The 72,089-nt window shown below is 39.4% G+C and overlaps 1 protein-coding gene across 1 annotated transcript; it reads right to left on the bottom strand.

The window, feature by feature from the left end:
- Positions 1-21,122: 21,122 nt before the first annotated feature.
- Positions 21,123-63,067, bottom strand: GPNMB (glycoprotein nmb). Its single transcript, XM_074270883.1, has 12 exons — positions 62,855-63,067; positions 58,633-58,788; positions 56,372-56,515; positions 52,515-52,682; positions 48,316-48,474; positions 46,979-47,296; positions 37,378-37,515; positions 35,848-35,950; positions 31,666-31,874; positions 29,322-29,415; positions 28,149-28,335; positions 21,123-21,712 (listed from the first exon to the last, which is right to left on the bottom strand). The coding sequence occupies exons 1-11, from the start codon at positions 62,922-62,924 to the stop codon at positions 28,185-28,187; spliced, it is 1,710 nt and encodes a 569-aa protein (XP_074126984.1). The 5' UTR covers positions 62,925-63,067; the 3' UTR covers positions 21,123-21,712; positions 28,149-28,184.
- Positions 63,068-72,089: the final 9,022 nt, after the last annotated feature.

Below are 72,089 nucleotides of genomic sequence, written 5' to 3'. Positions count from 1 at the left end.
TTTCCTTCCTTCCTTCCTTTTTTTCCCAAAGTAATGAAAAGAAAGATCTCTTTCCAGGGTGATCCAGTGGAAAGATGACAGAATGTGAGGTTAGGTTTCATCCCAATTAGCTGCCACTTAGCTGAGTGACCTTGGGCAAACTGCTTCAATCTCTCAGCTTCCTTTTCCTTATCTGTAAAGTTAGAAGGTTAGTCTTAAGTGACATCTAAGATCCAATCTGGCTTTGAATTTATGATTTTATGACAAAAATACTTTAATCTGCCTGCTCCATCTCTGATAAACCTATTCATTTATTCATTCAGCAAGCATTTATTAACTTCAATTGATAAATAGCCAAAGGATATGAACAGGCAGTTCTCAAGGGAAGAAATTCAAATTATGAAAAAAAAAAAAACCCTCTCATGGTTGTTGTGAGGATCAAATGAGGAAATAATTATAAAATACTTAGCACTCTGTGCCTGGAAACATAGTAGGTGTTTAATAAATGTTAGTTCTCTTTCCTCCTTTAGTGCAAAGCAATCAAACCTAAGTGGGTTGTTACACAAAAGCCCACAAATCCTTTATTTTTAACGTTAACATAATTTGCCCCCCTATTTGGGATTTCTCTTTCTGCCAGGTCCTTTAAAGCTGAGCTAAAGAGGCCTAAGGCACACAGCAGCCACAGAAGTCTGACCATTAATCTGAAGTCCAAAGGTAGAGGGTCTGGGTTAGGAGTGAGTAACCCTCTAACTTCCTTTTGCTCTCATCAGTAATGAGTCCCCTCCCTGCAGCAATCACTGACCTTCCTTTGAGTTTATCTTCCATCTCTTTTCATTTAGTATTCTTTCTATATTCTCACCACCTCTTGCCCCTTTCTCCAAGCCCCCTTTTTTCTCTCTCTGTCTCTGTTTCACTGGGCCTGTGTCTGTGTCTGTCTGTGTGTCTCTTCCCCACTCCCAGCCCTGGTACAGCAGCCACAGCTCTGGATTGGGGGGGTCAGAAGATCCAGATTCACATCCTAATTTTTTCTATCTACTTCTTCTGTGTTATGGGGCAAGTCACCTTACAGAATTTTGGTCCAATTCATAGAATCTTAGAGTTAGAAGACACTTCGATAACTTCTGCAGGGCCTTTCAAGTCCAAAATGCTATATCCATCCCTGATGTGGCCCTTACCATCTGATTAGACCTTTTGTTCTCATTGTTAGAGAGTTCTTCTTCATATTCAACAGAAATCTGTAATTTCCATCCACTGGGCCCAGCACTCTGGAAACAATGGCAATGGAAGGGGAAATTCCCTTTTTGCCCCAACTAGTCCAAACTCTATTACTGACAAAACCATGATAATGGTGAAGGAAACAAAACCCTTTTTGAAGAGGAAAAAATGAGGCAGAACATTTTAAAAATACCCATGTAAAGTGTTGTCTGCCTGTTGGACAAAAACACCATGTGATACGTGGAGTGTGTTTAGTTTCTGGGTCCTTTGTTACCTTGCTTTGTGTGGGTTTGTCGAGTGTGCCTGGGTATGCTCTGTAAGGTCAGGGGGACAGGGTTCTTCTCTGATTAACCCCTGTATCCAAGGGCTTAGCAGAATGCCCATCTCAGAGTGGGCATTCAAGCCTTTGATCAGATGAATTGTCAGTTTTTCCCAGTAAACACACAGCCTTTTGTCTGGGGATAGCTAGACACCACTTCTATTTCATCTGGCCCCTGATGTAGGTAGCAGGGTCCTGCTACCTTCATTATATTCAGTTTCTCCAATAAGCATATTTGATGGGCATTGTCCAGCTTTGTGCTGGCTTCCCAAAAGCGTTTTCAGTCGCATTGTTTCTCCAATTGCTAAGCCTCTCACCATTGAATACTTGCACAAATGTAGGAGGGGAAGTTTCCCAGACAGTAAACGCTGCTTGCAAACATTTTGTACATTTAGGGTTATGCTGGTAGCCAGCTTCTGTTGCAAGTTCCTTGCCATAATGATTGGTGACCGTCTTTCCTGTGGCAGCCTTTGGATGTATCTCCAAGTTGGTTGATTTCCTTTTTCTTATAACCTATGTAATGAGACTGTTTGTCCATATTGTCTACAATATGGGAACGATGGCTTTGCTTCTTTCTTGCCCCCTCTGTGAAAATGCCTCTGCCATCCAAGGTGATGCAACAAGAATTTATTGTGCGCCTGCTGTATGTAAGACTCCACACTTGGTAGTGGGTACATGCAAGGAGAAGATACAGGAGACAAACATAAATCAAGCCCAGCCACCAAGAAGTTTATGTTTTACCAGGAAGAACCATCAGGGAGATTATATCTGGTATAAAAACATACTCTCCCCCCCCCCCCAAATCAAAGTCATTTCAAGAGAGAGATTGCTAATCATTAAAAGAATTGGAAAGGTCTGATGTGGTTCCTCAGCTGGAATTTGAAGGGAATTAAATATTCTATAAAATGGAAATGAGGAAGAAGTGTAGTTCAGATGTGGTGATAATCTGTCCTTGGATATTTAGTAGTTGTGTGAACCTGGGCAAGTCACAACTTCTGTTTGTTTCAGTGGCCTGAATTGTAAAATGGGAATATTATTAGTACCTACTTTCCAGAGTTGCAGTGAGGATCAAATGACCTAATATTTGTAAAGTGCTTAGCCCAGTGCTTATAACACAATAATACTTAATAAATGCTTATTCCCCCTCCTTCCAAAGAGATCAGAGCAAGGAGGAAAAAAAGAACTCTTTTTTAAAAATTATAGTTTTTATTTGAGAACTCTTTTTTTTAACGTACAAAAATGTTTATAGCAACTTCTCTGGTGAACAAAAACTATATCCATTCATTGGAGAATGGCTGAACAAATATGAATGTAATAATATGTAAATATGAGAAATGATGAGGAAGATGGTCTCAGAGAAACTAGAAAGACTCATGTGAATTGATGCAAAGTGAAGTAACAGAAAAAGAAGGAGAATTTATCCAAAACCTAGACTAAAAAGTCTTGAGAAGTCTGATTAATGCAATGAGTAGCCATGATAACAAAGGTCTGGTGGTGAAGCACCCTTGGACAGGAAGCATCTACCTGTTGACAAAGAGGTAACAGATACAGGGTACAGTAGGACATGGCCATGGTGGGAATTTGTTTGCTTGACTATGTTTTGGGTTTTGTTTTTTCTTTCTTTTTTGTTTTTCTCATTGGAGTGGAAGGGTAGGAGGAAGATAAAATAGACTTTTTGAATGGAAATTTTTTTTTCAAAGAATGTGTGTAGAAGAACATATTATCCACCATATTTATGGATCAGAGAAGAATTTATGCAATAAATAAGAGCCAGGGAACATTGTAAAATGTTAAATGTAAAGGTGATTTTGATTGCATTAAATTAAAAAAAAGATTTTGTATAAATAAAATCAACATAACTAAGATTAGAAGAAAAGTAGAAAATTGGGGGGGGGGCTTTATAGACAGTTTCTCAGATAAAGCCCTCATATCTTAAATAGTGAGAGAACTTTGTCAAATTTATAAAAATATGAGACATTCACCAATTGATAGGTGGTATGAACAGGCAGCTTTTGGAGGAAAAAAATCAGAGCTATATATATATTTGTAATCAGATAAAACTGCTCTAAATCATTATTGATTAGAGAACTACAACTTAAAATAATCTTGAGGTATTTTTTAGCCATCAGATTGGCTGAAATGATAGGAGGGGGAAATGACAAATGTTGGAGAGGGTTTGGAAAAATTGGAACACTAATACACTTTTGGTAGAACTTTAAATTGATCCAATCACTTTGGAGAACAATTTGCAATTACAGCCAAAGAGGGATAAAATTGTGTATGTACCCTATGACTCAGCAATACCACTATTACATCTGCTTTTCAAGATAATCAGGGGAAAAGAGAAAGAGCCTACATGTTCTAAAATATTTATAGAAGCACTCTTTGTCGTGGCAAAGAACTGGAAAGATGGAATTGTGGGGCAAGAAATGATGAGCAGGTTGATTTTAGGAAAACAGAGAAAGACTTGCATGAAATAATGCAGAGTGAAATGAGCAAAAACAAGAGAACATTGCATATAGTAAGAGTAATATTGTTCAAAGAATAACTGTGAATGACTAAACTCTTCTGAGTTATGTGAATATTCAAATTAATTACAAAGGACTTAGGGAGGAAGATGCTATCCACTTCCAGAGAAAGACCTGACATGGAACTATGTATTGTATGTGTGTGAATGCTGGTCTTCTCAAATGCTGGGTTGAGAGGGAGGGAATGAAACAGTTTGGAACTCAGAAGTAACAAAAAGAAAATTAATAATAATAAAAAATCTACCTAGCTGCCCTAGATAATGGCTGAATATTTATTCAAAATTAGCCAGATTGGGGAGCCATTTTTATAAAAACAGTTGAGGCTGATGAAATCATCAGAGGAAAAACTGGAGTGAGTGAAGAGAAAAAGACTCAAAAGCAGAGAAGAGGATACACTGAATATTTTTTAAAATTAGCCTGGGTAATAACACCAGGAGCTAACCTCCTGTGGGTAGGGGAGGGCAGTCTCCCTAGTTCCATCACAGGATCATAGGGACCACAAAGACCATCCAGTCTAACTCCCTTGTGTTTCCAGATGAGAAAACGAAAGTCCAGTGACTTGGCCACGATCACCCATACATGCTAATAAATGCAAGAGGCAAAATTTGAATCTGGACCCAGGACCCCAAAGTCAGCATCATCTGCTTCTCTGTGCCAAGCTGCTAGATAGTCCCTGACAGCCGGCGGTTTCAGCTTTGACAAAAAGTTGATTCTGGCTGAACCTACATGGACACCAAGCACTTGCATCCATTGGATAGTTGATCGTGTGGCCCATTTTATGTGGGGAGGAGGGCTGTCGCTTTAGTTGTCCTCTCGTTCTTCACACCGAAATCTTTGCTTGGGACTGACTTCCCAGTGTTTGAATTTGTGAAGAGGTCCAGCCTTGACTTGGACCTCCCTTCTAGTTCTGAGTCTCAAGGTCTTTCAGGGTTTCAATTGACTGAAAGGGTTAAGAAGGGCTCTCTGGCCTTGGAAGGTTATCCCCCCACATGGGGCCCCTCCTGCTCACGTGATCCAGCCATCGGTCCTTTCCCTCCACATACACAAATCTTTAAATACCTTACATCTGAGATAAGACGCCGACCTCATTCTAGCTTCTACTATGCCCTTTTGTTAGAACTAACCAAGGTTTCAGGCATCCGTGCCATTCACTGCCACAATCCAGACCGGCCCTCCTTCCTGGTGATTCCATAAATCCTTCCCCACGGGGAGTCAGGGATGGCTGGCCAGAGCCTTTAGGTCTATTAATCCATCCAGGCTTGTTTAAAAAAAAATCGAGGGGCCTCCCTGCCTTGCTGGGGACATGTTTCAGGTAGGCTCCAGGTGGAGTATGGGGCGGCCTCTGCGGAGCCTTATTTTTCCTCCTGCCATAATCTCCCTCCGTTCTCCCGGCTCCTGATATTGTGAGAGTGTGTGGGCCCCCGTTCCAGCTTCTGGTGAAATGTCAGCCACGGGGTGATGGGAAACCTCCGACGATATCAATCTTAGACTCAAAGGGTATATTATTCTCCGGGTTTGATAGTGTTAGTACAAATATTGCCACTTTATTATACTTTCCCACAGGGTGTGTCTGGGATCTGAAATGTACATTGCAAGCAAGGGAGAGAACAGAAATCTTCCCCTCCCCACTGCCTCCCCCCACCCCTTTTTTCCAAACAGAAGGGCACAGAGCGGCCTTGTAGATACCACCGTAATAGGCTCTATTTATAACGAAACACTTCACTGGCTGTGGGTAAACAAGGCCTTCCGATAATTATTTCAACTGGAATATGCCTAAGAGCCAGAACGTTTCTCTCTCCGGCTGTCGGTAGTCTAAGATGTGGAAGCTCCGTCCAAACAGATGGTTGCTCTAATAAAAACAAATCTGTAAAATTGGACGGCTGAAGGACAGATTTCTGGATGGAAGTTTTCACTTTCTAGCTGGCTGCGTGACGGTGTGGAGCCACAACCCCAAATGTGACATTATTTTTAATTATAGTTCGAAATTTGGCCCTCCAGATTAAAAAAGGGAGATGAAAAGCGCTGTCCCCGTGCTGACCGGGAGAGCCCTCCAGTTCCATGTCGCCATCCTGGAATTGTCTTTTGTGGAGCCATGTCAGTAATTCCTTCGTTGGGGTCCTCTGAGAAGCAGGGGGTGGGGAAAGGAGGCAGAGGGAGGCAAATAACCACAGCCACCCATTTTCCTTAATAATCGCTAGCATTTAGATAGCAGCTTTCAAAGCACTTTACATATGTTCTCTCCGCCGTCCCATGAAGTAGGCTCTGTTATTATTCAGAGGAGGGACCTTCTCTAAATGCTAAAGGTTAAATGACCAGGATCCCACCACTAGTATTCTGAGGCCTGAATTATATTCAGGTCTTCCTGACATTAGAACCTGTCCCAGCTTCCTCCTGAAGCTGCTTCCTCTGAAAACCAGGTTACAATGGTGGAAATCTCATTTCAGATTCTGTCTCCTGCTTCTGTGGGGTTAATTACAGCAAGGCTCCGGCTCCTGGGCTCCTCGGAGTAGTTTGGCATGGCTAGCCCTAAACCAGTCCTTTTAATGTAACTGATCCCATGCAAAAGTTTGAGCTTCCCCCATAGGTCTAGTGGGACAATAAACTTTTTAAAGGCTCATTTTCATTAAAGACATATTGTCTGGCTCGAAGCTTATCCTGAAGATGTCTTATTAAGGGCAGGCTGGCAGTTTGCCCCTCAAAGCTTCTCTCTTCACGTTGCTTTTGGTAACAGTGCCTTGAGCTAAACAGAGAGCTCCTGCAGCTTGGGTCCTAGCCTTTTATCCTCTCAGGCTGAATCTAGAATGCTAATAATGCCTTGATTACAGATTATTCTAGGAATCTTTTAAACATCCTTAGTGGACTGAGGTTTTTCTTCTGCAAATCTTGATTTTTCTATGCCAAATGCTTTTAAATTAAAGCTAATTTCAAATTTTTTTTAATAAAGAAGGGATATAGATGTTTTTTTTGTCTGGGAAAAACAGAATTTTAAAGTCCAGAAACTTCCAGGACTAGGATTCTCTTAGCTTTAGGAAAGCATTCTTTCCCCCATTGCTTTAAACAGAAAACCAATAAATCATATTGATGGTGCCTTTGAAGTTACAGAAATAAGACATCAATATATAGCAATTACATTTACTTCATGTAAACTACAGACAGCGAGGATAAATTTGGCATTTATCAGATTAGGTCACCTACCTTTGGAAGATAAAGACCAGAATCCAGTGAGGATAAAAAACCAACAACAAAACAACTGTTCCCCCACCACACTGGCCAGAACAAGAGTATATTTCTTAGCTGTCTCTTAGCACTTAACAAAAAAAAAATCTAAAAACATCCTTTCTAAGGCTCCATTTCTATCTAACTTCAGACCTGAAAATCTACAGCCTAATAGAGGAGCCATAGCCGGGCTTTCTACAAAATGGCGCCGCAGTATTTCCAGAGAAGGAGGCTTTTGGTACAAAAGGTTTCCTAATTTGAGTCAGAATGGAGGTCAATGCATTCTTCTCCTCCTCTCCTATTTATTCTATTCAGAATCTATCCGATAATTGGGTTGTGATCGAATTGGAACTTAAACAGTGTCTTCGTAGAGAATATTACAACTGAAAGATGTCCAGATGCTTTGCAAACCGAGGTGCCCGCCTGGGTGACAAAGGGAGCCAGAGATATTCAAACCCAGATAATACGGTACAAAAGGATCCTAAAACCAAAAAGCGCTCTCAGCCAGCTCTCTCTTTCAAGGACAAAACCCCCTCCCCAGGACTGGCTCTGTGAAGAGTCCTGTCTCTTCGAGTACTTGTGCAGAATAGGGAATGAAGGAGCAGGAAAATGTCTGGAAACTTTGCAGGCCCTTGCAAAAGAAGGAGCTGCAGCTTGTGGCGACCCTTCCCTTCTCCATCATGATCACACAGAGAAATTCATCCCTTTTCATAGGTCCTAAGCCTGAGAGCTGGAAAGGCAGCTAGCAGCCAGTAGCAGAGATAGGAATCAAAGCTGGATCTGCTATAAATCCAGCTGGAAAAAGAGTAGAAGGATTCAAATCCCACCCAAATGTTAATCTGAGATGAGTTACAGGACCTACATTCAAACTCCTTTTCTGCCACTTATTCTCTGTGGGAACTTGGACAAGATAAATAGTCTCCCTCTTTAAGGCCCCCAGTCCTCTTTTAAATCTGTGATCCTACTATGGGTCTTGTTGAACATCAGTCTCCTCATCTGGGAAATGAGAATGACAATAGCACATTCCTGTATCACAGGGGCAAAAGAAATCATGTAGGTCATAGATGTTGCAAACCTTAAAAAATTACATTATTTAGGCAATTTTGTTCAATATAGTGAAAATCTTATAATAATTTCCCAAGAATCTTCTCCCTCTGGTTTGCCTTCTTTCCACATGCACATACATACACCTGTGTATGTGCGTGTGGAGGAGGGAAGATGGGGGGGAAAGTGTGTGGGGGGGTGTTTTGCAGGGTGGGGAGAGGAGAGCTAAGCACCGCAGGGGTTATATGTATCTGAGTTTTTAAAAACCAGCTTCTAAATGGGCTGGGAAGTTTTATTCTAACTCTAAGGCAGGGGCTCTTAATCTGAATCTATGGACCCCCCAAGGAATCTGTGGGCAGATTTCAAGGTAGATGGGGAAAAATACACCTTTATTTTCATTAATCTTCAGTTCCTTTGTAATCCCATGTATGTTATTTTATGCATTTTAAAACATTATTTCTTTTAATCGAGTCTATTTTTGCCTTCTCCTTGGATGAGATTATGATTGCTATCCCTGCCTTTTTGACTTCAGCTGAAGCATAATGGCTTTTGCTCCAGCCCCTTATTTTAACTCTGTGTGAATCTTTACATTTGAGGCATGTTTCTTGTAAACAGCATATTGTTGGATTATGCTTTTTAATCCATTCTGCTATCCATTTAAAAACACTCTTCTGAGAAGGGCTCCATAGGCTTTGCCAGATGGCCCAAGGGGTCCAGGAGACAAAAAAGGGTAAGAACCCCCGCTCTCCAGGCTCATGTAAATGAATGAGAACATCACATAAAGAACCCCTAGCTAGAATTTGCACTTGAGAGTCAGGCTGGAGGTTTGTAACAGCAGTCCCAACCACAAGGCTAAAGGAAGGTAATTAAGCCTTAACACGATAATTAAATAATTGCTTAATTAGGCATTTAAGTATTAAAAGTGGAATTTTCTAAGTGGTGCCTTCCAATTTCTTTTGCTGGTTCCATTTTGTAACTGGATTTTGGTCCTTCTGTCAAGGAAATTACCACTATGATAATGAGCTTTCCAAGGGTTTGGTTGGTTTTTTGTATGTGAGTTTTTTTTTTTCTTTTTTCTTTTGGGTCAATTAAAAAACACTGGGAATGAGAATAGTTCCAATTCACTTCAACAAACATGTACTAAACACCTGCTCTGTGCCAGGCACTGGAGATAGAAAGATGAAGAAGACATCTCTGCCCTCAGGGAACAGACAATCTAATGTAGCTTAAACTTACAGCTTAAACTTCCCCTCCAAAGTTTTAATATTTAAAAATAATTCCAAACTCTTATAATTCTAACAATAAAACAAAACAACTCACAACAGCAGATTTCTATTCCCCCAGAATGGCTCTAAAAATTTTAAGCAACAATTCAATTCAATAAGATTCTAGTGTAAGCAAAGAAATCAGGCAGTCCCCTGGAATTCATTGTAATAAGATTTGCCCTGTAATGAAATAAAAGAGTTTTTTCCCCCATCTTCTCTACATTATTGGCAAAAATTGAGTCTTTTTGCCATGGCACAGATGTTGTTGGCTGGGTGAGATGAAGGAAATTTCTTATAATTAATATTCCAGATGAAGCAAGAACTTCAGTAACAATTTAACATAAAATATATGTTATATGTTATAAGCTATAAAATATAGCATATAAAAAGACAGACAGAATCATGGTAAGTATAAATACTTATATTCTGCACATTCATTAAAACATTTTTTTGTTCCAGATTTTCTCCCTCTCTTCAGCCTCTTCCCCACCCATTGAGAAGGCAAGCAATGTGATACCCATCAAGTATATATACTTCTGATATCATGATCCCATAACTCTTAAAGGTTATGCAGCTATGGAGAATGCACAGTATGTAGCTGGAGGGGGCTTTCCTGGGACAAGTGAAGCTTTTCCTGGCACACAAAATTTTTTCCAAACCATCTGATCTTCTTGAGTTCAAAGTTCTTTAAATAGTCAATCCCCAAAGAAGTGCACAGCAGGTTCAATTAAATGTCATTTATAAATAGGGAAGTTATTAATGTTGGAAAGATGTTCCCTTTCAGCTCCAACTTTTAAGATGAACCATACTTTATACTATGGGCTGCCATTTTCCTACTTCATGGTAAATACCAACAGCTCCTGACTTGTTGAGGAAAAAGCCTTAGATTTGGAATTGGAAGACCTTGCTCTAGCATGTAGTGCCAATAAGCAAGTTATTTAAAAGTCTTAAGACTCAATTTCTTCATCTGTAAAATAATAAATAATGAATGAATGAAAAAGCTTTTATTAAGTGCTTCCTAGATGTTAGATGCTGTCCCAAATGATGGGGATGACATACAAGTCAAGATAGTCTCTACCTTCAAAAAGCTTAACATTCTTTTATTATCTATCTATCTCTATATTTTTTTATTATAGCATTTTATTTACCAGATATATGCATGGATAATTTTTCAGCATTGACAATTGCAAAACCTTTTATTCCAACTTTTCCCCTCCTTCCCCCCACCCCTTCCCCCAGATGGCAGGTTGACCCATACATGTTAAATATGTTAAAGTATAAGTTAAATACAATATATGTATACATGTCCAAACAGAAAACTTAACATTTTTAATAGGGGAAACTCAACAAATATCGAGGAATGATGCCCAGTAAGGGTTATTTTGGTCTGAAAAATCACAGGGATAATTAGTGAAGCCAGCTGTCAATTAATTCAACTTTTCCAGGAACAGTACTTTTGATTTCATTACTGTTTCCAAAGGTCAAGGTAAAAGTGTGTTGGAAGGCAAGAAAAAGGAGAGAAAATGCATTGGCTTGGCATGAAGATGGTGGGAAAGCAAGATGATGGTTTTGGTCTGGGTTAGATAATTACAATAGTTAGCATTTTTATTGTAAAACACTTTTCATGTCTAATCTCATTTGATCTTCACAACAATCTTGTGAAAGAGGTACTATTATTATCCCCATTTTACAGATGATGGAATTGAGGCACAAAGTAATCAAGTGTCTGGATCTGGATTTGAAATCAGATCTTCCTGACTCTAGGTCCAATACTTCTAGCTGACAGATAGATGTGGAGAGTTTTCTCCAAATGGGAGCAGAGTAATAGGCAGAGGCTAGAGCTAGGATGGGTTCCTCAGTTACTTGTGTTTAAGTTTTTGGCATTGTATACTTATGAGTCTTTGATGTTTTAAGCATTTCTTTTCCACTACAAAAGAAAATAAATAGCTGTCTTATATCTGGTATCTCTTTACACATGAGTTACCTTCTCAGGAAGGTGTCCTTTTAATTCTTTTTTAAGAGGAAAACTTAGATATAAACCATAGCAAAGCATGAATTTAGAGTTAGAGAGAGAAGAGATTTTTTTCAGAACTCTAGGAAAAAAAAAAACAAGAAAAGCCTGATTTTACTATTTTAGAGTCAAGGTCTTCTAATATAGTTCAACCAGTTCAGAGCCCCTTGTGGTAAGGGGTGATGTTTGTCATTGATTGATTATTTTGACTGTCTACCCAAAAGGCAAGGGATTGATTAAGATATTGTCTCTTTTTAAATATAATTAATTGTATTTTTGTTGTTTGATACTTGTTAGGTAGTTCAGTGATTAGAGAGGTAGGCCTGGAGTTGGGAAAATATGAGTTCAAATTCAACTTGGGACAATTATTTGTTGTGTAACTGAGCAATTTACTCAGCCTCTCTGTGCCTCAATTTCTTCATCTACAAAATGGGGTGATAATAGCAAGATTGTTGTGAGAATCCAATGAGATTACGTTTGCAGAGCACTTGGCAAACCTTAAGTGCTATATCATTGCTATTAGTATTATTGGTTATTAAGACCTATTTCTATGTCAGGTAAAGCTGGCCCTGGTTTTCCCAGGCTATGCTAGGTGAACACAAGCTCAGATATGTTCTCCTATGCTAGAAAGGCTTCAAGGATGGCCTTGGACATCAAAAAGACCAACCTAGTTAAGTATTCAGGATCTAATCATGTCCTCCTCTTACTCAAGAGACTCCTGTGACTCTCTAATACTTTTAGGATCAAACAGAAATTCTTCTTTGGGGTATTTAAGCTCTTCCCAACATGTCTTCTCTCACCCCAATCCTTATACACAATGACCAACCTTGCTTGTTCCTCAAACTTGCCTTCTCTCATTCCCTATACCTTTGTGCTAGTGGGTCTCTATCTCTGGAGAATTCTCTGCTTCTCTGCTTAGCCTCTTGAAGACTCAGTCCAAGCATATTTTTTTCCATGAGGTTTTTTCCTGGTTCCCTTGGATGTTCCTTCCCCTCCAAGATTAAATTGACTTTGCTTTGTATATATTTTATGTATAGCTTTATAAGGCCTAAAAAAAATGCAGATTGCATCTCCCATTACAATGAGAACAGGAACAGTTTTACATTTGTCTTAGAGTCCCTAAGAGCACAGAAACTTCTTAATAAATGTTCACTTAGCATGATTAGTTACTTGGTGAAGGAGTGTTTGGATGAGAAAAATCTGACATGGCTCTGAGTTCTGCACAGGTCCCTGTTGTTTTTCATTAACAATGCCCGGAATGATTTGGAGGTGGGCAGAGGGGGGAGGGCTCCTAATCACAGTTTTTAGACCATCATAAACTTTAACTAAATTTTTGACATTCTAAATGTGAGACCTTTGTGCCGTGATCAAGTGGACATAGTACCAGAGGAAGTGAATCATACTAATTTTGACATTTGAGCTATAAATGAAGGCACAAGAAAAGAGAAAATTACAGCTGAATCAGAGGATGACTCATGCGTTCTCCCTGTGAAGTTCTTCCTGAGGAAGAAAATAAAGGAATTATTGGAGTTAGTTTTATTATTTGTTCCAATGGTGATTAGAAACCTCATTTCATGTTATATATGGCTACTTTAGATTGCTATGCCCATGACAGGCTTTTGTAAGGAGAGGAACAAGAGAATAATTGGAACCTAGGAGCCAATATTCCTTGCAGAGGATGAGAAGCTACAGAAATTTCATGAAGAACTGTAGATTAAACCAGCACATTGTTTAATCCTTAAGGACTTCAGTGTAATGGTGGGCACAGGAAAAAAGTAGAGAAAAATGTATTGCCAGAAAACATGATTATTAATAACAACAAAATAATTATAATAGCATTTATGTGTGTTTACTGTGTGCCAGAGACTATACCGAGCACTTTTATTATTATCTCATTTGTTCTTTAAAATGACCCTAGAAAGTATGTGTTATTATTATCTCCATTTTTCAGGATGGAAACTGAGGCAGATAGAGGATAGAAGACTTGTCCAAGATCACACAGTTGGTAAGTGTCTGAAACCAGATTTGAATTAAGGCTTACCTGATTCCAAATCCAGGGCTCTATTCACTGAGTCACATGGGTGCTTCTATTAGTTCAGAAGTAAGAAAGAAAAGACATGAAAGGCTTGCAAGCCTTACAGAAACATCATTCTTAGATGCCTTGAACACTTTATTTAGGAAGGGAGAATTGGCACCAGGCATGGAAAGCACTGAATAACATTGCAAGGGGAAAAAAAAAGATTATTTGGTAACAGACAGAAAGTGATGAAGGAATCATTGATGAATCAGCCTCTGTGTATAATCAGTCTTTCATCTTGTTAACAGCAAAGATTAAGAATCAAGCCAAATTAGAAAGTAAGACAAAAACAAGGAGATAAAGAGTTCAGTGAAGCAGCTGGTCCTTTTAATGCTGATTTAAAAAAAATAGGAACTGGGTGAAAGTCCACTTTGGACACAGACTACTACCATTTCCTGGTGCCATTTGACTGATGGAAGCCGGTTCTCACCACAATCAAAACCACCACCACCAAAGAATCCTAGTGTAAATGGGGGCTGGCCACTAAATCCCTTCCTCTGGCTCAGCAGCTGCAGTTCCCTGAATGGAAAGGCTGAGGAAACTGCTTTTGGGGGAATTCTGCTACTGAGGAATGATGGCAAGTATCTTGGAGAGTCTTTGGGTCAGCCTAGACATTCTCTGGCAGCTAGGTGGGCGCCATAGACGCCTTGAGTCGGGAATTCATCTTTGTGAGTTCGAATTTGACCTCAGGTACTTCCCAGTTTAACCCTGTTTGCCTCAGTTTCCTCATCTGTAAAATGAGTTGGAGAAGAAATGGACAACCGCTCTACTAACTTTACCAAGAAAACCCCAAATGGGGTCATGAAGAGCTAGATATGACTGAAATGACTGAACAAGCAAACAAGACTTTCTGGTTGTGTCCTGCTAACCACATGGTGAATGGCCACTTCTTTTCAGCGCTAGAGTGGCCAAAGCAGAACTCATTATTGCTGAAGACCAAGTCCTTATAATTCACTTTCAGGCTATCAAAAAAGTAATTTTTTTTAGTTTAATAACTACTGTCCCACATGCCCACCTTCCCAAATCTCCAAACTTATCCAGGGCATCTTCAATGAAGGTCTGATAAGGGAGCAGATAGACCAGCTAGTGGGTGGCAGATCAAAACATTAGAGTCATGTACTTGAGAGCTGAGAGAAAACAAAGTCTCATTGTACTTCTTTCAAAGAGCATCTATTTTAGTAGAGTAAAAACAGACCTTAAACACTCTTCCATAAGTTGTCTCCTAATCATTGATAAAAAAAATAGATTTTCAGTATTCTTTGACAAGTCATGTATAATTACTCTTCCATACCATTGACACTGTATGTGTAAGTCCTTAAAGCTACAAAGATAAAAGTCAAATAGACTCTATTCTCAGAGGACTTACAATCTACTACAAGATGTACAGAAGTCAAATACATGCTAAGTAATTCTAAGAATAAGAGTTACTGAGGTGTCTACCAGGAAGCGTCAGGGAAGACAAAGCCCTTGAGCTGCCCCTTAAAGGAAGCTAGGGATGTTGCAGAGGGAACTAGAATAGTCCACTCATTGAATCTTAAATCTATTAAAAATTTTTTTTTGGTATTCATTCTTTTTTTAACTCATTGAGTTTCAATATCCAAATGAGGCATAAGCCAACAAGATGCAAGTTCACCCAAGATGGTGTCCAGTGTTGTGAAAGAGGTCTAGCCCAGGCAACAAATAGAAAAAGAATTCCCACTTAGGAACAACCAAATTGATAAAGAAAATATTTTATTTATACTCTGATGTCCCTAGAATTGGTTTATTATCACATATTTTTTGGACAGACTCTGTGGATGGACAAGGAACTGGAACTGTAGTTTGGCTCATATCTGAGAGACAGAGCAGCCTTTTTAGTATACCTAAGCTTTTTCCTGAAACAAAGGGTCATCTTCTGAATCATAGGTCCACAAACTATGGCCTATGAATCAAATCTGGCCTGCCACTGTATTTGTATGGCCCTGTGAGCTGGGAATGATTTTTATATTTCAAAATAAGTTGCCTTTAATAAAATAAATTGTATTTATTTAAATAAACTGCATGTTTAAATAAATTGTATTTATTTAAATAAACTGTATATTTAAAATCAATTACATTTATTTAAATAAATTGTATATTTAAAATCAATTACATTTATTTAAATAAACTATATTTAAAATCAATTACATTTATTTAAATAAACTGTATGTTTAAATAAATTACATGTATTTAAATAAACTGTATGTTAAATGTATTACATTTATTTAAATAAACTGTATATTTAAATAAATTACATTTATTTAAATAAACTGTATATTTAAATAAATTACATTTATTTAAATAAACTGTATATTTAAATAAATTACATTTATTTAAATAAACCATATATTTAAATTATATGTATTTAAATAAACTGTATATTCAAATAAACCACATTTGCATTTATTGCATTTATTTAAATAAATTGCATTTAAAATGTAAAAACTATTCTTACTCATGGGACCATACCAAAACAGACAGTGGGTTTGGCCCAAGGGCCAACCCTGTTTGCCCAACACTGTTCTACAGAGTGACTTTTTTTTTTTTTTTCTCCCCAAGGAAGAGATAGTTTCAAATTGTGCTTGCAGGGCTGATTTTAATTCCCATTCCATCTTGGATTCATCTTGGCTCTGTGTGACCCTGGGCTCATCACTTAAACCCTTCCCAATTTTGGGCAACATTTCAATATTGTGGATACAAAGCAGGTACAGATCTGCATAGATAATGAGGATTTCCAGAAAAAAAGAAAAAGAAAAAAAAACTCTTGAGAAAAATAAAAGTTTAAAAAAGAGAAAGAGAAATAATGGGAGTTTTTTCACTAAGTTTTGCCTCTACTAATGACATCACAGAATGAGAACTCCATAAATTTTTCCTGTGATATGGTATGGCCATGAGTCAAAGAACATTATGGTTTCCAAAGAATTCATGTTAATGATAACTTAAAGGGCAGTTTAGAGATACAAGGCACCTATGATTTGGAATGATTAAGCACATAGCAGCACAAATATGATGAGCAATTATACCAAAGAAAGATGTAACTGAAGAAAAGAAGGTTAGTCAACAATTTAGCAAGCTCATCTGTGCCTTTGATGTCTACCCAGTGTCAAGAGATCAAGAGTATGATACCTGACTCCCTAGGAATATTTATGGGATATCATAGACAAAAGCCACAATGGATGAGATGCCCATGTACACTTTGGTTGTAATATACCTGTTGATGAACTCCCAGATCTGTCAAAATATCAAAGTCAAAAGTTGGCTTTTTTTCTAAAAATGTTTCTTTTTTATTTTTAATAACTAGAGTTTTCAACACTGACCTTTGCAAAACCTTGTGTTCCAAAATTCTCTCCTTCCACCTACCTCATCCTATACACAGCAAGCAATCCAATAAAGGTTAAACATGTGCAATTCCTCCAAACATTTCCATTATTCATCATGCTGCACAAGAAAAATCAGACCAAAAGGTGAAAGGAAAAAACACAAGTAAAACGCAAACAACAATAATCACAAAAGTGAAAATACTCTGCTTTGATCCACATTCAGTCCCCATAGTCCTCTCTCTGGATGCAGATGGCTTTCTCCATTACAAGACTATTGGAATTATTTTGAATGACCTCATTGGTGAAAAGAGCCAAGTCCATCACATCTGATCACAGAATCTTGTTGTTGCTGTATACAATGTTCTCTTGGTTCACTTCACTCAGCTTCAGTTCATGCAAGTCTCTCCAGGCTTTTCTGAAATCAGCCTGGTCATCATTTCTACTTATAGAATATAATATTCCATTATATTCATATACCATAACTTATTCAGCCATTCCCCAGTTGATGGGCATTCACTGAATTTCCAGTTTCTTGCCACTACAAAAAGGGATGCTCTAAACATTTTTTGCACATGTGAGTCCTTTTCCCTTTTTAATGATGTCTTTGGGATACAGACCTAGTAGAGACACTGATGGTTAAAGATATGCAGTTTGAAAACCCTTTGGGCATAGTTCAAAATTACTCTCAGAATGTTTGGATCAATTCACAACTTCACTAACAATGCATTAGTGTTTCCTACATCCCCTCCAACATTTATCATTATCTTTTTCTGCCATTTTAGACAACTTGAGAGGTGTAAAATGCTTCCTCAAAGTTGTTTTAATTTGCATTTCTCTAATCAATAGTGATTTAAAGAATTTTTTTCATATGACTAGAAATGACTTTAATTACATCATCTAAAAATTGCCTGCTCATATTCTTCAACCATTTATCAATTGGGGAATGATTTATAGTCGTATAAATTGGAGTCAATTCTCTATATATTTTAGAAATGAGAACTTTATCAGAAATACTAGATTTAAATTTTTTCCTCAGATTTCTGCTTTCCTTCTAATCTTGGTTTCATTGGTTTTATTTGTACAAAATCTCTTAAATTTAATGTAATTCTATTTCAAAGTCCAATTCTTTTTGTACAGCAAAATAACTGTTTGGACATGTATACATATATTGTATTTAACTTATACTTTAACATATTTAACATGTATTGGTCAACCTGCCATCTGGGGACGGGGTAGGGGGAAGGAAGGGAAAAGTTGGAACAAAAGGTTTTGCAATTGTCAATGCTGAAAAATTATCTATGCATGTATCTTGTAAATAAAAAGCTATAATAAAAAAAGAAAAAAATTAATATAATCAAAATTATTCATAAAAATATTTTTGTAAAGGATTCAATTTTTGATGATGATGTCCTTGGATTATGGGTAGGCTTTTTTTTTCCCCACTGGTCAAATTTGCTGACATCATCAGGTTGCTTAGAGGAAATGAAGAGTTTAAGTCAATGATTCATAGTGGCTGCTTTGGAATCCAAGGATCTTTGAGCAATGAACAGGGCTCTGTGTTTGTTAGGATGTCTAGGACAAAGCAGTCCTAGGGACAGCCACAGTGGGATGCTTTGAATGTGGAGGAAAACCCTGAAACAAACTGAATTCGAATCCAGACATTCAAAACCCTAAGTGCCTGGCCTTTAGAACACTGACAACTTGTGAGTGTTGAATAAATCTGCTGCCTCTCACATAGTAGAATTATCACCAAACTCCAAAATGTCAGAGTCCGGCCTCTGAAATGACTAAGCCTCCAGGGGAGTAGATTTGGGCAGCTGCTTCTCACGTTTGGGATGGAGGCCACCTCTAGCTTTGGGGCCTTGCTCTTGTTTTTGTGATTCCTGCAACTTGGTTCATTTTACTCATAATTGGTTCTGCATGTGGTGATCCTCCTCTCTCCCTAAGAGCATCCAGTGGGGTTTTTTCTTCTTCAGAAGATATCATTTATGATGTTCTCGACACAGCAATTCATGGATCACGTATGCAATTACCCTACCATATCATCTAATGCTACATTTTTAATGATGACAGAATAATGTGACAAGCAGAGAGTGGGGAAGGAATTGAAGAATTGTACCAAGGAAATTACATCTCATGTAACTGACAGGATGAAACTGAAGATTCTCTGGAGAAAGCATATGTTTTTCTAATTCATATGTCATGGCAGAATAGGGCGCCAATGTTCTTTACAAGTTCATAATCCCCAGACATCCCTGGAAGGTAGATTAGAAATGCTGTGATTGCCATGGGGAATCATTGAATGCTAGACCCAGAAGGGAACTTAGATTAGACATCATCTGGTTTAGCTAACCTCCTCATTGGAAAGGTGAGGGAGGAAGTGTTGGGAAGAGAATCTCAGTGTCACATCACCAACACACATACCTAGGCTGAAAGTTTCCTGGATCCCAATCCACTCAGTTCAACTCAACAGACATTTGTTAACTGTATATGTGGAACCCGAGAGGACATGGGAAATTGGAAGGATATGAAGTTTAGTTAAGGCACCTATCATTTAATGAATAAGAGCCAGAACTAGAATACTGGGATGGGCGTGTAATATTCTACTCAATAGATATATCCCTAAAGTTTCATTTCCTAAGTGAAGGAATTAATGAGTGGATGAATACACTAACTTCAGCAGATGCATACAAATGCCAGATGAAGAAATCCAGCAGAATCCTTTTCTAATATGAAAGAGATTGCCCAGGGAGCTCTAGAGAGAGAAAGTGGGGGACCTCAAGGAAAGGCTCATCTTCAAGGATCTAAGGGATAATTTTCCTTTGATTTTCTATTTCCTTGTTTTTCTATTTCATAAGTTTGTGATTTTGTGCATTGGCAAAGATGTATACCCAAGATAAGAACAGTATCATTTGTAGGTTCTTTTATCATTGAAATTTTTCTCTGAATTTTTACTATTATTATCTCTCTTTTTATGTATGTCCTAGAATTTTAGTAAGCAATTTCATGATATGAAAGGTTCCCTTAGAAACCATTAGCTCCTAAGACTTGTTTATGATGTTATCCTGAATTTTCCCCTAATATTCTCCTATTTGTTTGTAGCTCATTGGGCTAAAAATCCCTTATTTTCTAGAGGACTAATTTTCTTTACCCCATTCAAAATCAGAGGCCTTTCTTCCTTTTATCATGTCCTCACCAAAAGCCTTAGGACAGTTTATTTGGACATTTTTTTTGTAATATGGAAGATGTCTGACAAGTAGCTGTAAATGTAAAGCTGACTGAAGAATGAAGGCAGGGTTAGATTTTACTATCAATTACACAGGATTCAAAACATCTCCAGTAAACTAATGGATCTATGATCTCATCAATGGAGGAATTTTTCCAGGGATGCATATCATAATCCTGCTCATCCTGGGTGATGCTCATCAATGACTTCCAATAAAACACACTGGGGTTTTTCTTCTATTCTATTACCATTGAGACTTCAGTGGAGGAAGGGGTAGAGCATTGTTTGCTCCCTGCTTAAATTCTGTAATAGTCCCCTCTTTTTGTTGTTATTGTTAATCTGTTTTTAATGGCATTCTTCATACTACATCTTCGGAGTAAGTTTTCATTTATAATATATTGCAGCCTGCTTCTGTACATCAGGCACATCTCGTTACCTTCAGTTCTTTGAAGACTGTAATATTCAATTAATCAATTAATCATTTATTAATCAGTTTAATAAATTAAACTAATTTATTATCATTGGTGCCAGACTCCATGTCAATATGTGGGACAAAAGACAAAAGCAAAACAGTACCAGTTGTCTGAGAGTTTAAAGTCTACTGGGGAGAAGGGAGGCAGCAACAGCAGATACAGAGATGGACATAATATAGAATACAAACAAAATAGATACAAAGTGATTGGTGAGTGGCGGCACTAACAGTCCAGAAAGAGTAGGGGGAGTAGATTAGAAAAGCTTCATATATTTTTTGAAATTTTTAAAAAAAGACTTTTCCCATTTAAAAAGTATATGTATATTTATTGTAAATATACATTTATATACCTATCTATATATTTATCACCATAATTTCCCCCAGTCTCCCTCCTTTCCACTTCAAGAGAGGCATACTCTATAACAAATAGCATTTTTTAAAATGTTGTATTGTATTTTTATTTATTTGGTTAAGTATTTACCAATTACATTAAAAAAAATTTCAATAATACTTTAGGTTTCCAAATACACACAAAGATAGTTTTCAACATTCATTTTTTTGTAAGACTGTGTTCTAAATTTTTCTCCTCTTCCTTACCTCTCCCCTCCTCAAGATAGCAAGTAATTTTGTATAGGTTAAATATGTGTAATTCTTTTAAACAATTTTCTGTAACAAATGATATTTTTAAAGAGAAAATAAGAAAAAAGAAAAAGAAGTCAAAACAACCACCAACACCACAAAAACCATCTCAGCCATGGCTGATCATTGACAACATCTGAAAATATATACAATGCTCATGGACCTCCCACGAGTGGATGGGAATGTCTTCCCATGTCTTTTCTTTTGAACTGAGTGCTTGTTCTTTCACATTTTGCAGCATTCACTTTTGATTTTGGTTTTAGTTGTTCTGTTTACTTTGTTGCAGTTTGTTCTATTTTTCTTCATTCTTCTCATTTTAGTCCTCATCAGTTCACGTTGCTCTTTCCATGCTTCTCTTTATATTGAGTAATTTGTTGTTTTATCTGTAACAACATAAATGTAATGCTGTGAGAACAGTAACATTTACATGTCACCATTTGTTCAGTCCTTCTCCAGTTGAAGAGGATCTATTACTTTGTTTCTAATTTTTACTATCACAAAAATGGCTGCTCTAAATACTTTGGCAAACATAGATGGGAACTTTCTTGTCAATGGTCTCCTTGGAGTAAAAAAACAATAATAGAATCTGTAGGCCAAATGATATGAACATTTTAACCACCTTATTTGCATAATTCCAAATTTTTAACTGAGTCTTCAAAGAAATTAGGGATTTTAAGGTGTGGAGTTAAGGAGAGAATGCCTTCTGGGTGATAATAGCTAGTGCAAAAGCAAGATGACAAACGGAGTGTTGTCTATAAGAACCATTTTGGTCTAAAAAAACCCCAAAACATTTGGACTGGATTGTAGAGAGCATGAAAGGTAGTTATAGTAATAACATGTAGGATTCTGTGATTTACTGTCATGAAACATTACCAGAAGAATATTGGTGTTAAAAAAAGGAGCCATTTCCAGTTCCAGTAGTCTTGTGATGGAGAGAGCCATCTGCACCCAGAGAGGACTTGGGGGCTTAATGTATTTTCACTTTTTGTTGTTATTATTGTTGTTTGCTTGCGTTTTGTTTTCTTTCTCATTTTTTTCCCTTTTTATCTGATTTTGCTAGTGCAGAATAATTGTGGAAAGCTATATAGAAGAATTATTCATGTTTAACATATATTGGATTATTTACTATCTAGGGAAGGGAGTGAGGGAAAGGAGGGAAAAAATTTGGAGCACAAGGTTTTGCAAGGGTGAATCTTGAAAACTATGCAAATATTTTGAAAATAAAAAGCTTTATAAATAAAATAAGTTTAATGTAAAAAAAATGAAAATGAGCCATTCATTTTGGGGGAAAGTTTAATATGATTAAAAGAATCCAGTAATTTCTGAAAGACAATCTCCCTATTTATATTTTCTTATTCCATTCTGGACTTTGTTTCCTGTCTGTTTGCTGTATTTGTCCTAGACCTAAGAATTAATAGATCTATCTGATAGGTTGTTTATCTAAGAATATAATCCAGAATATTATTCTATTCTGAACAATAGTTATTCTTCATTTCTTCCTCCCATCCTTTTGACATTTAAGATGTTTGACAATGTTCTGGGATTTTATGCAATCTCTGTATATAGGAAATTCCCCTTCAGTTTTCTATTAGAATTTTGAGCTTCTTGAAGGCAAGGATGATTTTTGCCTTTTCTGGGCTGTCTGTGTGGGGCCATTTCCAGTGTTTAATACAGTGCCTGACACATAGTAGGGACTTAATAAATGCTGACTTCATTTCAACTTGGACTTAGCTCTGGAATCACGAACAAATGAATGATACAGCAATTATTAAGAGCTCACTCTTAATGCCAGATACTAGATTAAGCACTGGGGATACAAGAAAGCAAGCTACTCTCAGCCCTAAAGAAGTGTACATTTGAATGGGAGAAGAAAGGGGAACTGGAAGAGGGTCAGGTGATATTGTGTGGATGTACTTGTCAGGAAGTGAAGGGGAAGCCTTGTTCCCAGCAAGATAAAGCAGAACTCGGTTATCCGAGCCCGGATTGGCTCCAGGGTTGGAGTCTAATATTCTTTTTATTTTATTTTTTTATTATAGCTTTTTATTTACAAGACATATGCATGGGTAATTTTTCAGCATTGATCCTTGCAAAGCCTTCTGTTCCAACTTTTCTCCACCCCCTCCCCCAGATGGCAGGTTGACCAATACATGTTACATATGTTAAAGTACATATTAAACACAATATATGGAGTCCAATATTCTTTTGGGAGGGGGATAAGGACAGTGTCCAGGCTTGGGGCACGCGTGGCCAAGTTTAAAAAGGGCATCAGGAAGAGACTCCTTCAATCTCCAAGGTGCGAGATGAGCCAATTTCATAGGCTCAGATCTCGTCACAGGACATTCGGAAATTCCTCCTCACCCCCCACACAAGGTGATTCTATGAGCCGGCATGTGAAAAAACCCTCCCAAATCACCATATTGAGCAGATGGCCCGGCTCTGCAGCATATGCAGCAGTGCCCTCCCTAGAATTTTGATTATGTTTGTGGAGTGCAGACTTCATAAGGAGGGTTTGCTGGTGATAGGGAGAAGTGTGCTTTCAACAGCCCCTGAGTTTATCAACTTTTTTGGTTGTAGGCATAGCAGGGGCAAGGAGGGAGCTTTATCCTGGCATATGTTTGAGCCTGCAGCCTGGCAGGAGGCTTGCTGTACTTGTTTCTAGAAAAGGGTGCCGCATCTCAGTGATCCCAGAATCCCCTGCACCGGGCCGAGCCCTGGCTCTTGGGGATGATTCCAGAGCAGCCAGCCATTTGAAGTTTGATTCTGCTCCTGTTCCAGCATGGAGGCTGAATCACTGACTCTGGGAGTACTGGAGAGTGCTACTCCCTCCTGTGTATTTGCAGGGTCCCATCCATTGCCAGGATGGGGGTTAGGACTGATACCAGTAACAGGTGAAGGGCTAGCAGAGCTGCAATGTGACTGAACTTTATCCTGTAAAACCACTTGGGAAATCTGCAGTATCAATTACTTTAGCAGAGCTTAAAAGACGCAGAGCACTTAGCAACTGTCAGCTGTACCACAGTGCCCCCTGGCCATGCAGAGGAATAGGAGCAGAAGCTCAGAAGCCTTAGCAACAAGAACATTCTAATTGAATTCATTGAATAGGGAATCATTTCCCAGAAACAGAGTTTTAGAGCTGGAAGGGGCCACAGGGATTACTGAGTCCAACCCTTTCTTAATCTTATAGATAAGGAAATGGAGGCCCAGCAATGTGGAACTCTGATTAATTTTTTTCATTCTTGTAGGAAAATCTGAATAAATCAACTAAGCTCTGGTTTTCATGATATCAGGGACAGCTAAGAACAAGCACAAAAACAAGCTACATCATTTCTGATTTCATAAGCCTTATTGATAAAGGAGATGTGAGAAGAGATTTCTAACTATAGACATTTTCATCTTTAAATGACAAAAACCTGTGGCTCTGACTACCCAGTAATTGGTCATTATTAACAGCTGGGTAGTCAGAGCTGAGGGAAAAAAAGATTAAAAGTATAATTGTGATCTGAAATAAAGGTCTCCATGAGTACACAGGTTGCCATTAGTCTCTCAGGGATTGACTATTCTTTCATGTTTCTAAAAATAAATAATCTCCCTGACTATCCCTGACTGCTTTCTTAAAATTATGAAAAAACCCACTAACACATCAATCTGTAGCGTTAAAAACAAGCAAATTGTACCTACTAGTTTTGCAGTTTCATGTACAATCATTAATCTCTCTCTCTCTCTCTATATATATATATCCATATATATTTCCATATATATATATCCATATATATATATGTGCATATATATATATACATATATATATATATATATATATATATATATATATATATATATATATATATATATATATATATATACTATGTTCTGGAAATGTTTTATTCTGTAAATTAAAATAAAATAAATAAAATATATATTTTTAAATGAACACAATATATAAACAGATGCAGGGCTCCCATCAAGTAGTCTGGTCTATATAACCCACTGCTCAGGGATTCCTGACACCCTAAAGTCAACCAGTCCAGAAATCATAGCCCCTATAATGTGAATTTAAGATTATTTCATAACCCAAGCTGGCATATTGCAAGACATGTGTTTTAGCTAAATTATTATTCTATTTTTACAGCTTCATCTGAGTGTATCTGCAAATATAAGGCTTTCCTGTTGATATTTTCAATATCCTTCCTGTGAAAATAAATGCTTTTTAAAAAATGGCATGGGGCTTCATGCACTCAACATAGCTTAGGGCCTGCCAATGTCATAATCCATCCCTGCCACTGTAAATCAAATGTACTTTGGAGGCAAGATTTCAGAACAAATCGTTGTACTGAAAGCAAATTCATGCTGAGAGATCGCCTGCCGGAGTGAATGGGATGACAGTGCCATCTACCCAGAGCTGGCTGAACTGCCATCCTTTCAGAGCATAAAGTACAAAAGGTACCCCAGCCCGGGCTAGGGCTTTAGTGACCAAGGACCCTCAATCTGGTACCATCTGAGACCCTAACTAGAGAACTGGCACAATTCAAGCAGCTGTGCCTCTGCATCCCTGCACTAGTGAGAAGATTGACATCTCCCCTTTCTCTTCAAGATGATACAGATAATTTCCATTTTTACCAGATCCATATTTGTACTCAACTCCTCACCAAGGAGACAAAAAGCAGGTAACCAATTTTGAGAAAAGAGGTTGTTTAAATTACACAAGCTTAGTTTGAGTCACATGATCAGTGGGATTTGGGGGAGGTTCATTTTGTTAATATTCTCTATCCTTCTCTTTTCTCTTTCTCTCCTCTCTTTTTTTTCTCCTTTCCCCCTTTCTCTTTCTTTTTCTCTCTCCCCTTCTTTCTCTCTCTTTTTTTTCTCTCTCTGTGTCTTTCTCCTTTTTCTCTCTCTGTTTCTCTCTCCTCTCTGACTCTCTTTGTCTCTCTCCTCTCTGTCTCTGTCTCTGTCTTTCTCTCTCCCCCTTTGTCACTTCTCAATGATTCCTTCCTCACACCACCTCTCTTAGGACCCTCTCTTAGAGTCAAGAAATACACTTTGGCAAAAGCAATCAGCATGTTGACCAAGTTTGACCATCTATTCTGCATCTATAATCCACAATCTCTCTTTCAAAAGGGGGCAAGCCAATCAAATTTCTATATTCCTCAATGTCCAATGAGCCCATGACCGTCTCCAACAAAACATGCCATATGCCATCTTTACCCAACATTGCTTTATAGGAGAAATTAGGTTAAAATGAATGCCCAGGGAAGCTACAAATGTGAAAAGAACTTAGCAACACAAATGTGGAGAGATTCAGAAGAGAAGCACAAGACAGTACAAATCATTGAAAGGAGAGAAGCCAGATATTTTTACCTTCTTTCTAAATCCTGTCTTTCCTGTGCAACAAGATAACTGTATAAATATGTATACATATATTGTTTTTAAACAGATATTTTAACATATTTAACATGTCTTAGACTATCTGCCATCTAAGGGAGAGGGGCAAGGAGAGGAAAAGGTGGAACAGAAGTTTTTGCAAGGGTCAGTGTTGAAAAATTACCCATGCATATGTTTTGTATATAAAAAGCTATAATAAAAAAATTATAATTAAAAAAAAAGAAAGGAGAGAAGGCTCTCCGGAGGCCAGCAGACACAATCTCTGCCTGATCAAGCATCCCCTTGTTCCCAGTGGTCATCTAGCCATCGCCCGAGGTCCTCTGGTGAGAGCAACCAACAATTTCTTAAAGCAAACCATTCCATTCTTGGACAGCACTGATAACTAGGATATTTTGCCTACCATCAAGCCTTAATTTATCTTTTTTGCAAATTTATTCGTGATGCAAAAAGATCCAGGCAGTACAGAAAGGTATTTTCCTCTGTGAAGTCAAGGACATCAAGATAGCAAGTCCTGGAGTGTTGCCGTTGGTACATTTGTTTTTCATTACAGTTCTCAAGGTACAGGCGAGCTCCCCACTGCATATAGTCTGTGGGCATCTGCGGGTCTAATATCAGGCAGGCAGCAGGGACAAACTCACCCCCGTTGTCTAAGTGAGTGGAAAGGAAAGGGATAGAGAGAACGGCATGATTATGCAGCTTCTGGTGTTCTGAATCGGAGCTGCCCAGGCGACATACGGCTACGGTCTCAGGAAATATCATTAATCTCCTTTATCAGAGGTCTTTTATAAGTATATATACATACTGATCACTTTTCTATGGGCTTTAATACATCAGGTTTTTAAAAAGAATTTAAACCAGAGTGAGGGCTATGTGTTTGGAAATCATCCAGAAGCAGATTTTATTGTTTAAGGATTTTTTTTTTTTTTGCTCTATTTTGCTTTGACAGTGTTCTAACAGAGAAGACCATGGGAAGTCGACAGCTTTGCCTGTTAGTGTCCTCTGCCTCCTTGAAAAATTACCTTGCTGTTAACCTAGGCAAGACCCAAATTAGGAAGGTTGGCTTCCCCGGGGAGGTGTCTATTCTAGGATGGCAATGAATCATAAATCACCATGAAAGAAAAAGTTGCCAAGTGGCTTTATTAGTTATAGAATCTGACCAAGGCTGCCTTTAGTATAATCCCCCTCTTCAATCATTTAAAATATCTTTTAAACATATATATATATATATATATATATATATATATATATATATATATATATATATATATATATATATATATATATATGTGTGTGTGTGTGTGTGTGTGTGTGTGTGTGTGTGTGTGTGTGTGTGTGTGTGTATAAAATCATACCCACAAGCAGTGTATAGCACTGACAATATGTCTTTTCTTATCCAGTTATCAGTCATCCACTCAAGGACAGCTCCAATGTAAAGTACTATACCGTGTGCACTATAAAGGCCCAGATTGGCTGTGAGTGTTAAACAATCCCAGGCTCTCTCTTCAGCAGCGGATCCTTCTCATTGTTTGCCGGGAAGAACACAGTCTTCTTATGGAAAGAAACATCCAGGCCATTGTTCTTTCCCACCTTCCCGGGGCAGCTTTCAATTAGTTTGAATTCTTTGTATCTCCTGCAAGAATGTTTGCAAAAGTTACTCAGAAAAGACCTTCACCGAGAAAATGTTGCTCTCTCAAAAAGTCCCTTCCATTCTTTTATTAAATACGACTGGGCACTAAATAAAAATAAAGAAAGAAAGGAAAGAAAAAAAGTTAATTCCATTTAGCCTCAATCTAATGCCAGCCAGTTGCTAGGGCACAGAAAAAGAAGTTCTCTCTTGTTTAGAGGAAGCTTTCCTTTTTCACTCTCCCATGGAAGAGAAGCTCTAGCTTAGCACGGTTTTCGATGAATATAAAAACCTTTTGAGACATTCAGTGTGGTGTTTAATTTTGAGAAAAGGAAGTAGAGCACAATGGGCAGAGAGCTGGCCTTGAATTCAAATCCTGTATTTGACATTCCAGCTGGATGTATGTATCCAAGCCACTCACTCCCTCTCTGCAGCTCCTTAAGACTCTAGGTTACAGGGGACTGGTGATGTGCAAAGGTGGAGGGACTTTCCACACCAGGATTTCTCTAGACACATGAAATCATAGGTCCAGACTAAGAAAACAAGGCTGGTTGTTACTAAAAACCTGACCCACTGATTTCACTGGTATTTTTTTTTTAACTCCTGGCAATATTAATGGAGTGTTTAAGGAATTGTAGTTTATTAAAACGAAAGAGAAGGAAAGAAATATGGATGGAAAGCTGGAAGGCACCTCAGAGGCCACTTAGTCCGATACCCTCATTTTATAGTGGAGGAAGGTGGGTTCCGAGGGAGAGAAAGGCTTCCTCGGGCAGTGTCTGAGGTGGGCTTTGAGTCAGATCCTCTAACTCTGGAGCTAGAGCTCCGCTGCACCATGGGAAAAATGCTTTGTTCAAGTTAAAAAGGAAGCCTGCCAGCCAACTCCCTGCTTTAATATCCAGGCCCAGAAGAGAGGAACCATTTGTAGAGAACCAGCAGCTTTTGTTCAAACAGCCCCTCAGAAAACACACCAAGAGTTGGAAGCAGAAACTTACTTGTACACAAAGAAGGTTAGAAGAGCAGTGAAGATAACCAAGGCGCCGATGGAGACCAAGATGCCTGCTCCTGCTCTGGAAGATGACCCTGGAGCTTGGGATGAAAAGAAAGAACTTTGGAAGGAGCTCTTCCGTGGAAGGCACATGTTTCTCCTGATCCAGTACAGTCTGGCATGTGAAAATGTGTGGTGGGTGGATGAGATTCCTCAAAAATAGCTTTTATCACTTATATCTTTTTGTATCTCTTGGTAAATAATGAGCTCCTCAAGGTCAGGAACAATCTCATTTTGGTCTTTGGTAGGTATCTTTCTTACCCAACCCAGTGCCTTGTATACAGTAGGCACTTAAGAAACAATGGTTGCAATAAAGTGAATTGATGTCTTTGTAATCATCCTGTCCCAACCTTTCTCTCCTAGAAATTACCACTGCCATTTGGAATGTATCAACCTAATAGAAAATCTAATAGCAAAATAATTGTTGGTGCTCAGATCTCCTCAAGCAGCTTTTTCTAGCTTTAAAATTGACCTTGAATCTTTTTAATGAGAAAGCATGTGCTGATTGAAATATTCAAATATATTTTAAACAGCTGCATATACACAATATACATATATTATATTATATTATATATATGCTATATATTGCATACAACATACAGTATTCAATATATTATATTATATATACATATATAGTATTTGTTATATATTATGTACAACATACAGTATTCAATATATTATTTTATATTATATTATATATACATATATAGTATTTGTTATATATTGCATACAACATACAGTATTCAATATATTATATTATACTATATATACATATATAGTATTTGTTATATATTATATACAACATACAGTATTCAATATATAGTATACACATATACACAGTGCATACATGTATATATAGCACATACATGTATGTTTACATGTATGTATGTATGTTTACTAGTGAGAAAAACCTTAAATCAATGGGAAGCAAAAGGAAATTGATGTTTTGATTTGGTCTAACTCTGCTCAAAGGAAGAGTTAAGGATGTGAGAATGAAAGGACTCCATCTTTGCTTTCTACTCTTCCTGTCCAATACCTGCCCTTTAAACAGGGGTGGAAGTAGAATCTTGCAATAAAATTAGCTGTAAATAAAAAGTCAATGACAGAGGAATGGTGAAGGGACCTAACTGAACAGTGTGCTAGCACAAAAGCACAATTCCCAATGGAGGGCCTTCCCCTTTGTTTATTTTGTTGGAACTTCATGCATACAAGGAAAGTAAGAGTATATAATAATATGGTTTTTAAATTGACTGGTTAATTTTTTTCTGCTGATATCCTAAAAAGTAGCCAAGACAGCCCGGTATTGTGGGTTTGGTGTCTTTATCTGGTAGAACATGGGAAAGTGAACTAGAGGGCATGTGGGCAAATTAATAAGGGAGTCAGGAATCCACTGTATTTTTCCTTCCTTTTCTCTACTTTGAATTTTCAGTCATGTGGCTGTGTCCTCTACGTGGGGCTATGAGCCTGACCCTGGCATCAGGTTCGCTAGGTTATTTAGAGACATGGACCAAGGTTATTATTTATAGTACCCAGACCTTTCAAGGCATCTCTGGAAAAGTGGCTACTACATTCAAGGAGGGGCTTAACTGTATAATTATAGCCTATTAGTACTTGCTCTAAGGTCACCATCTGTAGCTTCATTTGAGGACTTGGCCCCAGGCAGAATTTTCTGGGGTAACTCTTTCTTCCAAGCTGGGTTCTAGATAGACATGTTATTTTATTTTAGCCTAGGAATCCTTAGTAACCATCATTCAATAAATCTTCCAGTGTGTGAGGGGGAGATGGCATTGTGGGGGAATGGATAGCCAAATTCTGAAAGTAAAGCTCTAAATAGCTCAAGGAAAAGTGGGTGTACATTTTCTTTTATTAAAAAAAAAAACTGTTTCACTGACACTCTTTTAAAGAACATTACTTTAACTTCCCAATAGTATTCCTCCTCCACCCCAAATTCTCCCTATATATATTTTCATTTGACAATACTTCTCCACATGTTGTTGTTGAGAGAAAGCAAGGATAGAAGGCCAAGCTCAAGTCAGGAAGAACTGGGTTCCAGCCTCTCTCTGACACTGCTCAGCTCTGTGATTCTGGGAAAATCATTTAATTTTTCAGTGCCCTTAGACAACTTTCAAGATAATAAGTGACTGATGAATTACTGAGCTATATAAGTAGAGAAGTTTTCTACTTGGGAAGTTGCTCCCATTAATAAAATCCCAAGTTTGGATCTCCAAACCCCACAATTGTTGTGCTACAACCAACAATTAACATTTTTTTTTCTGAGAGTTACTACTTACCTTTTCCACTGATAGAGACCAATGTACTTGTAAGGGCCAGACTGGCCTCGTTACCCAAAGTAAGATTCACACAATACATCCCAGTTTCCCTGAAGGCTCTCCTTATGGTCAACAAGCACTGGTCATTGACTTCCACAGGGTCACAGACTGTGTTCTGGGGCCATTGGCACGTAGGGTCAGAAATAACTGTACAGACATCAGTAGGAGTGCTGAAATTGGCAAGAAGATTGGTGGTGGTGGTGGGGAAGAGAGAGAGAGAGAGAGAGAGAGAGAGAGAGAGAGAGAGAGAGAGAGAGAGAGAGAGAGAGAGAGAGACAGAGAGAGAGAGACAGAGAGAGAGAGAGAGAGAGGGGGGGAGAGAGGGGGAGAGAGAGAGAGAGAGAGAGAGAGAGAGAGAGAGAGAGAGAGAGAGAGAGAGAGAGAGAGAGAAGAGAGAAGAGAGAAAGAGAGAGAAAAGACAGAAAAAAGAGAGAGAAGAAAGAGAGAAGAGAGAAAGGAAGAGAGAAAAAAGAAATGGATGAGAGAGAATGAGAGAGAAGAGCAAAAGAGAGAAAAGACAGATAAGAGAGAGAAGAAAGAGAGAAAGAGAAGAGAAAAAGAGAGAGAGAAAAAGAGAAGAGGGAGAAAAGAGAGAGAAGAGAAAAAGAGAGAGAAAAGAAAGAAGAAGAGAGAAGAGAAAGAAAAAGAGAAAAGACAGAAAAGAGAGAGAAGAAAGAGGAAAAGAGATAGAGAAGAGAGAGAGAAAAAAGAGAGGAGAGAAAAGGAGAGAGAAAAGACAGAAAAGAGAGAGAAGAGAAAGAGAGAGAGAAAAGAGAGAGAAAAGAAAGAGAGAAGAAAAAGAGAGGAGAGAAAGAAGAGAGAAAAGACAGAAAATAGAGAGAAGGAAGAAAGAGAGAGAAGAGAAAAAGAGAGAGAAGAAAAAAAGAGAGAAGAAAAAGAGAGAAGAGAGAAAGAAGAGAGAAAAGACAGAAAATAGAGAGAAGGAAGAAAGAGAGAGAAGAGAAAAAGAGAGAGAAGAAAAAAAGAGAGAAGAAAAAGAGAGAAGAGAGAAAGAAGAGAGAAAAGACAGAAAATAGAGAGAAGAAAGAAAGAGAAGAAAGAAAGAGAGAAGAGAGAGAAAAAAGAGAGAAAAGACAGAAAAGAGAGAGAAGAAAGAGAGAGAAGAGGAAAAAGAGAGAGAAGAGAAAAAGAGAGAAAAGAAAGAGAGAAAAGAGAAAGAAGAGAGAAAAGACAGAAAAGAGAAAGAAGAGAGAGAAGAGAAAAAGAGAGAGAAGAGAGAGAAGGGAAAAAGAGAGAGAAGAGAAAGAGAGAAGAAAAAGAGAGAAGAGAAAGAGAAAAAGAGAAAGACAGAAAAGAGAGAGAAGAGAAAAGGGAGAGAAAAAAGAGAAAAGACAGAAAAGAGAGAAGAAAGAAAGAGAGAGAGAAAAAAGAAATAGACAAGAGAGAGAGAGAGAAAGAGAGAAGAGAGAGAGAAGGGGAGAGAGAAACGAGAAATAGAGGAGAGAGGGGGGAATGGGGAGGAAGGGAAAGAGAAATATTTTGTTAATGGTGGTTGGCCTGTGTGGGCTATAAGCTCCATTATTATAGGGAATATCTGTGATGATGAGCTCACATACATTTGAATATTGGAATATGAAGCATCCCTCATGTGCAATGAATGAATGAGCAAGGGGAAAAAAACCTGACATTTGATATCCATCAAACATCCATCCATTCATCATCCTAAGTCCATAGAAAGCACCTTGGAATAACCTAGCAAATGTTCTCACCCAGCCCTGCGGATGCTGGATGTCCTCTTTCCTCCAGGATGGAGGGTGTAATACTGACAGCAAGAACACTAGATTTCATTTAGTTACCGAACAAGTATTTCTTTAGGTATACAAGGACAAAGAACCCAGGGATGTGAAGGTGTTTGACACTATCTTCCCAGCTCTCAGAGATTGTAGATTGAGTAAATAGTAGGCGATGTGAAACTCAGATATTGCTAATGCCTTTGTCAGGTGAGAACATATCTCAAATAAATCAATCAAAAGGATTATCTCAGTATTAACAGTGCCCAGACATCAATCAGAAGCCATTGCAACTGGGTGCAGCGGGTCTCTTCAGACTGGTGGATGGGCCTGTTCCTGCTGTGTATGTCTTCTCTCAAACAGCAGGCCGGTTCAGAAGCCAAGAGCCAGGCATCTGATGGTAGAGAGGAAAGAGCCACTCTTAGGAGCAATCACTTGGAAGCCATGGCTGGGGTGAGTGAGAGGAGAGAGTCTTGGTCTCAGCCTCCGTCCCTCTAATCCCTGGATCATAGAAAAACCCAGGAAACTTTAGAGGATTGTAGAACTGTTTTCTGGGCCACATAGAGGGTTGTGGGAGGCAGTGTCTATACTGGTAGGAGAAATGGGTTGGTGGGAAGAAGAAAGGCAGGGGCAGGATCCTGCAAGTAGCTCAGCTATACCTTGCCCCAGGACAACATACTTCTAGAAGCTACATACTGCTCCTGTCATATGTACTTTCTAGGCTTGATCCTGCTTTCCCTTGGATGCTGTATTTCACTTGGTGGAAAGATATATCAGACTTGCTATATCACCACAGTAAATGTCACTCTCTAAAAGCTAATTAAATCCGGCTCACTAGTTGAATGCTGTTCTTTAATCATGTTATATACAACTCTTCATTCCCCATTTGGGGTTTTCTAGACAAAATTACAAGAGTGGTCTACCATTTCCTTCTCCCGCTCATTGACAGATGAGGAAACTGAGGCACACAGGGTGAAGCGACTTGCCAAAGTGTCATAGCTAGTAAGTGTCTGAGGCTGGATTTGAATTGAGATGTTCCTGACTCCTTGTGCTACTTCACCACCTTGATGTTCCTAATTGATCTCAACTGCTAATCAAGGAGGGAAACCCACTGGTGGGGGCTCAGAAGCTATAGTTTCAAAAAGACAATTCTAGGTCAACCCTGGCACCCTGAGGGGAGTAGTAGTGCCTGTCTGTCCTCTGGGGACTTCAGCTATCCATAGGGTAGCTCTGCAGCTTTGGCTACAAATTCACTGTGAGAGTTTTGAGATTCCCCTGTTTGCACCTTCTTAAGGCGGCCTGCTGACTGTTCTTCATCTGCCTCCACTACAAGCATCATTTTCTTGGCTGATGACCAAGCCCCAGAACTGGACTCCGGTGAGGTGTCCAGTCTCTAACAAGTAACCCACAAGCAGCAGCATTTTCATTTTATCAGCATTTCTGCTCCCTAATCCCCAATCCCTAGTTGGTGAGCCCCCTAAAGCGATGGAGTGCCCTTTCTCAGCCAACTCCTAAAATGTTTCAGTTGAATAAGCATGTATTAAACACCTGCGGTGTGTCTGGCACTGCCCTAGGAGGTAGTGCACAAAGGCAAAAATGACATCAGGCTTACCCTTAAGGTGTTTACATTCTGCTGGGGATAAGGAGATGGGATATGCATGAGAATAAGCAAATAGAAAGTATGTATAAAACAATATGAAGCCGACTGGCTCTATGGGTAAGATGAATGATTAATTAAGTGCTCACTATTGCCAGGCCCTGTGCTAAGTGCTTTAAAATTTTTATTCTTTCACAGACATCTTATTTGATCCTTGGAACACTCCCAAGTGGTAGGTGCTATTTTCAGTTGAGGAAACTGAAGCAAACAGAGATTAATTAAGTGATTTGCCCAGGATACCATGTTAGTAAGGGTCTGGGGTTAGATTTGAACACCTTGCTCCCGGCCCATCCCATCCAGCAGCCTGCATTTCTTCCCCCCAGCACTGAGCTAGCTACAGTCACTCATAGCAGAGTGGATATCATTGGGAAAGAGACACCTTGGCCCTTTTCCTAGGTCTGAGCAGTTGGAGCCATTCTGAAAGTTTTATAACTTAATCAAACATGTCAGTTGGGCTTTTTCAAGGTCCTATGATCTTTGGGCACTTTGTAAATTCCATCATCGCTCTTCATCCGGAGCGGTAAGTGGAGAGGGCCAGCCTTTGGGGCTGTCGCCCAGGAGTGCCCTTTGTACTGTATCTGGGAAAGAATTCCTAGTTATGCTCTCTCTGGGTCTGCAGTGAATCAGGAGGTTTTCTTTTTGTTTAGGAGGTGGAAGGCAAGTGGCAACTAGCCCTCTGCCCGGTCCCGGGGACTTGCTAGCATCCGATCGGTCTGATCCTAATATCATACTTACTTCCCTTGGCAGGTGACAACAAAGTCGATAGCGGAATCTTCCGTCTGTGACACCGACTTCTGAATACTGGTCATCTGGATGATATTAACTTCCAGGATCCCCTCTTATGACACAAGCCCCAAGCACCCCCAACCAAGGGAAAGAAAAATGAGAACCAGTAAATCAGAAAGGCCAAGAATACAAACAAAGCCCCCTTCTCCCGCCTTCCCCACTGTGAAGAAATCAACAAACCCAACTCAAAGGTCCTGGATCCTGCCCAGTGCTTGTATCCATGGAGCTCCGGCTTCTGAAAAGCCCAACAGAGCCGCTGACTTCCCTTCTAGCTTGTTTTCATAACTTCTTACATAAAGCGGGGACTTGTGAAAACTAGCAAGTGGAACAATAGTGGACCAAGCCAAAGCAGCCAGGCCTTACTGGGCCAGGGGGGTCAGAGCAAGCTAACATGACCCTCCGCTAGCAGCTTCAGGGAATCCCAGGTGGCCAGCCAGGAGCTGCTGAGAGCTGCGCCTGGGGCAGCCAAACTAAATACTGCACATCCCCCTGCAGGACCACCAACCTCGAGCCCAGCTAATTGAGAATAAGCACCCGGATTTGGTCGGTAGTGCCTCCTACGGTTGGAGCCAGCCCATCAAGTATGGTAGGAGGGAAGCCAGGATGGCAGGGCTGCCTCCACAACCCTCTGGCAAGCTACCTTAAATGCCAACTTTGGAGATCCGTTTCTTTGTGACCTGAAGGCTTTTGGATTTTTTAAGAACACCTGATTGAAATACGTGCATGCACGCACGCGTGCACACACACACACACATATCAATGGGCATAGTATAGAATCCTTTGGATGTTGGGGGAAGCAACATTCAAGAAGAAAAAAAGGGCATCTGGTAGGTGGAAAGCAGCCAAAGCCAAACTTGGGGGACTTTCCAATTTTGCTGAGGTGAATGGCTTGGTATTGTGTGGACTAAAGAGTTGCTGCCTTTATCCAGCCATCTTGGAAATGCTGCAAAACTGAAGCCAGTACTTGGAGACTTCCATTTAACTCCTATCAATCCAAAGGAAATGGTGGTCCAGGCCCATCAGCTCTGCTACATGGGAAGCTGAGGGTGGTAAATCCCTTAAACTCAGGAGATCTGGCTTTCAAGCCTCTAACACCAATCCAGACCACATCTGGCCTTGATAGGGTGAGCCCTGGGGCCAGGGGGGCCACCAGAAGGTGGCCAAGAGGGGATCAGAAATGGGGCAGGTCAAATTTCTGCATCAGTTGGTGGAGGGAAGTAGAGTCGGGCCTATTAGCTCCACACTTCCAGCCTGGGTGAAATAGGAAGATCCAGCCTCTAAATAATGTTTTAAAAATGTTGTAAGGAGAGATAGGTTAATCTCCGTCCGACTAGAGTTTAGGTTCTCTGAGGGCAGCAATCAATCCCTCCTTAGACTATCTCCAATTGGCCTGAGAACGATGCTGAAAATGGGGCAGGAGATCTGCAAGTCAGTGTCTCCTGACTGAGTTTGTGGTCCTGGCTGGCTCCGGGTGCTTACCGACAATAGTGAGCGAGGCCATGAAATGGCCATATCTGATGATCTGGCAGCTTCCATCAGGAGCATCTCTCCTCCAATCTTGCAGGCCGGCCCCAGGAGGCAACGGGATGGTGGCGTCGGAGGGGTTTACAGTACTTACTGAGAATTGAAAAGGAGAGATTCACGCTGTAACAACAAAAACTTTTAAAACCCTCCAAAATGATGTTTCAGCAAAACACTGAAAACAAGCTGGGACGAAAACGCTTTAGGAGCTTGAATTGAGTTGAAAAGGAAGAGCAGACAATCAGCTGTGGGGGAGTCACCCAGAGATCCTACAGTGGGTTTTCTATGGGAAAGGTGGACAACCCCAGCTTTTGTTCAATCGGTCGAGAAGCAGGCACTTATTAAGCTCCGGCTGTATGTCTGGCTCTGTGCTGGGCACTGGGGGTATGAGGATAAAAACAAGTGAGCCAGCTCAAAGAAATAAGACGAAGGCTTGGTGGAAATGGTGGAATCTACACTGCAAGTCAGCCTCCTGATCCGGGTCACAAATCCACACAGTAGCACCTTCCTGCTAATTGAGGCACTGGGCGGAGAAGAAAAGTTTCTTTTGTGCTTTATTGATGTAATCAAGGGAAAACACAAGTATTATAGTATCAGGAAACATCAATTCCAGTACCTGTCTGGGTTCCTGAGGATGCAGGGGATAATAGGAACGCCAGAGCTTAGATTCAGAAACTCAGGGTAATTACAAAAAGCACTCCTCCTCCCCCTCCCCTTCGTGAATTCAGGATCATTTCTGGGAAATTCACTTTTGGTTGGCGTTAAAAAGATGTAGTGTCTTATTTGTCATGGAAGAAGCCCTCATTAAGTCAAGACCGCTTAACAAAGTGGGAAAGATTGCAGAGATGTTCAACCTGACTTTTTCTTTCCATTCCCAATGGTGGTCCTTCCTCACTTCTGCCTAGGAGCATCCCCAGCTCCTTGTCCCCACCCACCCAGTACCTCCTCTCTGCCCCTCCCAGTCGGAAATTACTTTGTATTTACTTCTCTGTATCCAAATTGTTTCCGGATAGAATGTAACCTCCTAGAAGACAGGAAATGTTTTTCTTTTCTTTCTTGGAAATGTTTTCTTTCTTTCTTTCTTTCTTTCTTTCTTTCTTTCTTTCTTTCTTTCTTTCTTTCTTTCTTTCTTTCTTTCTTTCTTTCTTTCTTTCTTTCTTTCTTTCTTTCTTTCTTTCTTTCTTTCTTTCTTCCTTCCTTCCTTCCTTCCTTCCTTCCTTCCTTCCTTCCTTCCTTCCTTCCTTCCTTCCTTCCTTCCTTCCTTCCTTCCTTCCTTCCTTCCTTCCTTCCTTCCTTCCTTCCTTCCTTCCTTCCTTCCTTCCTTCCTTCCTTCCTTCTTTCTTCCTTCCTTCCTTTCTTTCTTCCTTCCTTTCTTTCTTTCTTTCTTTCTTTCTTTCTTTCTTTCTTTCTTCCTTTCTTTCTTTCCTTTCTTTCTTTCTTTCTTTCTTTCTTTCTTTCTTTCTTTCTTTCTTTCTTTCTTTCTTTCTTTCTTTCTTTCTTTCTTTCTTTCTTTCTTTCTTTCTTTCTTTCTTTCTTTCTTTCTTTCTTTCTTTCTTTCTTTCTTTTCTTTCTTTCTTTCTTTCTTTCTTTCTTTCTTTCTTTCTCTGAGGCAATTGGGTTTAAGTGACTTGCCCAAGGTCACACAGCTAGGAAGTGTTAAGTGTCTGAGACTAAATTTGAACTCAGATCCTCCTGACTTCAGGGCTGGTGCTCTATCCACTGCACCACCCAGCTGCCCCCTGTTTTTCATTTTTGTCTTTGTCTCCCCAGTGCCTCGAACAGTGTCTGTTGTCTGGTGGGTCCTTAATAACCACTTATTGAATTGATTTGAATTGAATTGAAAAGCAAGGATTAATATAGCACTTATAGGTTTGCAAGGGCAGCTAGGGGCACCACAGTACACAGGGCACCAGGTTTGGAATCAGGAAGATTTCATCTTCATGAGTTCAAATCCAACCTTAGACACTTACTAGCTGTGTGACCCTGTTTGCCTCAGTTTCCTCATCTGTAAAATGAGCTCTAGTATCTGGAGAGAAGCCATGAAATGAGGTCATGAAGAATTGCATAGGACTGAAACAATGGAGCAGCAACAACAAAAGGCTGCAAATCCCTTTACAATGATTATCTCATTTGATCCTTATACCTTAGAAGATAGATGCTATTACTATCCCCATTTTACAGATGAGGAGACTGAGACTGATAATAGTTGAATGTCTTGACCAAAGACACATAGCTGATAAGTATTGGAGGCTGGATTTGAAGTGAGATCCTCCTGACTCCAGGTCCAGCACTCTATCCATTTCATTGGGCTGAGAAAGACATATGCAGACCTACTTTATAAAGACTAAAGACACAAAAGCTACCCTAAATGCCATTAAAAGAAAGCAAAACAAAATAAAAAACCTTCCCCAGAAACTTCAATCAAAACACTGAGATTGCCCCAAAGGACTTTAAGCAGATTAGCAAGAGTTATTGTGGAAGACATACTAGGGAAGTGTAGGGAGATTGGTTTGATTCTCTGGAAAATCATTATAGTCACTGAGTCTTCAAGGTTACCATCACTGTGGGAGGGCCAGCTTGGGGTCAACTCCTGCCCCCGACAAGTACATAATGACTGTGGGATCAGGGGTGAGTCACTTACCCCTCTGTACCCCAGCTAATAATAGTAACAACAACAACAGCACGGTAATGGCAATCCTATTTAAATTGCATTTTAAGACTTGCAGGGCACCAACTCTCAAAGACTAAGTTAAAACATGAGCTGTTCACTTGGATAACTGGAGGGAGTTTCCCTATGTTGATAAATTATCATATATGTATTTAAATAAATATGGGTTGGGAGGTAAAGGGACTATTCTGTTCATAAATAAGGTCCTAATATAATTATGGTGTTGAATTCATTTATAGAAGCCATGGATGTTTACTAAGTTTTCATAGTGAAATTATAAGGTTCCTTTTGAAATACTAGAAAGGGAGAATAAAAGCTTCAGAGAAAGAAGTAAAGTCAACTTTTTTTTTGATGAATTAAAAGTATTGTAGCAACAAAAATATTTAGATTTCAACTATATAAGGGGTATATAAATCTATACATACTAGATCAATCTTCCTAAAGCACCGCTCTGTCCATGGTCATTGCCTTGCTCAAAAACACTCAATGGCTCCTCATTGCCTCCTGAATCAAGTCCAAATGCCATTTTTCTGGCATTTGAGCCCTTTGGGATTTTGGCTCCAATTCATTTTTCATGTCTTATCTTCCAGTATTCCCTTTCAATCATCCCATGCTCTAGTCAAAGTGGATTCCAGACATATCCTGCATTGCCTTACCTCAACCAATATCTTTCCACAATAGGTGCTGTTGACCCATGATATCTAAGGCCATTATATACCACTTAGAATCTCGTTCTAATACCATTTAGGGGAGAAGAGTGGATAAAAAGAGGAATAAAAGGAAGACGTTCCCTTGAGCTACAAACTTTCCTCTTCTCTCTTCTTTCCTCTTATGCTTAAGAATAAATTATCCCATCTCTTGTAACCAGAGCCAGACCTGAGCTTCGGATAGCAGTGCCCTGTTTTTCCAAACTAGCTCTAGTAGAAATGAAGTGACTTGCCCAAAGTCATACAAGTAGCAAGCATCAGAGACAGAACAGAGTGCTGGTTTTTTGATCCAGGGTCAATGATCTTAGCCTTGAATCATGCTGCATCCCTTAGTTTCATAAGGAGTTTAAAGCACTAAGTCCAGAAAACTTCATTTCTCTGTTTCCTCCACCACAAAATCAGAGGCTCCCCCATGATCTCTGAGGTGCCTTTGAACACTAGATTTGTAATCCTGTGAAAAAAATCCAAGATATCCCTAAGGTTTCAAAGGTATGAGACTAGATAAGTAGAGCAGCAGATAAAGAAGGAAAGATACTAAGTTTGGGTTTGGACATATTGGATTTGAGGTCCTTTGGGGAAATCCTGGTTGAAAATTTCTGCTGACCCTTTGAGGTCAGCATCTCAGAAGAGAAGTCAGAATGAAATTACCAAGAGCAAATTTAGTAAAAAGGGAGGACCAAAGACTAACCCCTCAGGGACTAGTCACCTTCAGGGGATGGGAAGAAGATAAGGAACAAAGAAGTGGCAGGTGAAGAACCAGGAATAAGAGCCAAGGAAGAAAGCACAACTGGCAGGAGAAGAGACAGATGTCACCAGTCTTACATACTGCATACTCCCTCTCCAAGATGAATCATTTAAGTCAGTTAAGAAGTCATTGCTTATTTGGAACTATGCCCAAAGGGCATCCCTTTGATCCAGCAATGTCTCTATTGGGTTTGTATCCCAAAGAGATCATAAAAAAGAGAAAAGGACCCATGTGTGCAAAAAAGGTTTGTGGTGGCAAGGAACTGGAAATTGAGTGGATGTCCATCAGATGGGAGATAGCTGAATAAATTATGGAATATGAATGATATGGAATATTATTGTTCTATAAGAAGCGGCCAGCAGGATGATTTCAGAGAGGCCTGGAGAGATCTACACGAACTGATGGTAAGTGAAGTGAGAATATTGTACACGCAACAACCAGATTAGGTGATGACCAACTGTGATGGACATGGCTCTTTTCAACAATGAGATGATTCAGGCCAATTTCAATATACTTGTGATGGAGAGAATCATCTGCACCCAGAGAGAGGATTGTCGGGACTGATTGTAGATCACAACATAGTATTATCCCTTTTTTGTTGTTGTTTGCTTACTTTTTGTTTTCTTTCTTAGTTTTGCCCTTTTTGATCTGATTTTACTTGTGTAGCACAATAAATGTGGAAATATGTATAGAAGAATTGTACATGGTTAACATGTATTGGATTGCTTGCTGTATAGGGGAGGGGTTAGGGAAGGGAAGGAGAAAAATTTGGGACATAAGGTTTTGCAAGGATGAATGTTGAAAACTATCTTTGCATATATTTTGATAATAAAAAGCTATTATTTAAATAAAAAAAGTCATTGCTTATCTTGGAGAGGAAGACTTCTATAGAGTATTGGAACAGAATCCATATTGCAAGGTGAAGAGAGAGTGTGGGTCACAGTAGGAAAAAAATTCAGGAGGGAGGAATAGACAACTTTAAAAAGTTTAGTAGGGGAGAAGACCATTGGGATGGTTATCCAGTGGAAGAGCAGACATTTTTAGTACTGGGAAGACCATGGCACATTTATAGGTACGTGGGAAGAAGCTGGTGGAAAAAGCCATTTCAAAGAAAGAAAGAGGGAAGACAGATTAATGCATGGTACATAGTAAACACTTAAATACTTGTTGATTGACTGACTGAAGGAGCCCAAGACCAGTGATGGCTTCTAAGAATTCATGATGAAGCATTCTTCCTGCCTTTTAGCAGAGAGATAGTAGACTAAAGAAGTCCAAAGTAGGTATTACCAGGTATGGCCAATGTGTTGCTTTGTTTTTCTCAGCTGTCCTCATTTGTGAGAAGGTATAGGGTTCAATTGGTGGGGTGGGAGGAAGAAGAACTGTTGGGAAGTGAATGAAATTTATTAAAAAAAGAAATAATTGCATGGAAAAAAACATTTACAAAGAAAAAAAGAGGAAGGGATGATGCTGAGAAAATTTGGGGAATGGGGTAGGGAACTAAGGAAGACCTGGCTGGATCATAGCATCTTGTACATCAGAACTATCCAATGACTATCCACTGAATAAGAGCATGTTAAATACTTGTCATTTAAAACAGAACTATTTAAGTGGAGTAAATAAGCGCCATCTATTTGGTATCTTAAAGTAACATTTCTTTAAAAATCATGTAACAAAAGCTATGAAATCCCACCTTTAGAAATGATTCCATCATTTTAATTCTAGTAAAAACTCATAAATTTTAGCAGGCAGTTCCCCTCATAAGTATTATCCTAGCCATAAGGCCAGGATTAAGGTGCTTAGAACAAGTAGCTGAGACTTTCAAAGATCAAAAACTACTTTCTTCTTCTCTTTTCCTTGCCCTCCCACGAAGCTCTTGAAGACTCTCCCCAAATTTATATCCTTGATTGAAACATGCCCTTTAAACAGAGGATGTCGTGAGAGCAGAAAAGCAGCATGCACACGTTCAACATAATATGATAAAAGCCATTTTCTTGCCATTAGAAAATAAGACACCAATCAAACCAAATCTCATAAAGGCCATTTTTCTAGACAGGCTCATGTCAGTCAGAAAGGTGAGTGTGACAGTTCCCACAGGACGCCATCATCCAACGCTTCTGAATCGCATCTGTCTCAGCAGTTGTTTCTTTAATGGGGTTACTTTTGAGTTTTGTTTTCCAGACTCAACTTTCTTATATTGATAAAGAAGAGAGAAGAGAGAGAGAGACAAAGAAAGAGAGAGAGAGAGAGAGAGAGAGAGAGAGAGACAGAGACAGAGACAGAGACAGAGACACAGAGAGAGACAGAGACAGAGAGAGAGAGACAGAGAGAGACAGAGACAGAGAGAGAGACAGAGACAGAGACAGAGACACAGAGAGAGACAGAGACAGAGAGAGAAAGAGACAGAGACAGAGAGAGAGAGACAAAGAGAGAGAGAGACAGAGAGAGAGAGACAAAGAGAGAGAGAGACAGAGAGAGAGACAGAGAGAGAGAATGAGAAGGGAACAAGAGAGAGAGGAAGGAAAAGAGAAAAAGAAATGGGAAGAGAGAGAGAAAGAGAAAAAGAGAGAAAGAGAAAGGAAAAGAGAGAAAGAAATGGGAAGAGAGAGAGAAAGAGAGAGAGAAGAGAGAGACACACAGAGAGAGAGAGACAGAGAAAAGAGAGAGAGAGAAGAGAGAGAGAGACAGAGAAAAGAGAGAGAGAAGAGAGAGACAGAGAAAAGAGAGAGAGAGACAGAGAGAGAGAGAGAGAGAGAGAGACACTACCCATTTTAACAACTAGTACACACAGTGGAAAGAGAACTAGGTTTGGAACTTTGGATAAATCACTTTACTTCTGAGACCATTTCCCAACTCTAAAATAAGAGGCTTTGACCAGAGGATCTTTAAGATCTCTTCCAACTCTAGTGCATAACCATAGCATAACTATGGTTATGAACCTAAGTCTTGCGTTTACTGAACCAATACCTTAATTCTCTTTTCAGTAATGGATTGATTTTGCCCATAATCAGACTCAGAGAATGGCCATTATAATCCTGAATCTGTTATTATTTAAATGTAGAGGACCAGAATTATTCCAATGGAATTCTCAATCCAGAGTGGATATGGAGTTTTAGCAAGAGGCTAAGCTAGAAGAATGGGAAACAGAGAAGGGCCTTTCCTAGGCAAAATGTGAATTACAGATTTTTAAAAAAATGTCATTTTAATATCTATATATTTAAAAATGCAGAAGCCAAAGTTTTGCACAACTCCACATGTATTTTCTCAGTGTCAAAGGTGGAGAGGAGGAAGGGGGAGAATCTGGAAATCAAAAATTTAAAAACAAATGTAAAAAAAAATTTTTTTACAAAAAAAAAATTTAAAAAATAAAAAATGGTTTTACATGTAACAGGGGAAAATAAAATATTAAAACAAAACAATACAAAATAAAAAAGAAAATGCAGAGGCAGCATGGGATAAAGGCTTTCCAGTCAGGAAGCCTGGGTTCAAATATTGTTTCTGACATTTACTAACAAGTTCCTGGAGGTGTCAATGTTTCAGGGAACTTTCTAACATGAGAATTTAATGGTAAGGGGAGTTCTCTTTCTGATAAAATCATAGGACTATGATTATATTTATATAATCATATATTTATATTTAATTATTTATTTAGAAATACTTTCTATATTTAGAAATACTTTCAAACCTCTACTAAAGCACAGTAGACCCCCTTAGTCCAAGCCCTCCTTGCTACCTGCCTGGCTATTCATTTCCTCAAAGTTCTACCCACCTTCCAAACTCTTCCTGCCTTTCATCCACACTCTACTTCTCTGTTGGATTAATCTTTCTTTTATGCAGATCTAATCATAGCCTCCCTTTCTTCAAACCCCTTTTATGACTGTTCCCTGCTAGAATGAGCCCACCTGCCTTAACTCCCTTTCCCAGGCCTTCCATGACCTCCTTCCTCCTCACCTCACACTACCAGGCAAACAGATGGCTTACTCCACCAGCTGAAATCCTACCTAAGTTACAGATGTCACCTCCTTGAAGTATTACTTGCCCTCAGTCAGTCCAGTGTGCTCTTTCCCTTCCCAGAACTCAGGCAGCAGCATCCTGGGGCTCTGAACTCTCTCTTGTGCTTTGTGGCTTAGCCACTTGTGAAAAGGTGCACAGGTATTATTACTAATATTAAACATTACTTCTGTAAGGAGAGGGGCTGTTTATGGCTTGGTTTGACTTTTGTAGAGCCTGAGAGGTTACCAGGAGCAAACACTAGAGTTCTCTGAGCTTAGAAGAATGAGGAGAGAAGCAGAACTACCACTCAGCACAATGTAAGCACTTAATAAATGATTCAAGGCAATTCCAATGGACTTGAGATGGAAAGTGCCATTTGCTCCCAGAGAGAGAAATATGGCAGCTGAATGTGAATCAAAACGTAGTATTTTCACTTTTTGTTTGTTGTTTGATTGTTTTTTTTTTCTTTCTTGTGTTTTTTCCACTTTTGATCTGACTTTTCTTGAACAGCATGAAAAAATATGGGAATATGTTCAGAAGAACTGCACATGTTTAACCTATATTAGATTGGGATTGTTTGCTGTCTTGGGGAGTGTGGATGGGGAAGAGAGGAGAAAAAATTGGCAACAGAAGGTTTTGCAAAGGTCAATGTTGAAAACTCTTTGTTTTTGGGAAAATAAAATACCATAATAAAGAAAAAAAAAGAAAACAGAAAAAAAGTTCATTGAGATTGATGGATTGATTGATCTAGGAAGGGCTAGAAGAGCATATGGGTGGCGCCCTATTGGGTAGAACACTAGTCTTAGAGTCAGGAAGCTCTGAGTTCAAATTCTGCATCAGATACTTAAGAACTGAGTGATCCTGAGTAAGCTCCTTAACCTCAGTTCTTTCAGCTGTAAAATGAAGGGGTGGGATGATGGCTTCTAAGGTTCCATCCAGACTTAAGTTTATGGTGAATGAAGCCACTAGGTCAGAGAACTTTGTAAATCATTAGAATCATCCCAAAGTATAATGTAATGACCTAATACAGATATCCCTAACCAAGGGACCCTTGCAGGGAGGAAACCAGGAAGGAAGGCCCCCAAATGGAGTCTCCAAGTGGAGGCTATATAAATATTTTCCAATACTTTTTGGGTTGGGTGCATCCCTTTCTAACATCAAAATTCTGTGATTATCAGGAGTTCTACAGCTCAGGTTACAAAGCCTCTTGGAACCTTTCCCCCTTTCCCTATGTAACAAGCAGTATGCACGATCCCCTTCGTTCTTCCTAACCCTGTGTGGTGATTAATTTTTTTTTTAATAAGTACTGTTACAAGCTAATTGCATTATCTCTAGCCACTGCTTTAAATCAGCAATCTAAAAATATCACCGGAATTGAAACTTCTTCCACTGGTAGGAAAAGATACCCACAATGGTACATTAGAAAATGCTTCCTTGCCTTGTGCTTACCTATAAAGTGAGGAGAGGTAGGTGTTGGGGGACTGGGTGAAGGCCCAGGACATGGTCCGGGGACAGCCGCTTGGACGGTCAGATTAAGAATGAAGCTTCCATTGAGTGTGTAAGTATGATTAAAAACAGGACTGTTTGCAACAAATAAGCCGCTGTTGTCTCCAAACTCCCACTTGTAGTGGATTGTAGAGGTGTTCAGGAAGTGACTGGGATCATGAAGGTGAACATCAAACAGAACAGGAAGGTCCTTGATGAAGATATCATCAGATGAATTGCGATCATTTTTCTGAGACATATTCACAAATACAGGAATTTCATCTGCAAGAAAATACCCCCCACACAATACACAAAAGTAAATGAATAAAAACATGGTGATTTGGCTTCAAGTAAAAATCTTTAGAATCCAAGGAGATTTAAAAAAAAATCAATGTGTGAAATATACAAATTATACTGGATTTCTTATTTCCTAGAGTTTTCCTAGAAAACTAAAATGCTTCCATGTTTTCCTTTTTTTGGGCAGCTAGGTGGTACAGGGGGCAGAGCTTTGGCCCTGAAGTTCAAAAGACTCATCTTCCTAAGTTCAAATCTGGCCGCATATACTTATTATCTGTGTGACCCTGAACAGCCATTTAATTCTGCTTGCCTCAGTTTCCTCATCTGTAAAATAAGAAAAAAATGGCAAACCACTCCAATATTTTTGCTAAGATATTGACTGGACACAACTGAAAAATGACTGAACAACTTTCCTTCTTCTCTGTCTTGACTCAAATCACTGACCATGTCTTACATGACCTTCTTCCATCTCTGTCACAGACAGGTCCTTGTTGAAATCCTTTCTAGGCTTTAAGGTGCAGATCATATACCATCTCCTTCCTTCATTTCCCAAGACAGAAATGATCTTTCCTCTGACATCAAACTAGAATTTAGTTCTCTTTTAACTTATTCTTTTCTGTTTCATTCTATACTTCAGTCATTTTGTATTGAACACTTCCTTGTATGTGATATTTGTCCCTTACATAGTTGTAAGTTCTATGAGGCGCAAGTTCATACTCCATCTCTCTCCTCAGTCTGACGTCTGGTACACGGTACTTAGGATACGTTGTTGTTGAATAGAATAATAAAGTTGCACATGACGTTCTTAAAAACTAGGGAAAAGACTCTGGAATTAGAGTTAAAATGAAGATGTCTCTAAATCACGAGAGTGCCATAGTCTACTCAAAAAACCCACATTTCTCAGACTATTTGCTTTCTTATTGGTAAGTTCCAAATTTCTTAGAAATGAGGATATGACTGTTGCCAGGAGTGCCAGATCCTCCATCTGTGGGTAAGTCACTTACCTGTTATTGTGTATATGTCCCTGGTCGATGCGACTGGGACATAGGTTTTGTGTCCTCTTCTGTACACAGTTACTTCCATGAGTTGGGGACCAAGAGTCATGTTGGCTGTGTTTATAGAAACTGCAGCTGAGGATCGTCCCAATTTTGGGAAATACTGGCCTATGAGAAGAAAGGGCAAATGGTAGTTATGCTTTAGGAATTGGAAGGGAGCTGAAGATGGAGTCCAACCCATATCCCCCAAAAGAATCCTTACAGTAGCATACTCAACAAATGGTTATTCAATCTTTGCTTGTAGACCTCCAAGGATGGGGACTTGACTACTTACTGTGGCAGTCTATTTGACTTTGGGATAATTCTAATTGTTAAACCTGTATTTGTTTCTTTACCACTTCACTCACTGATTCTGGTTCTGCTCTTTGCTGTTGATAGATTCCTCAAACAAGAACAGGACACTAGGCTTTTGACTTTCGACAGGAATCCACTTAAATACATACATATACAATTCAGAAAAAAAAAAAAAAAAACAATTCTTTTCCAGACCTCTATTCAATCAAACAGTAACACAATTTTATCAGACTCCAGATTTGAATAAGGATCATCTCACTGACTCAAAAGGAAAAATGTATTTTAAAAATGAAGATCCAAATAAGAAACTCAAAAGATCCAAGACACGGTGTCATTTTCTGCTCCCTCGGGTTAGTAGGAGGTTTTGCTAGAAGTGAGGAAATGAAAATAATAACCTAGCATTTTATAAACCCAGAAACATAAATTACTGGAGGAAAGACTCCCTATCTTACCAGCACTGCTGAGAAAGCTGGATAACAGTTTAACATGAATTAGATTTGGACCAAAATCTTATACCACATGCCACAATAAACTGCAAATAAATATGCAACTTGAACATAAAAGGTAATATCACTTTTTTACAAATGAAGAAAATGGAAGAAACTTCTTTTCACAGCTGTGGTTGGAGGAAGGATTCTTAATTAAATAAGGCATAGAAATAGGCACAAAATTTAAGAAGCTTTTTTTGGAACTAAATGATTGACGATTGAATAAGAAGAGAAAGTATGGTTTAGAAAATTTTCCCCCCATCAAACATTACTGATAAAATTCTAACATCTAATATTCACAGAGAATTGATTTTTTAAAAATCCAACAGCCATTTTCCAACAGATAAGTAATCAAATGGTATTAAATTTTCAAAAGAAAAATTGCAAACTATAAATGGCCGTATGAAATCATGTTCCATGTCACAGATAAGAAAATAAAAATTAAAATATCTCTGAGGTATTTTTATCACTTTCCATCCTATGAATTAACAAAGACAACAGAGGATGTGAGCAGTCAGTGTTAGAGAGGCTGGGGAAGACAGACACTCTTATAATGGAGCTGTGAATTTGTCTGATAGCTCTAGATAACAATTTAGGATTGTACAAGAAAAATGGCTAAATTGTTCATACCTTCAGATCCGGCAATCCGACTGGAAGGCACATATCTCAAAGGGGTCAAAGACAGAAATAAAGATCTAACATACGTATAGCAAAATATCCACGGCCGCACTTTTTACGGTGACAAAAACTTAAACAAAGTAGCTGCCAATCAATTCAATCCCACAAGCGGCTACTAGGTAGTTAATATGTGTTGGGGATCCCGAGGCTACAAAGATAAATTGATCAGAAAATGTTGGATGAACTGTGTTATAGAAATATAAAGGGGCACTCTAGTGCGGGAAGAAATAGAAATATCAGAGATTCAGGGAGACGTGGAAAGATTTGTACAGACTGACGCAGAATGGGATAAATAGGGAAAAATGAACAATGGTGTTAAAAAAAAAAGGATTATCAAAAAGAAGTAAATACTGAAATGTTGAAAAACCAATAATCATCTCATTAAAAAACTAATAATAATAGCTAACACTTACATAGTACTTCATATGGTCCAGGCATTGTGCTAAGCACTTTGCAATTATTTCATTTGATCTTCACAACAACTCTGAGAGGTAGGTACTGTTATTATCCCCATTTTACAGATGAGGAAACTGAGGCAGAGAGCACCAAGATTACAAAGCTTCTAACTGTCTAGGATTGAATTTGAATTCAAGTCTTCCTGGCTCCAAATTCAGTGCTCTATTCATTGAGCCCTCTACTTGTCCCAAAGAAACAGTGAAGTGATATAGTAGAGTATTGGATTTATAATTCAAAAGAAGTCCTGGATTGAAATCTGAACTCAGACACTTATTAGTTGTATAACTCTTGGCAAATCACTTAATCTTCTTTTTGGGGGGATTGAGGAGAGATCTTAGTTTTATCATCTGTAAAATGGATAACAACAGTATCTACCTCCCAGGATTGTCATGAGGATCAAATGAGATAGCATTTGCAAAGCACTTTGCAGACCTTAAAGCACCGTAGCTAAATGTTATTATACCATCCTTCTCTTTGCAGAAAGGTGGGGGACTTTTAGGACAGGTTGAAACACATTGTTAGACCTGGTGACAGTAGTAGGTGTTTTTGCTTAATTGTTCCAAGGAACAGAGAGGGGACTCCTATCCAGAAAGTCCTTTGTGTTAAAACCCAAAAGGCAGCAATGACATTTATTTGGGAGTGAGGGCAGTAAGAATGTCACCTTGGCTATCACAGGCTGTCCTTACTTTTTGTTTTTTTCATTAAAGACAACTAGGAGTGCTGGTTCAGGAAGGCTTATCTTCCCAAGTTCAAATCTGGCCTGAGACACTGACTAGCTGGGTGATCTTGGGCAAATACTTAATCCTGTTTGCCTCAGTTTCTTCATCTGTAAAAGGAGCTGGAGAAGGAAATGGCCAACCGCTCCAGTATCTTTGCCAAGGAAACCCTAAATGGGGTCATGAAGAGTCAGACAAGACTGAACAGCAAAATGAACCACGAATTTCTTGGTGGGTCTCCCTGGGTTTGGATAAAATGAGAAGTGGATTATGGGATAATGCAGACAGCCTCCAACTTATCCATGGCTTTTATGAGACTAGTCATAGTAATCACGCATTTTCAAAAGGGCTTTCCAATTACAAAGAGACCTGTATACATTTTAATTGGCACCTCCCAAGAATGCAGGGAGGTTAAGGATAGACATTAAGTGACTGAACCTGAAGTTGAAATCTTCCAAATCCCAGGCTCTTTCCATTCTATCTGTCTTTATGAGTGAATGAGTCAGGATAATCCTGTGGGATGGGGGGGAATCAAATAAAATCCCAGGATCTTCATAGGAGGAGATTTCCACCTGGAGAAAATAAGTGCCTATTGATTCAAACTGAACTAAATGAATACATCTCACAAGGACAGAATCCACATTACAAATAAGGAGTATATTCTCAGGATTGGACAAAAAGAAAAATCTACTTGACCCATAACACAGTTACTGAATAACTGTTGTCGGTGGTAGCCAGAGGAAAGAGGACCGACTCTAAGTGAAATCTCGAGAAACGGGAGAATGACCTCCAACTCCACAGAGCAATCTGGAACAGGGTGGGAGAGCGAACAGGGTTAGGCAGTTGGGGAAGGTTAACCTTGCAAGGAATTGTTGAGATCATCTGGCCCAACCCCATTGTCTTATCCATAAGGCAACCACAGAGTCAAAGTCACACAGATCATGGCCACACAGCTCATCCCCAGCAAAGCTGGGGTTCCAACCCCATGTTACAGCCTTTCTTCCAAAGCTCAAGGAAATTAACAGGGCTGCTATCCGGAGCCTCTAGATACAAACAATTCTTAAATTCTTATAAGCAGAGAATAAGGAAGTCAAATTGTCTAACCACGATAACAATAATAGTAAAGATTAGCAGAATATTTTAAGTTTGCAAAGCACTTTACATTCTCCTTTGTAAAATGAGAGGGATGAATTTGCTATTCTCTAACAAAGCCTTCTGTCTCTAAGTTTACAAGCTGAGGATCATTTCCGTTGTTAGGTCTCACAATAATCTTGTTCAGGAGATACTAATGAGAGTTGCCATGCACATTTCCTAGAAAGGACGGGACAGTTCTTCTGTGATCCTAGACTGAGAGCCAGACAGGACTTTACTGGCTTGATTTACAGACGGGGAAATTAAGGCCCAGGGAAGTGAAATGACTTGTTGGGGACTATCCAATAGTCTGACCGAGGTCTCCCTGACTTCCTCTAGGGCTAGCTGAGTGAATAGAAAGGAAAAGATCTGATAAAATACCAACCTAGTGTATGAAATATGTAAACAAAATTCTTCTTCTTGCATCCAGGATGGCAAGGAAAGGGCTTCCCATCTGGAAACACATGGTGGGTACTTCTGTTTGGCCACTTTCCCCAGTCTCTTTCCTCCATAGTCCAGTTGTACACATAAGAATCTGAGGATGAGGCAGTGTCTACATAGAAAAGAATGGGTCAGAATTCATAGGGGAGGGGGGAGCATGGAGGAAGATGGGAGCTGACAGTAGGGTCCCCCCACCCCCATTCCATTATAAATATAGAAGGGCAGTTGAAAACCTATAATTCCGGCTGGGCTCAGGCTAATTATCTAATGTGGCACTTATCTACTGATTGGTTCTCAAATCACCAGCCCATTCAAATCCAACTGATGGTTTTTTCATGAGAAGTTTTGTTAAAAAAAAAAAAATCACAAGGACTCTTTTGCATGTATGAAATTACTGACAGGAGTCTGGTTTTAGAACTAGTTAGTTGAGCGAGACTTGAAATCCAGACTGTGGAGCAGGGGCAGGGTCACAATATGGCCTCTCCATTCTTCCTTGCCCACCTTCCAAGATCATTATCCCACTAAAAATAACAAATGGCCAAGCTCTCCTCTGACTTCCAGCTCAGAGCCCGATACAGTGGCCGGGCCTCATTAGCCAGAAGACTTAAGTCTATTTATAAAACTAAATGAATAATGAGGGCCCCTAAATGTGCACTAATTAAGTCGCGCATCTAATTGTAGAGATTGTAAGCAAAGACTCTCATCTTGAAGAATAGAACCATCTCACGGTACCCAGAGCCTAATTGGGACATGGTCACGCATTATTCTTTATTGTTATTCTTATCAAAGAGTAGCAAAAAGGATATTTTTCTATTTTTCAAAGGTTCCCTTAAATCTTAAATTCTATATTCCAGGCTTTTCTCCTCTGCATTCTTGACACCAATGAATGGCCAGTCATTTTCAGTTAATATAATCTCTCCTTTAAATATGTTACTTAGAAGCAATAAACTATGTGGTGCCATTATGCGTGTTTATTTATTTAAAAAAGAAGAAGAAGAAGAAGGAATCCTAGGAAATACCAAAGCCTTCAATCCAAAGCAGTCTGGGTTTTTATTTTGGGAAGGGAACATAGAAAAAGTTTGAGGGAGCTATTAGAAACAGTGGAATTCCCAAACTGGTCCTGCTAATTTCCCTTTTGCAAGCTTTCTTTGATTAACTAAAGAAGTTGATTAATTATACTCCCTAATTCAGGGAATATGTCATCTTAACAGCATCAACTAAGAAGATTCTTTTTTTCTGTATTGATGTTAACATGCAAAAAAAAAAAAGCAATAGTCTTGAGTCTGAAAGGCGTCCTCAATAGAGACATGTCTCTGACACATACTAGACTGGCTGGGTGACCCCGGCAAGCCACTTAACCTCTTGGTCCCCCAGGCAGCCCTCTAAGACTACAAGTTAGACAGTTGCTGACCTACAGCAGGGCAGAAATTTTCCATCCCAGGCTCTCCCACGAGGATAAAAATGAAAGGTCCAGATCAGAAATTTTTGTTCTATTGCATAAATTTTCTGTGGTTAAAGAGGCTGATTAATTAGATTTATATTTCACCAAATAATCATTATTTTATTATTATTACTCTAATTATTGTAACTGTTATTATTACTGCTACTCTTATAATAACTAATACTATTCTTATTACTGTTGCTCTGGTTATTATAACTTATTATTATCATTATTATTACTACTACTCTGATTTTTGTAACTGTTAATATTCCTGCTCTGATTCTAACTAACTATTGCTATTATTATTACTGCTACTTTGATTATTGTAACTTACTTATTATTGTTACCATTACTATAATTATTACAGCTACTCTGATAATTTTTACTATTACTATTATTATTACTGCTACTCTGATTATTGTAACTATTGTTATTACTGCTGCTCTGATTATTTTACTATTATATTATTATTATAGTTACTCTAATTATTTTACAATTATTATTATTCCTACATCTACTTTTGTTATTTTGCTATTATTATTACAGCTACTCTGATTATCACATTATTATTGCTATTTTGATTATTGTAACTATTCCTATTATTATTACTGCTACTCTGATGATTTTACTATTATTATTATTATTATTATAGTTACTCTAATTATTTTACAATTATTATTCCTACATCTACTCTTGTTATTTTACTATTATTATTACAGCTACTTTGATTATCACATATTATTATTACTGCTATTTTGATTATTGTAACTATTCCTATTATTATTACTACTACTCTGATTATTGTAACAATTATATTTATCATTACAGCTACTCTGATCATTTTACTATTATTATTACTGCTGTTCTGATTATTTGATTATTACTATTATTCTTAGAGCTACTCTAATTATTTTACAATTACAATGATTACTACAGCTATTCTAATTATTTTACTATTATTATTACTGCTACTCTAATTATTTTACTATTATTATTATTATTACTACTACTCTGATTATTGTAACAATTATATTTATCATTACAGCTATTCTGATCATTTTACATTATTATTACTGCTGTTCTGATTATTTGATTATTACTATTATTCTTAGAGCTACTCTAATTATTTTACAATTACAATGATTACTACAGTTATTCTAATTATTTTACTATTATTATTACTGCTGTTCTGATTATCACAACATGCTATTATTTCTGCTCTTCTGATTATTATAACTGTTACTATTATTATTATAACTACTCTGATTATTTTACTATTACTATTATTATTACAGCTATTCTGATTATTTTACTATTGCTATTACTATTCCTCTGATTATTATAACTTATTATTATTACTATTGCTGATTATTTTAATTATTGCTATTATTATCATCATCATCATCATTATTATTATTTAACATCAAAATTCGGACACATTCCATTTGCTATGAAATCTAAAAAGTTGGGGGCTGTATTTTAGTTGCTTTAAAAAAAGATAAAATAAAATAAATATCACAAGCCTTAACTGGGCTAGGCACATAGTAGGTGCTAAAGTTATTGAAATGAAAATCATTGGACCCATCTGTCAAATTGTCTGCTCTCTGAATAGCCCCAAGAGCTCAGATTCCCAGCACAAAAACTCCGTTGAGAACCAGCCTGAAGAGTTCCACTTGAGCCTAGGAAAAAGCCTGTACCTGACAATACAGCCTTTGTGAGACAGTTCTGCTCACCCAGATCCCTCTTAGAAGAACTCTCCCTCTTTTTCTTTTTCTTTTTCTTTTCTTTTCTTCTTTCTTAAAGAGGAAACTAGATGGGCCGAGCAGCCATCCTCCTGTCACTCAGTTGGGGGCAGCTGTGCCTTGGAGCCAGAACCACAAATCTCTCCATGGATGAAATAGTTGTTTTACGGTTTTTTTCCCAGGGCTCCCCTAGTTTTGTAGTTTGGTTAACTTATGATGGCCATGAGGATGGCATTCCATGGGATTTTAGGGCTGGAAAGAGTTTGGAGGTGAAAGATGGAAGTTAAAGAGGGAGCCGAATAGCCATTATCCCGACCTGGTCATTTTACAGATGAACAAATTGATGAACAGAGAGAAAGGGGAAAGAATAGGGACAAGGGCCCCCTCAGAAAGACTGGGAGACAAAGGACCGGGCCTGGCCTCTGCCTTTGGCATTTAGGAATCCTGCAGTCATTTAACCTCCGCCGGTCTCTGTTCTCTCAGCTGTAAAACGAGAGCCGGGCTAGCTGGACTCTGAGACTCAGAATCTAAGCCCTTCCACAAGCCAAGTAGCTGAGGCCAAGTTCGAACCCAGAGCTTGTGACTTCTGAGGGCCCAGGGCTGGGGCTGCCTCCTCACCGTTCTTGCAGCTCTGATCATAGACAATGTCACCACTCTCCACTTCCTTTTGACATCTGGGGAACACCAGGCTCACGACAAAGGTGATGTTGGACCCCACCAGTGCCGGGGAGTCGCTGGTCAGGATGGCCCGCACCTGTCCTCCTGAGAAAAGCAAACAAAACGAGGGAAGTCCCCTGACCCAGATGCCCTATTCCTTTCCTCTGGGAGGAACCACAACTAAGGCCAGGGAAAAGACCCATGATTTCACTGGTGAGGGGAAAACTCTCTGTCCCAGAGCAGGTGAGCATCTCTCTGCAGTCTGTGGTTCCAGGGGCTCGGGGGCACTGTGGGGTGACGGGATAGGATTCAGCCCTCACAGGGCACAGTGAGACTGGAACCCTGGACTTCTGGACTTCCTGGCCAGCCCTTGGCTTTTTATGAAAGCCTTGTAAGCAATTCAGCACCTGCGCTTCTCCTAATGATTATTACAAGCCATCCACACGTCTGCAGAGTTAACTCAGAACCAGATCATTCACAGTTGTGAAGGTTCAGACCCTCTGCCATCCACACGCACTAGACGATATTGGGGAGCGCTTGGGGAGCGAAGGGGTGGGCACCGTCGGAAGCCTTCTCCCCCCCACTGTTCAGCTTTTGTGCACAATCTCTTCTCCATCTGGTCCCAGAACGACCAGTTTGTACACCGCCATAGCCACCACCATCTCCCACTGGGAAGGGGGGAGGACCTCAAAAGAAAGAACTGAGTAGCTGGAGTACTCGACAGTCTTTCTTTTCAACTAAAGCAAGCTAAAATATCTGGGGTGATTTTTAAAAATGCCATAAAATAAGAATCCTAGTTGTTATTTTTGTTGGAAGAGAAAACAAAGACCTGCCATATCCACGTAATACTGGTATGTAATTACAGCTCTGTCATGCAAAATAGCATCATTCTATTTTGTGATGCTATATCATATGTTAAATTATAAAATAATATTGTTATTTTTGCTGAGCAAAAAGCAAAATCCTACAAAATTCAAGTGACATTCGTATGCGATTAAAGCTCTGTCATCTATGTGGTATTATTGTTATTAATATTAGGTGTTAGTACTAATAGTATTACTAATAATTATTAATTATATAGAATTAATTAATATTAGTATTATCAATAGTGTTATTAGCATTATTATCAATTTGCATTATTCATATTAGTATTAAGCAGAAAGCAAAGTCCTGCAAAAATCAGGCAATACTGTATGTAACTACACCTCTGTCAGAGGCAAAGCAATATTTTGTTATTAATAACAATGTTATTATTAGTATTAATATTACTACTACTCCTGAGCAAAAAGCAAAATCCTGCAAACTCTAGGCAATATTGGTATGTCATTAGAGCTATGTCATATGCAAAATAACAACAATAATATTATATAATATTACATCATATTATATTTCAATGTCTTTTATTGCATTACATAATAATAATTATTATTTTTGAAACAAAAAGCAAAGTCTTGCAAAATCCAGATAATGCCGGTATGTAATTACAATTCTCTCATTTGCAAAATAATATTGATTATCATTATTCTTGTTAAGGAGAAAACAAAATCCTCAAAATCCAGGTAACATTAGCATGTAATTACAGCTCTATCGTGTGCAAAATAATATTATATTATAATTATTATTGTTGTTATTTTGGCTGAACAGAAAACAAAGTCTTGCAAAATCCAGGTAATATTGGTATATAATTACAACTCTGTCGGATTGAAAATAACAACAATAACATTATCCAATAGGATATAATATGGTAGAATATAGTAGAATGTAATGTAATATGATATGATATAATATTATGTTAACTATTGTTTTTGCAGCGCAGACTGCAAAATCCAGGTAATATTTGCAGGTGTTACATCTCTTTCATATGCAAAATGATATTTTATTATATTATAATTATCATTTCTATTGTTGTTATTATTATAGAACAGAGAGCGTGTCCTGCAAAATCCAGGTAAGACTGGTATGTAATTACAGCCCTGTCATATGCAAAATAACAATAATAATATAATATAATTTATTGTATTATATTATATTACATTATAATAATAACTATTATTTTTCTGAGCCAAAAGCAAAGTCTTGCAAAATTCAGGGACTGTTGGTCCCTGATTACAGCTCTACCACATGCAAAAGCCATTTGGGTGACTGTAGAAGCAGCAGGGCCAGAACACACCAACTCCTTTGTATTTTCCTGGAGCCTGTGGCTGTGCTGGCCTTCTCAGTACCTTTCCAGCAGCTTTTCCACCGGGAGTCTCCCTCTTTCCAGACAGGATAGAGTTTTTCATTCCATATGTTGTGGTCGGGAAACCAGCCTTGAAGTCGGTCCTGGTGCCTAAAGACAGGGGCTGCAGCCCCTCCATGGCTTGCCACGTCTCGAAATCCTAAATTAGGATGGGGAAGAACATAAGTGTCTGTTGGTCTCCATTCTACTCTGGTGTCCAAAAAGGAAATTTTTAAGTGAGTAGAGGAAGCAATTTTTGTCTATTCTGCAAAGAATAGAGATCATCCACCTGGTTGATCAGGCAAATCAAGGAATAATAGTTTACTATTACTTGTCAATCAATCAATCAGCAAGGATTGATGAAATGACTCCTAGGTACCAGATACTGTGCTAGACTCTGGGCTGGATTACAAACAAAAATGAACTATTTCTGGTCTTCCAGAAAGTCACATTCTATAGCTAGCTATCATTTATGTTTTTAGATTTAAAAATGCGTTTTACAAATATTATCTCATTTGATCTTACAATAATATTATCCCATTTTACAGATGAGGAAATTAAGGCAGGTAGAAATTAAGTGACTTATTGGGGTTGCCCAGCTAATAAGTGTCTGAAGCTGGATTTGAACTCAGGTTTTCCTGATCCCAAACCTGGCATTGTGTGCACCATTGTGTGAGCAACAGCCAGAAAGCCTGTTCCACTGAATCACAGGGGGCTGGAAAGGGAAGCAAAGTACAATAAGTCTGGAATTATAAGTAGAGTCAGGTCACGAAGGGTCTAATGACCAAAAGATTTTTCTGTTTTATCCTAGACCAATAAGGAGCTATTGTAGTCTTAATTGGGAGCGTCATGGTCCGAGCTGTATTTGAGGAAAATCATAATAGATGATTATTAGTCTAGCTATCTGTTCTATACCAAATACAGTCATCATGCAAATCTTTTTTAAAATGAAAAAAAAATAGAGGAACTTGTTTAAATCCATTTATAATATTCCATTCAATTCCACAGATTTCTCTTGACTGCCTATCATGCACCCCAACAGTCCTGGCCCTTGAGGAGCCTCCAGTGTGCTGAACCTGCCATTGCTGGGACAACCCTTCCCGTCTGATATTTGTAAAAAAGGAAACCCCACATTTTGGGCCAGTAGCCCTGTTTCTTAATTATAAACCTTTGGAGATTATTCTTCACAAGATCCACTCTCAGATCTGAGAAATTGGACAGAAATAACAATTGAGGACTGATACTATTTTTGCTTGGAAATTAGTAACAATTCTTTTTCATAGTTTCCTTTTAGATCTGATTTTTCATGTGCATCAAGATAATTGTGTAAATATGTTTATATATATATATTGGATTTAACATATATTTTAACATGTATAATATATATTGGATTATTTGCCATCTAGGGGAGGAGGTAAAGGGAAGGAAGGAGGAGAAAATCTGGAGCACAAGGTTTTGCAAGGGTCAATGTTGAAAAATTATCCATGCATATGTTTTAAAAATAAAAAAGCTTTAATTAAAAAAAAAAAAAAGAAAATCCATAATGAGAGGCTGTGGTCAAAACACCAAAGTTCAAATTCCATCTTTGCAGATTATAATATTAGCTAGCACTTATTAGTGCCTACTATGTGCCAGGCAGCATGCTAGGTGCTTTACAATGATCATCTCATTTGATATTCCAACAACTCTGGGAGATAGGTGCTATTATTACCTTCATTTTATAGTTGAGGAAACTGAGGCAGACAAAGAGTAAATGCCTTGCTCAGGTTCCTACAGCTAGTAAGTGTCTGGGGCTGGATTTGAACTGAAGGCTTCCTGATTCCAGGCCCAGTTTGCAATCCACAGAGCTACCTAGCTGCCCTTGGGTGGGTTGGGGGACAACTTTTAAAAAATGTTTGTAATCATTCTTATTATATATTCCTTTCCTCTTAAGTCTCCCCTCATCTTGAGCCTAAAGAACAAAAATAAAAATTGAGCAAAGTCAACTGACACAACCAACCCTTTTGAAGATCAGTTATATCCTGATCTTCTGGCAGCTAATAATAATAATTGCTGTTATTATTATCATTATTATCAGAGTTTGAACCCAAACTTTCTGATGACAAATCCAGCCTAGGAGGAGAGACACAGAGTGTAAGGGCTGATGAAGGGTCTCAAAGGGGTAGTCATTCTCCAGTTAGCAACTTTTCTTCCCACCCTTCCAAAAAAAATAAATGGCAGATTTCATCCATTTCTAATCCCAAACCATCTAATCCTATCCCCAGGCCGCGTGTGTCCCCAGATCTAGTTCCAGCAGCAAGCCTGGGAAAGGGCATCAGCTGCCTGCCCACACCCAGGGAAGGTCTGTGCCCGCTGAAGCCTTTCTCTAGGCTGGGGCACTTAAGGCAGCTTTGCCCCCACCAGGCCTCAGCAAACACCCTGGGGCTGGGGTTGGGACCCACCTGGAGCTCTGGAGCCCAGCTGGAAAAAACATTCACTACTCCTTGCCAGGACCAGACAGGCTCAGACATCTGCCTCCCTTCCCCACCCCACCCATCCCTAGCTGGAGAAGCTGCCCCACACAAGAGAAAGGGGCTTTTAGGGATCAGGAGATCATCTGAACGCAGAGGGACTAGTCACATCTTCGCCTCCTCCCTCCTTCTTTCCAGTACTTCCCAGAACCCCAGCTGCTCTGCACCTCTCTGTTGTAGGACTGTCTGTCAGGAGCTCCTTTGATAGATGGGGAAACTGAGGCTCCCCCGAACCCTACATGGTTTGCCCAAGGTGACACAAGTGAGAGAGCTGAGATTTGAACCCAGTCTTTCAAGCTGTGTTCATCGATTAAGTGAAGGATTCTGGGAGAGGAATCATGGAGAGGAGAGGGGTTTATATGTATAGGCTGTGTCACCACAATAGAAAAGATGAGACCGTGGGAGAAGTTAGCCCTGTGGCTCAGGCTCCTAGCTCCCCTCAGGGAGTTAGGGCAGGCAAAGATAGAGGTACTTCCTGGGGCAAACCCTGAGGCAGCTGTGTGGCCTGCCGGTTAGGGTCTCCTTTCAGAGTCCAGATATTATCTGGGACAAAAGATGTTCAATGGAGAGCTGGAAGCTCCAAAGGATCACAGCTATAGAGTGGAGCCTTCTCTTCTAATTTACTTCCTGGCTACTCCATACAGATCACTTTTGCATATGTTGTCCCCCCCCCCCCCCTTAGGAATAAAAGCTGCTAGAGAACAGGGGCTTTATCTCCTCTATGCTTTTTAACCCCAGGCAGAAAGCAGCAGGAACACATAAAGACCTAGAAGGAAATTCAGAGGAGTCTCATTCAGCATCTCACTTTACAGAGGGGGAAACTGAGGCTATTTGTGGTGAGCTGAGCTGCTCATGTGCCAGATATCCTGCGTTCCCCACCAAGCCACATGGGTCGGGTAAATCAGCTGGGATGGGAAACTGAGTCATTTGCATTGGCTCCCCGGCCTTATTCCAGGCTCTGGTTCAGGGACAGATGTTGGGCCAACCTCCCTTTCTTCCATTCCCAAATCTCCTTAAGACTTGGAAACGAGGACTCAGCCAAGTCTGGATGAGCCCTGAGCTCCACCCGAGCCACTTAACAAGCTCCTGCAAATCTCGGTGGGGGAAAGCGAGCAAGGAGGAGATCAGGAACACCCTCTCCGAGTGGCAAGAAGGAGATCAGGAACACCCTCTCCGAGGGGCTGGGGTTATTCCAGGGCACGGGGCCTCAGCCCTCTGGCCTGGACCTTAGCGGACGGAAGCCAGGGTTCCAAGAGTGCGGGCTGCTCGGTGGGCACGGGCAGCGGCCCCGGCTTCATGGGACATCGGGCCAGGAGAACCAGGAGCCGCCAGTGGAAACGCAGCTCCCAGGGCATCCTCCGGGAGGAAGGGCCTCCAAGTAGAGCCAGCCCTGATTCAATACCTCCTGGGCTAGCCCCGGACCGGGAGAGGACTGCGGAGATTCCTGCCCTCAGGGAGCTTTCACTTGAATGGGTGGATGCATGAGAGCACTTAAAAAGTCGCCTTCCCTAGAGCACAGATGGAAGAGATTATCCCACAAGCCTCTCGGGGCTTCCCTTTTCTCTTCTGCAGAGACTGACAGTGGGAAGTTGCGACAGCAAAGTCCGAATCCTGGCCGGGGCAGCTTCCCGCAGACCCCGCTCGGCCTCCAGGACCCCCCCCAGCCCCTCCCCAGCCCCGCTGGGGAGCCGATTAGAGAGGGAGCGAATGACTCACGTTTAGCAGCATGGAGGGGGATTCTGGTCGCCAAGAGAAGAAGTCCCAGAAAGTAGCAGAAGCCTGCCATGGGGGCAGAGGACCGAACTCCCGGCCGGGCCAGCTCGAGATGGGACTTCCTGTTCTCGAGCCACTCGGGGGAGAATGGCAAAGTTATCCTCCTGGCCCCAGCTGAGGTCCAGCTCCTCCTCTCCCCAATTAAAGAGGGCCTGGGGGCGCATCATGTGATGGGGCTAAGCTTGCTTGCCTGATCTGGTGTCTTCAGTTCAATCCTTAGAACTCGTGCTTGTGAGTCACACAAGCCTCTACTTCTTCAGTTATTTGATTGCCTATTAAACACACACACACACACACAATACACACACACACACAATACACACACACACATACACAAACACACATACACCAAAACTTCATCTTTCCAAACTCTGTTTTGCAGACCCTTCCCATCTTTTTTCTAAGGGCACATGGGAAGCTTAAAGGATAGAGAGCCAAAGAATCAGAGTTGAAACCATCCTGCTGGGCTGCTACTTATTATTTGCTTAAATGCCTCAGTTTCTCCGGGCCTCAGTTTCCCCATCTGTAAAATGAAAGGATTATTCCAAAGGACCTCTCAGCTCTAAGTTCTATGATTCGCTGCCTCCCATTTTAAAAGCGATGGATTTTCATAAAGAAGAGCTTTTCATTTATTAATTTCTTTTTAAAGCATTTTTTCACCCAGTGCATTTGTCAGCCCCAAACTCCGGGCAGTTAGATGATGCAGTGGATAGACTTACAGGTCTGGAGTTGGGAACATTCATCTTCCTGAGTTTAATTTGGCCTCAGATACTTACCAGCTGTGTGATCCTGGGAAAGTCACTTTATCCTATTTGCCTCAGTTTTCTCATCTGTAAAATGAACTGGAGATAGAAATGGAAAACCACTCTAGTATCTCCACCGAGAAAACCCAAACGTGGCCATAAAGAATCAGACATGACTGAATAACACAACAGCGCTATCATGGGTTCCTGGTTTGTGGTCCCATCTCTAAATTCCAAATAGAGCTGTGAAATAATTATGGCATATCTCCCTGAAATCACAGAATTCTAGAGTTGTAGAGTTTTCTAGAGTTAGAAACTAAAGCCCATAAATGTGTCCAAGGTGGTTTTTGATTTCTACTCAGCTCCCCTACTCAGAGCTGACACTATTTCCAAGTAACTGGGCTCCTTAACCATAAAGAAGCAGAGGATGGCAGTTACTTGGAGTAGAAATAGTATTTTTTGGCCCTCTACACAATTCAGACTTGAAAGAGAATTCCCTCTCCATAGCTTTGCACTATCCCCCATAACTGGAATGCCCTCCCTTTTTCCTATCTTCCTTTAATTTCTCTGGTGTCCTTTAAGAATCAGCTCAGTGAGCTCCTTCTCCCAGAGGTTCTTCCCCAGCTGCCAAAAAGCCTTCTCCTCTTGGGGAGTTCTTCTTCCATCTAATCAATTCTCCGGATGTCTTTTAGATATACAGCTCATTATTTACATATTATTTCTTCTATGAGAGCATAAACTTTTTGGGGCAGGGGCATGTTTTTGCTCTTCCTTTGCTTTTCATACCCAGGATTTGGTACGCAGTCAGCGCTTAATAAAAGCTTGATGAATACATGATGTCATTGGACATGAATGAATTGAGATAATCCACCAATTCTAAGGTTTTACCACCCGATCTCTGAGCCCTAAATAAGCCCAGGTTCACTATATTAGAGCGATTCCCTGTAGACTGGTGAGCAAGTGACAGTTTAGAACTGTATTTACATAAAATTGCATGGCCAAAAAAATACTATTTCTACTCCAAGTAACTGCGATCCTCTGCTTCTTTATGCTCAAGGATCCCAGTTACTTGGAGTAGAAATAGTATCGGCTCTGAGTAGGGGAGCTGAGTAGAAATCAAAAGCCACCTTGGACACATTAATGGACTTTAGTTTCTGAGGTCCTTTGTAGCCCTAGAGCTGAGACCTTTGGAAATTGGCAGAAAAGCCAGGATGGATGGGTGGCCTCTTGAGAAAGGAAAGGATGGGAATTAGTTTAGCAACTTAGTCAGGTTCCAAAGGGCTAGAAGAATTCTTGGCTCCCTCCAGAGTCCTAGGAGTGGGGTGGGGGTAGGGGCTTTCTCATTCTATTTGGTGACCAGGGCCCTTCATTTGGATTGCCTAGAAACAGGACCAGAGCCGGGCTCTGGGACCCTAAGTGTTCTCCCAAATCTTACCCTGGCCTCCTATCAGCAGTCTTTGGGCCAGTTACTAGGAGCCCGGAGTGGGAGTTGTGGGGTCAGTGCAGCAGCAGGCTGGGAGTTCCTGCAGGCAGCAGGTGCAAAGATGATGTCTTTGGCAACAATAAGCAGGAAGTTAGTTGCTTTGAATACCGTCCCGGTCCCCATGAATGTAAGCTTTGGGGACTTTTGTCTTCTTGTCCCCCTGCCTGGTGCAGAGTAGCTCCCTGATAAATGCTTCTTGAATTGAATGCTTTGGAGGCAAAACTGGATATGGAGCTTCATCTGGAATGCCAAACTAATGGTCATAGGAAGCATTGTTTGTAGGGGGAAATCAGACATGACTAGCAATTCTGACAAGCATGGTGAATATAGCAGGGGAGGAGGAGTAGGGAGAGACCCCCGGAGAGATCTCTGCTACAAAACTTTGTGGAGGATGAACTCCTGGGAGATTGTAAGTTTACCTTCCTATTTTAACTAATTATTCTTAATAACTGCTACTGGTGATTCTTACCAAGTACAAAATACTAGTACCAAGTACAAAGCTCTTACTGGCAGAAGGAATACAAATGCAGCCTTTCTAAATTTTTGCATCCAGGACAAAGCCCCATTTCCCCACCCTCTTTGTGTCTGTAGGAAGAACTCATCTTGTGTAAAGATTATTATTATTATTAGTGTTTCTTCCTAATGTGGATTTTAAAAAATAAATTTTTATTTCCTTGAAAAAAAAAAAACCTGAACTTAACAAAAACCGAACAAAATGAAGGTTTTCATAGAGGCCTAGAAGGGAAGATTGTCCATGAATCCATGATTAGATGAATTCTCAAAGTCCAGCTAAGTTGATAAATTAGAAGAAAAATAGAATTATTGAAACTTTCAGGCCTGGTGGGGGGTGGGAGAAGAGAGGGAAAAGTGTTTGGAGCATTGTCACTCAGGGGAATGATCCAATTAACCCCTGCCCTTAATTACCTCACCTTTCTTCAAATAAAGTATGATTGTGCCTTTCTTACAGATATAAGTAGTGGCTCTAGTGTTCTCCATTTCTTAATAATTACGCATAATCATATAGATGAGAATACATTTAATTTTACATTATTAACTTAATAGCCATCAATGTCCAAGATAAGAGATAAGAAGTGATAGAAAACCCTTACCGTTAACAAGGTAGATGCAAATGAATTTAATAAGCAGTGAAGTACCATGGGAGGGAAAAATCCTTTTGTTCCTCATCATCAGCCAAGATTGTCTAAAGTTCTACTTTTGCTTTTGCACTTTCTTTTTTCCTTTTCTCTTTCTTATCTTCCTTCCTTTCTCCTCTTTCTTTTCTTTGTCTCTATTTCTTTATTTTTTTTCTTTACCTTTCTCCCATTTTTTTTTCTTCTTCTAGTCAGTGTGGATGTGGTTTTTGTTCTGCTAGCATGACTTTCCCTTACCCTGTACAGGTTTTCCCCATCTTTCCTTATCTTTTTCACATTTATCCTTTGTTCAGTACAATAAAATTCTATTATTTTATAATATCATTATACATAATATTCTATTATTGGTATTATTTTTAACTGGTTCTATAATTCCATTAGAGCAGGGAGCTGCCAGTGTGGAACATCCTCTCCAAGCATCACTTGGAGTCTTAGGGAATTGCCAGGGGTCCCAAGTCACTGCCCCTTTTTTAGTCACATTCAATGTGTGTTACAGACAGAATTTGTCTTCCTGCCTCCCAAGACTAGCCCTCTAGACATCACCACCGGCTACCTCATTACAGTCACAAACTGCCCATAACACTTTCCAGTGACTGTGGAGATTGGTCGTTTCCTATTCTTGCCATCACAAAGAAGGTAACAGAAGAGCTTTGTCCTGACGGCCCTTCCTGCCCCCTCTCCCCCCTTTATGATTTCTTTGGGACGAAGTCCTAGCCTGGGAATATCTGGGTGGAATTAGGAGGGTACAATCCCTTTCTGTGACTCACTGCACTTTGCCTTCTCCTTCCAAAACGTTTCTAATTGTTGAGGCGTTAATTCCGAATTCTCTGCTGTAAACAAAGTCAGGAAAGGAGGTACAAGGTACAGGGGAGTTAACGTGGACTAGGGAACAGGCTTGTCAAAACGAAACCCAGGATATTTGGCATAGGGGAAAGCCGGAGTGAATTAAAGATAAATTAGTCAGTTCAAAGAAAGAAAAAACTCATGTGACTGGATTTTCCTGATGGAGACTTAAATGTGTATAAGCTCGGTCACGGTTTGGAGATTTGCTTCTCGGCAGTGATTCCCCTGTCTCTCCCGTCACTCACCTCTCTAGATGAGTAAGACATTATGCTTTTTGTTCCCAAGTTACTAAGCTCTAAAATTATTGACTTTTTTTTTTTAAGCTCTGAGGTTTTTTTTTTTCTTTTTTCTTTGCTCAAAAGCCTTTCTTAACAGTTTAAAATGAATGTCTTTTCACTTTTGACATCACAATCCTTTGCAATCCATCCCTACAATCCTCCCTCCTTATAAGGAAAAACATCCAGGCACCTTGGTCCCCCTGCCCTCTGCCCTCTGGCTTTTGCATGTAGTGGAAGAGCAGCTCCTTTATTATTTCTCACAAAGAGCAGCCAGCGCTGAGACAAATCTTTCCTAGCTTCTCTTCGGCTTTCCCAGCCACATTACAAACTTCCCTTAAGCAAGTGCCTGGTTTCTTATGGCAGAAGGAGCCTGGAGCAAACCCACCCTTCTCAGGCTCACCCCCAAAAGCAAAACTCTAACTGTTGCTCTTTTCCTGGCTGCTTTTCCACCTGAAGGGACAGATTTTCCACCTGAGAAGCAAGTCTCTTTCGCTCGGTGTATTAATTTCAAACATAACTAACTATACTGTCTCTCACTCTTGTTCCCTTCCAGTGTGTCAAGAGCATCAGAACTTAAGTCAGCTGGAATAAGGGGATGTTTCTGATTCAGTGCCTTTTGCTTGGGTTAAGATAACTTGTTTGGGTTATTGAGCCGGATCTGTTTTGATTTTACACATAGTAGGCGTTCACCAAGTGATAGCAGAGCTTCTATCTGACAAATGAAAAGAGACACATAGATATGTATAAGGTCTTCAGTAATACACATAACTGTAGCTACACACAGGTATACACAATTGTGCATGTGTTTATGTGCACATTGTATGTGTTTGTGTGTGTGTGTGTGTGTGTGTGTGTGTGTGTGTGTGTGTAGGGGCAGCTAGTAATAGAGTGGATAGAGCATTGATCACGGAATCAGGAATTCAAATCCAGCCTCAGATACTCACTAGCTGTGTGATCCTGGGCAAGTCACTTCACTCTGCTTGCCTCAGTTTCCTCATCTGTAAAATGAGCTGGAGGAGGAAATGCCCAGCATCTCTGCCAAGAAAAGTCCAAATGGGGTCACAAAGAGTCAGATATGGCTGCAATGATTCAACAATAGCAGTGTGCAAGTGTGGGTGACCCATGTGGGTATGTCATACATGCACAAATAGAGACATACGTATGTAAAGTGCTACAGTCCTGACTTCAAATCTAGTCGCAAACACCTAAGAGCTGTGTCACCCTGAGCAGCTTCTCTGTACCTCAGTTTCCTCATTTGTAAAATAGGGGACAATAATCATGCAGAACCCCCACCTCATTTCATTACTGTGAAGATCAAATGAGATAATATTGCAAATCTTATAGAAAATCAAATTTTAGCTATTGTTTCCATTATAATCATTATTAAGCAATGAATATCTATTTTGTAAGAGTGATAGAAGTAATGAATATAGAGGAGACAGAATGTTTTAGAGGAAAGAACAGCAATCCACTGTATTACGTCAGACAAATAATTTCACTTCTCTAAGGTTCAGTTTCCATGTCTACAAAATAAAGAAGTTAGATCAGATGACCCAGAAGGTCCCTTCAAGCTCAATGAGCAGGAACGTGCACTTTCAGAGAATATTTAAGTAACCAGGACCAGGAAATTCATTTGCCTTTGCTTGAAGGGAGATCTGGCATTTTCCCAGAAGATGGAGGACTGAACAGGCAAACTTGTGGACAGGGTTCACGTTGTGTTAATTGGTCTAAGAACCTCCAGACAGTCTGTCTCTGGGAATCTCTTGAAAGTCAAAATAGACCTTTCAAAACTCTGTAATAAAACTCTTTGATATAAACTTAGTCATTCGTGCCTTATTCACGTTCATCTCAACATGAGCAGAGGTCAGGTCCTCTCAAATGAAGCACTTGGAGCTGGTCTCTAATGTAGTTCCCAGAATTTTTAGATATCCTCCATTTTTTTTTCTTCCCATATCATTCAAGTGACCAAGTTTGCCAAGAAATGATAACTATAGACAGACTTTCAGCACCTTGCTGCTTGGATGCTTAGATAAAGCCATGACTGATGGGGTCCTCTCTCCATTGGTGCAGATTACAGCCCCTCTGCTCCTTCTCACTAGAGGGGTCCTTGCCCATGTTTCCCCATAAATCTCCCAGAGAAGATCACAAAGATTGCAGTGTGGTACGCTTCACCCATTACTGGCCCATCTATGTTTAGACCATACTCATCTTAGATAAACTATTTGGGGGCTCCTTTCTCATGCAAGTTATAGAATTATAAGAATTCTATAGAATTATAGAATATATTATATTATATATTAATAAACTATTACATAATAACATATTCTAGAATAGTGCACAGTTCTTGCACTTGTCACATAGGAACCTTTTACATTAATTCCCTTATTTACAATTTCATTCTCCTGATGTCGTGCCAGGAAGATATCAGTTTTTGAGAAATGGGTTTTGGGGAGGCACTAAAAGATTTCCCAATAACTAAGGACTAAAACAAAGATGTCTTCTCAGCTCACTGTTATTTGACATAGTTCTAGAAATGTTAATCCTAGCAATAAGACATGAGAAAGAAATTAAAGGAAGGAAGAAAGAATTGATTAAGTGTCTGCTATGTGCCAGGCTCAAAAATTATCTCATTTGAGCTTCATAATAATAGAATAAGAGAAGACAAAGTATCCCTATTTGCTGATGCCATGATGATTTATTCAGAAAATCGCAGGCAATTAGCAAAGAAACTGAGAAAATTAACAGCTTCACTAAAATATCAGGTTATAAAGTAAATAAACCCACAAATGTCAACAGCATTTCTACAGAGCTCTAAGAGAATGGCTTTCAGGGAATCGGATCTCTCTCTCCCACTCAATTCCAGGCCCAATTCATTATACGTGTGCAAAATATGTCCAAAACAAATGCACTAATTTAAGGGTTACCTGTCCAGCCCATCACAGTCTAGGACAATTTCATCCATTTTGATTTTCTCTTGGGGATGATTACAGCATTTTCTACCCCACCTTACTAGAGATCTCTTTAAGGGGTTTTGTAGTGTTCATGAGCTTAATGTCATATTGTCCACAGTAGGCAAACAAGCAAATAAATAGATAAATATTTGCCAACTTGACATCAAAATGCAAAATTTGAGATAGCCTGTCAATGAGAAGCAATGAAGATTAGTTTGAGAACATTTCTTCTTTCAGCAGAGCCATTCACACTTGTATATTTAGAAGCTTCTTTTTTGGAAGAAGAAGCAAGAGGAGGGAAAAGGATTAAAGCACTTTCCTCTGATGATGTCCACACCTGATTTCTGAACATCCTGTTTCTCTGTCCATTGTTTATTCCTTGGTTGGATGGCATGACTTTGTGACTCTGAACAAAAACATCAATGTTGACACTGAAGCAGAGATACTATCCACTGTTGGGTCTTAGGGTTTGATGTTTGGGGAGAAGTTTCAGGAAATATCTTATTTCCTCTGAGGAAAGATTGTTGCAGAAGAGAACTAGAAAATGAGTAAAAACTCACCAGCAAAAGATCAGATGAGACATTCTCCAGTCCAGAGCTGATGCCCTAATGGAAATGAGCCAATAAGGAGATTCTCTGAAGAGTTAACATTTAAGATTTGTGAAGTTCATTACACATGTTACTTTTTTATTATTTTCACAATAATCCTGGGAGGTTAGTACTATTATTATCTTTATTTTACAGAAAAGGAAACAGAAAGACAGAGATTAAGTGACTTGCCTAGGATCACATAGCTAATAAATAGCTGACGTCATATTTGAACTCAAATGTTCCTGATTTCAGGCCCAGCTGTCTGTCCATCGTGCCCCCTAAAGACTTATAAAATCAAATAATAGTGGGTTGCATGCTGAATGTTGGAATATTATTTAATGATTAGAAGAATTTCATAGCATCTCAGCTTAAAAAGGAACCCAGAATCCAAACTTGATATACAATATCTCTAAGAAATGGACAGCCACCTCTTTCTTGAATACTTCTAATGATGGAAAACTCACTACCTCCTAAGAAATATCATTCTTCTTTGTGACAGATCTCATTATTGGGAAGTTTTTTTAATAGCAAGATTCCACTGGTTGGGGGCAGGTAGGTGGCGCAGTGGATGGAGCACTGGCCCTGAAGTCAGGAGGACCCGAGTTCAAATCTGGTCTCAGACACTTAACACTTTCTGGCTGTGTGACTCTGGGCAAGTCACTTAACCCCAATTGCCTCAACAATAACAACAACAACAACAACAACAACAACAACAACAACAACCAAAAAAAAAAAAAAGATCCCCCTGGTTGCTTCTAATTCCGATTCTTGGAGCCAAACAGAACAGCTTAAGCCCTCCCCAAGACGAGAACCCTACAAATATTAAAGGACAGCTATGGTGATTACCTCCAAACCTTGACTTCTTCCTCAGGCTAAAGCACCTAAAATTTTCGGCTGGCCCTCACTCAGACAAAAATGTCTCTTCCCGCTCCTTCTCCCTCTTCTTTGAGTGTTTCCTACGACTTACTCCCCTACTAAAACTTCCAGCTGTGTTCCATTTCTTTTGGCCCTTGCTCTTAGCAAGAAGAGAGTAATCAGTTCAATAAACCAATGGATCTTTGATGTTATTGATGATTAGGATGATAAAATAATTAGCATTTTTTTTCCTTTAGCACCTGAAGGTTTCCATCGCCCTTTGC

Source organism: Sminthopsis crassicaudata, chromosome 5 (genome assembly GCF_048593235.1).
Source record: "Sminthopsis crassicaudata isolate SCR6 chromosome 5, ASM4859323v1, whole genome shotgun sequence".
In the NCBI taxonomy this organism is placed as follows: domain Eukaryota; kingdom Metazoa; phylum Chordata; class Mammalia; order Dasyuromorphia; family Dasyuridae; genus Sminthopsis; species Sminthopsis crassicaudata.
Note: the sequence above shows the minus strand (reverse complement) of the source record. Positions and strands in the feature narration are given on the sequence as shown.

What these genes read in the sequence shown, in the direction of transcription:
- GPNMB (XM_074270883.1), bottom strand. Translation starts at nt 62,924, where the DNA reads ATGGCAGGCTTCTGCTACTTTCTGGGACTTCTTCTCTTGGCGACCAGA. An exon ending in GGACATATACACAATAACAG is followed by an intron (nt 47,297 to 48,315) that starts GTAAGTGACTTA and finishes ATTTTCTTGCAG; the next exon opens with ATGAAATTCCTGTATTTGTG. An exon ending in GGCCTCGCTCACTATTGTCG is followed by an intron (nt 35,951 to 37,377) that starts GTAAGCACCCGG and finishes TTGTGTCATAAG; the next exon opens with AGGGGATCCTGGAAGTTAAT.